Consider the following 55,897-nt stretch of genomic DNA (forward strand, 5'->3'; position numbering starts at 1 on the left):
GACCCTTGGGCTAGGATCAAACAAAAATAAGTCTGGGCTAGACCCAACAGCAATAAGTTTTGGCTTAGACCCTTGGGCTAGGATCAAACAAAAGTAAGTTTGGGCTAGACCCAACAGAAATAAGTTTTGGCTTAGACCCTTGGGCTAGGATCAAACAAAAATAAGTCTGGGCTAGACCCAACAGCAATAAATTTTGGCTTAGACCCTTGGGCTAGGATCAAACAAAAATAAGTTTGGGCTAGACCCAACAGAAATAAGTTTTGGCTTAGACCCTTGGGCTAGGATCAAACAAAAATAAGTCTGGGCTAGACCCAACAGCAATAAGTTTTGGCTTAGACCCTTGGGATAGGATCAAACATAAATAAGTTGGGCTAGGATCAAACAAAAGTAAGTTTGGGCTAGACCCAACAGCAATAAGTTTTGGCTTAGACCCTTGGGCTAGGATCAAACAAAAATAGGTCCGGGCTAGACCCAACATCAATGAGTTTTGGCTTAGACCATTGGGCTAGGAACAAACATAAATGACTTGGGCTAGGATCAAACAAAAGTAAGTTTGAGCTAGACCCAACAACAATAAGTTTTGGCTTAGACCCTTGGGCTAGGATCAAACAAAAATAAGTCTGGGCTAGACCCAACAGCAATAAGTTTTGGCTTAGACCCTTGGGCTAAGATCAAACAAATATAAGTTTGGGCTAGACCCAACAGAAATAAGTTTTGGCTTAGACCCTTGGGCTAGGATCAAACAAAAATAAGTCTGGGCTAGACCCAACAGCAATAAGTTTTGGCTTAGACCCTTGGGATAGGATCAAACATAAATAAGTTGGGCTAGGATCAAACAAAAGTAAGTTTGGGCTAGACCCAACAGCAATAAGTTTTGGCTTAGACCCTTGGGCTAGGATCAAACAAAAATAGGTCCGGGCTAGACCCAACATCAATGAGTTTTGGCTTAGACCATTGGGCTAGGAACAAACATAAATGAGTTGGGCTAGGATCAAACAAAAGTAAGTTTGAGCTAGACCCAACAACAATAGGTTTTGGCTTAGACCCTTGGGCTAGGATCAAACAAACGTAAGTTTGGGCTAGACCCAACAGAAATAAGTTTTGGCTTAGACCCTTGGGCTAGGATCAAACAAAAGTAAGTTTGGGCTAGACCCAACAGCAATAAGTTTTGGCTTAGACCCTTGGGCTAGGATCAAACAAAAATAAGTTTGGGCTAGACCCAACAGCAATAAGTTTTGGCTTAGACCCTTGGGCTAGGATCAAACAAAAATAAGTTTGGGCTAGACCCAACAGAAATAAGTTTTGGCTTAGACCCTTGGGCTAGGATCAAACAAAAGTAAGTTTGGGCTAGACCCAACAGAAATAAGTTTTGGCTTAGACCCTTGGGCTAGGATCAAACAAAAGTAAGTTTGGGCTAGACCCAACATCAATAAATTTGGGTTGGACCCTTGGGCTAGGATCAAACAAAAATAAGTTTGGGCTAGACCCAACAGCAATAAGTTTTGGCTTGGACCCTTGGGCTAGGATCAAACAAAAGTAAGTTTGGGCTAGACCCAACAGCAATAAGTTTTGGCTTAGACCCTTGGGCTAGGATCAAACAAAAGTAAGTTTGGGCTAGACCCAACAGAAATAAGTTTTGGCTTAGACCCTTGGGCTAGGATCAAACAAAAGTAAGTTTGGGCTAGACCCAACAGCAATGGGTTTTGGCTTAGACCCTTGGGCTAGGATCAAACAAAAGTAAGTTTGGGCTAGACCCAACAGAAATAAGTTTTGGCTTAGACCCTTGGGCTAGGATCAAACAAAAGTAAGTTTGGGCTAGACCCAACAGCAATAAGTTTTGGCTTAGACCCTTGGGCTAGGATCAAACAAAAATAAGTTTGGGCTAGACCCAACAGCAATAAGTTTTGGCTTAGACCCTTGGGCTAGGATCAAACAAAAGTAAGTTTGGGCTAGACCCAACAGCAATAAGTTTTGGCTTAGACCCTTGGGCTAGGATCAAACAAAAATAAGTTTGGGCTAGACCCAACAGCAATAAGTTTTGGCTTAGACCCTTGGGCTAGGATCAAACAAAAATAAGTCTGTGCTAGACCCAACAGCAATAAGTTTTGGCTTAGACCCTTGGGCTAGGCCCAACAGAAATAAGTTTTGGCTTAAACCCTTGGGCTAGGATCAAACAAAAACAAGTCTGGGCTAGACCCAACAGCAATAAGTTTTGGCTTAGATCCTTGGGCTAGGATCAAACAAAAGTAAGTTTGGGCTAGACCCAACAAATAAGTTTTGGCTTAGACCCTTGGGCTAGAATCAAACAAAAGTAAGTTTGGGCTAGACCCAACAGCAATAAGTTTTGGCTTAGACCCTTGGGCTAGGATCAAACAAAAATAAGTTTGGGCTAGACCCAACGGCAATAAGTTTTGGCTTAGACCCTTGGGCTAGGATCAAACAAAACTAAGTCTGTGCTAGACCCAACAGCAATAAGTTTTGGCTTAGACCCTTGGGCTAGGCCCAACAGAAATAAGTTTTGGCTTGAACCCTTGGGCTAGGATCAAACAAAAACAAGTCTGGGCTAGACCCAACAGCAATAAGTTTTGGCTTAGATCTATGGGCTAGGATCAAACAAAAATAAGTTTGGGCTAGACCCAACAAAAATAGGTTTTGGCTTAGACCCTTGGGCTAGGATCAAACAAAAATAAGTCTGGGCTACCCCAACAGCAATAAGTTTTGGCTTAGACCCTTGGGCTAGGATCAACATAAATAAGTTGGGCTAGGATCGAACAAAAGTAAGTTTGGGCTAGACCCAACAGCAATAAGTTTTGGCTTAGACCCTTGGGCTAGGATCAAACAAAAAAGTTTGGGCTAGACCCAACAAAAATAGGTTTTGGCTTAGACCCTTGGGCTAGGATCAAACAAAAATAAGTCTGGGCTACCCCAACAGCAATAAGTTTTGGCTTAGACCCTTGGGCTAGGATCAACATAAATAAGTTGGGCTAGGATCGAACAAAAGTAAGTTTGGGCTAGACCCAACAGCAATAAGTTTTGGCTTAGACCCTTGGGCTAGGATCAACATAAATAAGTTGGGCTAGGATCGAACAAAAGTAAGTTTGGGCTAGACCCAACAGAAATAAGTTTTGGCTTAGACCCTTGGGCTAGGATCAAACAAAAAAGTTTGGGCTAGACCCAACAGAAATAAGTTTTGGCTTAGACCCTTGGGCTAGGATCACACAAAAATAAGTCTGGGCTAGACCTAACAGCAATAAGTTTTGGCTTAGACCCTTGGGCTAGGATCAAACAAATATAAGTTTGGGCTAGACCCAACAGCAATAAGTTTTGGCTTAGACCCTTGGGCTAGGATCAAACAAAAGTAAGTTTGGGCTAGACCCAACAGCAATAAGTTTTGGCTTAGACCCTTGGGCTAGGATCAAACAAAAATAAGTTTGGGCTAGACCCAACAGCAATAAGTTTTGGCTTAGACCCTTGGGCTAGGATCAAACAAAAATAAGTCTGTGCTAGACCCAACAGCAATAAGTTTTGGCTTAGACCCTTGGGCTAGGCCCAACAGAAATAAGTTTTGGCTTAAACCCTTGGGCTAGGATCAAACAAAAACAAGTCTGGGCTAGACCCAACAGCAATAAGTTTTGGCTTAGATCCTTGGGCTAGGATCAAACAAAAGTAAGTTTTGGCTAGACCCAACAAATAAGTTTTGGCTTAGACCCTTGGGCTAGAATCAAACAAAAGTAAGTTTGGGCTAGACCCAACAGCAATAAGTTTTGGCTTAGACCCTTGGGCTAGGATCAAACAAAAATAAGTTTGGGCTAGACCCAACGGCAATAAGTTTTGGCTTAGACCCTTGGGCTAGGATCAAACAAAACTAAGTCTGTGCTAGACCCAACAGCAATAAGTTTTGGCTTAGACCCTTGGGCTAGGCCCAACAGAAATAAGTTTTGGCTTGAACCCTTGGGCTAGGATCAAACAAAAACAAGTCTGGGCTAGACCCAACAGCAATAAGTTTTGGCTTAGATCTTTGGGCTAGGATCAAACAAAAATAAGTTTGGGCTAGACCCAACAAAAATAGGTTTTGGCTTAGACCCTTGGGCTAGGATCAAACAAAAATAAGTCTGGGCTACCCCAACAGCAATAAGTTTTGGCTTAGACCCTTGGGCTAGGATCAACATAAATAAGTTGGGCTAGGATCGAACAAAAGTAAGTTTGGGCTAGACCCAACAGCAATAAGTTTTGGCTTAGACCCTTGGGCTAGGATCAAACAAAAAAGTTTGGGCTAGACCCAACAGAAATAAGTTTTGGCTTAGACCCTTGGGCTAGGATCAAACAAAAAAGTTTGGGCTAGACCCAACAGAAATAAGTTTTGGCTTAGACCCTTGGGCTAGGATCACACAAAAATAAGTCTGGGCTAGACCTAACAGCAATAAGTTTTGGCTTAGACCCTTGAGCTAGGATCAAACAAAAATAAGTTTGGTCTAGAGTTAGACCCAACAGAAATAGATGCTATCAGGGGGGGGCGCGAGAGGACACAAGATGGCATCGAAAATTTTCATGCAACTTCTTCTGAAACGATCGCGTTTGTTCAAAATGCCGGCTTTTTCTAATAATAAATTTTTCTGCCCCCAAATTTTCAATCTATTAATCTCTATTTCACTACATTTGTGTTCAAGGTAACTCCTTGCCTTTGCGGCGACTCATGACAAAATAAACTCATTACCGATCTAAAATACCACTCCAATCGGCGGACATAATAATGCGAGATCAACCGCCCAATTATATTAAGTTTTGATATGTATTGCGCTCATGCGAATTCGTTATCGTCGTTAAAAAGATCTGGTATAAAGTCACAGAAAGTATTTACTTTAGTAGAAAGAAAATAATATAAAGTATATTGGTAAATCAAAAATACATATTCTTCACACGCTCTTGAGTCAGTTGTCGAGATTACGCAACTTGTTAAAAGAGCCGACTTTTTCAACAGATATTATTATTTAATGGTTTTTCTGTCAATTCATGATCGATATACATATTTAAAATGGTTTCGTTATTATTTGTGATAAACTAAATCTGCGATTGTGTCGATAAAATATACATACGACTGTGAATGGCGAACTCGTACTCGATAAGTTTTATGCCTAAACAATCAGAGCAATAACGCTATGAGACCAACACTCTTACAGCGCCATCTTAATATAAAGCAACATGCTCATCACAAAAGCATTTTTCCAATGCAAAAGGGAGGAGAGCGCGAAGTTTGTAAAATTTTTCAAACGGTGGCGCGGCTCAAAAAGTTTGAGAACCACTGGCTTAACCCTTGGGCTAACATCAAACAAAAATAGGTTTGGGTGACCCAAAAGCGATAATACATCTCAAATTTGCAAGAATAGAAAGACTGGGATCCATAATTAGACTATGAGATAACAAGTGAACTTGGTATTACGTAGAATGAGAATATGTTATTATTATGCATTTATATTATTTTGTTATTGCACTCATATTTAGGATATATGATATTAGGTTGTGCACTGCAGATAGAATCCGGGCAATAAAAATTTAAGTTAATACGAGCCTACTAAAGATTGTTTAGTCAACTTTTTTCTGTAGAAATTTCCCACTTCAATTTTCAACAACCTGAAAAGTCTGGAATTTGAAAAGAAAACATGCTGAATCAAAACTCTGATTCGCAAAGTAGAATTTTTATAGTGCAATCGCCAAGTTGAGCTAGAACAAGTTTGCTAAATGCAATCAATAATATGTTGTATATTATGATATATATATATATATTAATGGGTGTCTTATGACTTGAAAGATCTTTAATGCAGCAAGTTCAATATTAGTGACAGACACATTAGTTATAATACATACAATAAAATAAACTCTCGGTTTTTAATGGGCACTTGCGGAACCCTAGACCACTGCAAACCCCGATTGAAAACCTCTGCGTTTAAAAGTAGTTGACGATTACTCATCTCCATAATCTTAAAATCAATTTATTTTCGGATTCTATTTTTTCAATGCGGTAGCTTTTTTATCAATATTCACTTCACTGGTTCTCAAATTTAACACTTGTCGTTTTATTTTTTTATACAGACATTCATTTCATAATGAAAATATTGCGGGCAATTTATTTGGAGCGTATATCATTCTTAGTTTGCATCTACACTTTGATGTAAGTAGAACTTTTATAATCTACTTTCCCTAAAGTCTAAAATATCTCTAGCTGTAGAAAATTAGAAATATAATTCAGGTCATCCAGAAATTGTACATATATATGCTAAGGCAGTTTAGTATTCAAGATGTTTATTTGGTTGGGAAAAAATACAACTTAATAATGGTAACCATGTGATAGATCTATCGTCACAAAAAGCTATCCTTGTCTAAATCCTTGATTTTGAAAATCGTAAAAAAAATTTTTGCTGATCCTAGCATACTGAGCTTCTTTGTAAGTAAGTTACCTATTGCTAATTAAGACAGCAGTATCCGCATCGTTTAATAATATGACATTCGTGTTCATATATAGTTCGGTGCAAATAATTAAAAAAAAACTATATATAAAAGTTCTTAATAAAGGGTAAGCTTCAAGTATCCAAAGGCAATGCCCAAAAATAAATAATCTCTTGGAGTGACAGTAGTGAGAAGCATTTTTAAAAATAACGTTTCTCCAGGTTGTTAAGGATTCAGGTTGTCAAGAAATAATAGTCTTCTATAACAGTGCTTCTCGAACTTTTTTATACTGTCGACCCCTTACAGTACCTCATACATTATCATTACCCCTCAGAAATACAATGAATTGCAAAGTTACAAACAAATTTATCGACAGTCATTTAAACACCGTAGACCTGCGGCTCTTCATCCTCGAAACTCTGGATCTCGTGATTCAAAATGATTACAGGCTGTAACAGCAGTTTTCTGCTGTAAGTATTGGGATTTAAAGAAAGGGTAAGCATAAAGCCAATTTTGTGTATAATTATTTTGTCGAGTTTATGCTGCAAGCCTGCAAAGCAAAATAAAAATTTTGTTTTCGAATAATTATACTAAAAATGAGTAGTTCGGGGTCTGTATTTTTCAATGTTATAAAGGCTGTTTTAGCAAATGTAAATGCAAAAGCAGGGCTTTTAAATCATATTTTTAGGCTTTTCTGCTCTCTCATAGCTATTTTGTAACCTTAGTTATGTTTATCCAACAATATGCTGCATGGCATGTCACATCTCTGTCTAAGCAAGTCGTTGGTATTAAAAAGTGTTATTGGTAGGGCAGTCCCGAAGTATGTGCATCAAGATGGTGCACAACCTGAACCCTAACCTGGTACACATACTATGTACAGGTTGTGCGCCATCTTGGTGCACATGATTCTGGGGCTCCGTTGGTAGGGATGGCCAGAACTAACTGAATAATCTACTATCACGAATACTCACTTCTCGATATAATATATTGTGTGGTTTTATGAAAATATGCTTTTACACTTTATTTGGTGAGTGATTTAGCATTTTATTTTGTGGAAACTTAAAAAGATTTACTAGGTTCACCAAGTTTAGTAGACTATGTCGTTATGTCAGTCTGGACAGCTGAATGTCCATGCATCCGAAAACAAATAACTGACTATTTCCATACCTGACCTGGACTTGTAACCGGACGAGAGGCTGTTTTTTTTTGCCATGTGAATAAGCCATCTTAAACTTTCCTCTCTCCCGGAATAAATATGAAAATTACTTTTATTTCAGTAGCCAAAGAGTGTGTTTGGGTGTCTTGCGGCATTGATCTAGCTCCACTCTGTTAGATTAGATCATTACACATGTAAGCTGACTGGGTAAGTGGAGCTTTTATGATTTTTATCTTATCGATTGTGTGACTTATATTTATGATTTGGATGCGCACACAATAGATAGCCTATCTGTTAGAATAGTCAATATTTATTGGGTCATCGAATCTTTCTTCGGATGACCCAATAGTGCAATTACATGTTTACACGCATTTCACATATTTACCATGAAAATACCTTTGCTGAATCGGATTCTAGTCAGTCTGGTTTTCATGACAAGTGTGCGATTTGGTAGCGCTGAAGGTAGGACAATGTATGCGAGCGAATGCAGAGAAAAATCACAGTAAAAAATATTGAATAATACAGTCACTATAATAATTGAATTAAAGGAGCTAACAAATTCTAACATTACAAAGTGACCAACCATAGAGAACACGCACCTTTCGAATCCGCCATTTTTTCGCTATCGGAAACAGTATCGATATCGGCTAAAAATGAACCGATATATATATGCAGCTCTCTGATCTCATCCAGTATGCTTTGAACTATGAGTTATTATAATAGTGGGTGGAACATGCATGCGGCATTTACTGCCTCATTCAATTCATTACAGTTAGTATAGTGGGTGGGTGATTGCCCATAGATGTTCATTGCATGGTGCGCTTGTGCACAACGAAATGTCTGCTATAATTTGCCTAATGGGAGTGCTAATCATCTTTGTATACCTACAAAGCTAAAATGCATATTACGATGCACTGTGTTCAAGTATTTTAATAAACCAATAGAAGTGAGTCTAGTGACACATTATTGATACATTTGAATAAAAAAAGGGATTTGGAGTTTTTGGGATAAGCGTTGCTTTAGAAGAAATAATGTTCACTGTAAATACTATTCGCAGACAAAAATTTTATCCCGTTTCGACCACTCAACAAAATTGTATTTACATTGATGTAAATTACGTGTTATTAGAATATCGCTGATGTCGACAATTTCAAATATCGGTATCAGTGCCTTTTCATTGGCATCGGTAGATCTCTAGTTTAAAGTGTAGCGATTTATTTTATTACTGTTGTGTTTAACCATGCTCGCCCCATTAAATTGCGCAGCCTGTGTTAATCACAAGTAAATTACTTCTTCCTACATCTAAAGGCAAAATTTATATTCCATGTAAAATTCAGCTCTTCTCCGTGGGCAACATAACTTGGAGTAACAACCGCTCCAAACAAATCAGCAACGTGGAATAACTACGGTTTCGAAGTTCCATGACACCCCGGATCAACTTGGAAACCAAGCCATTTTGGGTTTGAAGTATAAACAGGATTGTAACCATGAGAAGATCTTGCATTGTAAATAGCTTGCTTTAAATCGGTAACAAGGCCGTAAGCTCTTTGCCAATGTGGAGACCATCATAACAACACGCTCTGAAGCAGGTAATACTTGAACAAAAACCACTAAAAAACAGTTGCGGCGGGCTCGACAGTTCGATGAAGCGATGTGGGCGGGATTTGTACGTTGCGTCAATGTTCGTAACTATATATTTTGCTTGCTGAACAAATGTCAATATTGCAATATTTTCTCCCGTGTATTCAAGGTTCGGCATGCATTTCATCAACCGGGTACCTTTCAATTCCACCCACACCCTTTTTGGTCAGACCAAGCTGTTTATCGGTTATTTACAAATGAAGATAAACGACATTATAATTAATTACACAATGATTACACAGGATAGTGTGTTCACTTGAGGCGTCTTAAGTCCAACCTAACAGTCTGGCAGTTGATATAGGTTAAAATCTGGAGGTTTCGCTTGCTGAAAAAATATTTTAAAACTATCGTTGAATTTTAGTTTGTTAAACTTAATAGTTAGTAGTTACAATTAGTCCCTGTTGCTTGTGCAGTGCCAGTGAAATATCACCTAGTTAATATATAAAATGACATTGCTATGCATACAAACAGAGTCATTTTTCTTTTTCATCAAACTTGAAACCCTGTCTTAATGTTTTTCCGACCAATAGACATATATATATGAAATTAACTCACCGAAAATAGAAAACCCAACAACGATAAAATACAATAAGCTCGTTTGTAAACAGATCCAACTACATTCAGAATTTTTTCTATACTTTTCATTCTATTTACGACAACCGATCCATATACCTTTCAAGAATTACTACTTTGGTCGTTCTGAATCGCCGGTGGTCTGACGTCTACCTCCCGGCTTTACGTCATTTCAACCGTAGCCTACTATTTAGTGCAATTATGCGTAATTTACTAGAATACGTGTTGAAGTCAAAGGCAACGATATTTCAGGATCGAGTTTCACAACCGGTCAACAGCTTTGCCTCGTGTATAATTATCCGCCTTCTCAACTCGTTCAATCTGTCTGTTCTAATTTTGTTAGAAATAGCTAAAGCGACCGTGTTAGAAAGGTATTTCTAGATATGACTTTAAAGCAGCAGATTTAATCAATCGACAAGACCGGTAATTACATGCACAATGTCAACAAAAAGTTGCATTGGTTAACAAGCAACGCTCCACTTCTGGAATAATAATTCTATGTTCGTCATAATATGCAAACAGCCATACATCAACCGAATTATCGACAGATTACGTGCGTATCGCTTCAAAATATATTTTTGAAACTCCCCTAATAGTAATACCGCGTACAAAGTTATTGGGTCGTCATATCGCCAGCGGCATATTACAGAAAATTAATCAAAAGAATTTGTTGGCGTTATGAGAACCGAATCTAGACGAGGTAGCAAACGATAAATTATGTAAATATTTTTAATCTCCAAAACATTGAATGTGCTAAAAGGCGACCGACAAAAATCTTAACGTTTCACTGCCATTGTAATGATCGGATAAATATATTTAAATTGATAGAGTATTCGTGGAGGTATCAGCAACTGAAGTTGAAAAGATTTTTCATACCAGATAAGATAGCAAAAATATCATTATAGATATGTTGAAATAGTATGTAGAAGTACAAAATTGCACTATACTATAAATGTTATTTTCATTTACCTTCAGGTTTAATTTCAAACTCTGGTGCTGAAACCTTGCCATGTATATGCAGACATAAAGGCAGTTAAGAGTGATAAAATTGATACTATAAATACTAATATATATATTTGATGAATAATATTGATGAGACTCTTAATAATGAAGTGGGGTCGGTCTCCAGTCGAGCGTATATTTTTCTCTCTTCGTTGGCTTTCCTTTTTTCGGTAAGGAAAATATGGTCATTTGCGAATAGCTGCAGGATTTTCAATTTAGACTTCAATAACCTAAATCTAACAAAAGCATTACATAATTAGTAGCAAGTATTGACAAAAATATTGAATCGTATACTAAACAATACAAAATCGCATAGTAATGAATATTTTCAACGAAAATCTGACAAAGTATATTTTTTTATTATTTAGTTGTCGAAACCCCCTGATGTGATTTTATTGGTGTTTTCTGCTGCGCCGTCGACAGCCTTTGATGACAATCCACACGCTCAGGGCGCAGAAACCATTGTTTCTCAGGTAACGTAGTTTCATTTTTTTAAGTGAACAATCTAGAGATTTCCCGTTTTTTTTATATACATTGATTTAGTAATTCACGTATTTTGGGATCATGTTATGTAAAATCTAATTTTCAACTAATATTCGAAATCACTATAGTTAGTCGTTATGCTTTCTTTATTGCAAAAATACTTTAGTGGGATTTAACTGAAGATCGCAGTTGGATACCAGGCTTCCTTCAATCAATTTTTTACGTAGGTTTTATGCCTGGGACTATCGTTTTTGGACAATTATCCGATCGCTATGGAAGAAAGAAAATTTCGGTTATAGGTGAGAAAATTTATTTGAGACTTCTGCGATTTTAAGGTAATTAAAAAGAGCATTTGAAATATATTTTCAGGATACATATTAGTTCTGATATTTCAAGTTATCACTGGATTTTGTCAAAATTGGCAACAATTTGCAGTATGTAGAGCTATATCAGGCTTCCTTGTTGGCGGTTTAAGTGTTGTGACAACTATACTTATACAAGAAACTACGGGATCGAAGCTTTGGGTCCTGAACGGTGAGTACAAATGACTCCAATTCCATTTACTGGTACAACAGGAATTGCTTATATGTCTTTCATATGATTTTAATCCAAAATGAATAAATAATAAATGTGCAAACCAATAAGCTCGACAACAGCTATAGGACTGAATCTATTTCCAGGTGCTCTCGGTGCAATAGGATTCACGGCAAATATGTTAGCATTTCTATGGGTTGCCTATCTTTATCCTAGTTGGAGACAAATGTATTTTATTACAACTATACCGGGAATTCTTGGATTTGTTTTTTTATAGTAAGTGAAAAAATACGTTAGTAAATATATTCGAAGATATAAATCGCATTTTCTCAATATTGATAAAATATGGCAAAATCCGAGGGAAAGCGAATTCATCTCAAGCTTTCATATCGAGGATGTTTAATTTTTTTGTATTATTTAACGATGGTGAATTGGATATAGCATCGTGAAATATTTATATATCCCGTGCTGGTTCTGTCGAATGCCAATATTTTCAATACTGCTAGTCCATACATTAGTAAAGTTTATGTCCATATTACATGAAATTGATGCATAAATTTAGCTTAACACCTTTCAGCATTGTCCCAGAGTCGCCGCGTTGGCTGTTGTCTCGCGGTAAACCAGACAGCGCAGAAAAAGTGATGCAAAAACTATCAAGGTGGAATGGATCGCCCCAGACAGGTATTTTATATTATATATATATGTGATTATGAACAAATATTTTGGATGCCCGCGAATTTAAATATCACTCAAAGATATTTGCTTACGAAAAACAATAGGTAAATCACATGTCTAGTTGCTGATACTTAAATTCTCCTATAATATGATTCTAATATTTTAGTAACGCTCGATAATTATTATTATTATATTAAGAATATGCTCTTCTGCCGGGGAACGCGAAAGAACACCAAGATAAGGGCCATCAAAATGAAAGTACGTATATATCAAACGTGGATTAAATAATGCTAGAAATACGTTATTTTATAAAACATTCTCACAAATGAAATTCACAAACACAGAATCTTCAACATAGTAAAAATTCAGCTTCCGAAGATGTTTAAAATAGCTATCCTGCCAATGTCGACATCAATAGAGATGAAAAAGTCAATGAAGGCACGAGATGGAATTATTTTAAACTCGTTATAAATACCGTTCCTGGATGAAGTCTAGATGAACACTTGAATGAATGTCAAGATATTATATTTTTAACTTCCCAAAAGAAACATTTATATCATAGGACAGAATTGCTGAACAGTTTCAAATGTAGGGATTAAACAGAATCCCCAGGATTGACTGACCAGAGTGTCGTTGACCTACTCTGACTCGTAGTCTTAAGCCCGCGCTTTACCTCAACACCAACGCGAATGAATAGACGATAAAATCTCTATTTGATTTTATTTGTAGTTTTTCACGATACACAGAATACAATTTTAAAACTTCTTAAAACTAGAATCGGCTCACATTGAAAATATATTGAACGGTATATATGTACGTTTATCAAATAACGAATTAACATTGAAAACGTGACCTCGTGATCTACGCCATTAACAGAAACTCTTATTATTTAACTCTATACGGGTAATTATGTACGTCGTGCGGATGGGATGTGTTTAAAATTTCTGAGAAAAATGATAATGACACAACGAAGCTATTCTTGGAAGCTATAGTTGTGTAACTTGTTCCTACGAAACTTGAAAGTTCCTACTAAACTTTCACTAGATCGTCTGATGCTACAGCAAAATTATGAATATGCACAACAAGAGCAAAATGCCTCAAGAGACGAGGAAGGCTCAATTATAGATTTGATAAGAAAACCTGTATTGCGATACAGAGCAGCCATTTTAAGTTTACAATGGTATGTATCATTTTTCATAGCTAAAATTGACATAATAACATCCGTGATGTGTATCTATACGACCAATCTAGATGAGAGTTATACCGAAATGAAATAGGTTGGACAAATATTGAGTATTTATATACTAAAAATAGCCATGTGTGAAATCCGTCTTCAATGTATATCCGGTTAGGTTTGTCTATATTGACTTAAATCACGTTGTATTTTCAGGTTCACCGCAAGTTTTGTATTTTACGGCATAACACTGGGTTCTGGATCATTCAGTTCAAATTTTTATGTTGCATATTTAATATCGGGATTAGGTCAACTTCCATCAATACCTTTTACGATTTATCTCATGGAGAGAAGTTGGTAAGCCAATACCATAAAAGGAAAAAATCTCGAACTCACCATTTGTTTTGAGCTTTCATAAAAATCACGAAGTCAAAACCTGGGACAGACAGGCTGATAACTTGAATGAGTCCACCGACAAAAAGAACATCTATTTGTTCTACTGGTAAAATTAACCTACAAAATAACCGCGAAATAAAGCGAGAATCGTTAAAAGTGAATGAACGAACATATCATATGACTTTGAAAATGAGTAAAGGCATCGTGGTGAAATTATAAACCGGCCGCGGGGTTATATTTATATACTGATATATTTGATTCCATAAAAAATGGCCACATCCATAAAAAATAAACAGCAAATGCTATATTATTAGTATATCAAGAAATTGAAGAGGTCTTGCTAAGTATACTCAGTTGATTGTATTTGTTCAATTCTTATCCACATAGTTTTAATTGATTTACTCAATACAGGGCTGGTAGAAGACGAACGCTGGTCTGCTTCATGGGTTTAGCTGCACTGTGTATGTTTGTCATGTACATCGTTTCCTTTGGCCAAGGTAATTTCAAATATTTCACTGAGAATAGCAACCTTACAAATTTGAAAATATGTTTTTTAATGCAATTACTTGGATGAAGTCGTAGCCTACTGAACAGAACAGTTTTCGTTAAGTCGAAATGATGCTTGCGGACCCACAATAAAGTGCTGTTTACGAAATTCTATAACAGGGATGGCGAACCTTTTTCAATGAATGGGTCAAAAATTATAATTTTATCGCGGAACAGAAGAGAGTGGGTCACAGATACTTAATTCACGTTTGTATCTATAAAAAACTTCTGAAACAAATCTTATAAGCTGGTGTTGGTGTGGTTTGGGCTTTACTTATGCAGCACTTCTATCAGGGACTTTTTATGGCACTCGGTTTTATGATATTAGAGTACGAAAACACGCACATGAATTACCGAAATCGTTTAGGATGATGCGTTAAATTATTTTACGGTTCTAGTGTTTGGAGGTAATTCCGCTTTGATAGTGTTATAATTTTCGATCAGCTTTCAACCACATTAAGCCACTTTTACACTGCCCCATTGTTTCATCATATTTCTAGATTTTTATTTCAAGACTGGAAGTTTTTGTTTTCACAACAGCATTGTAGACGAGCAACTAATAAAATGCAAAGTAGCATCTAGTTCTCGTATAACCCCTAAAACAGTCTGCAGATGCACTTCCAAAAAAGACAGGCGTTGCGAGAAATGAACAGATCGATTGCATTGTTATGTCATAAACGATGTCAGGCCCAATAGCTGAATAACGGTACACAGCGGTGCATACATGCGTACAAGATTAGGGGCTTTGAAAATTACCATACCGGTCTAAAATCAACATTTTGAACATGAGCGATCGCAGCCCTTCCTGACTGTCCAATTGACGGTACATTATAATAGTTTAGCTATTGTTAGATTAATTTAAGGCCGGTTTTATCAATTTTTATCACTGATATGTTAGCATTTATTTTATTTTATTCGTGCCTTCGTGCTTGGCGGGTCACAAATAAAACGCAGTGGGTCACTTTGTGACCCGCGGGTCAGTGGTTCGCCATCCCTGTTCTATAACATAAACAGAATTTTAGGCCAAATAGTCTGTCATGAAAATAAACATTTAAAGATTCGGACGAAAGTAAAGTACATAATAGCGGGGCCTGGTTGGAGCAATTTAATTAACTGCTCTTCCATGTTATATTAAATTTTAATTAATCAAATGTATTTTAGTTATATAGTGTAAATTTTGTCTCAAATGACTATAATACATACGTATTATAAATTGCTGTAAATGGAAGATAATCTGTTTAACTGGAATTAGCTATAGCCGATTGAAGAATTTTTCTATTTCTCGTTAGACATCGTAAAAAATCTTTGAGCTTTCATAGAGCTTCAGCCTTCATCAACCATCCCGTTTCAGTCGACAACAAACCCGACCAAGGTTTTTTTGGTAAAAACAGTAATATTACTTTACTAAAATGTAAATCTCGAAATAAATGTAGATAAATAGAAAGATTAAATTACCGTTTTTTATTCAGATCGCTCAAACTACAAATTGACACTTTTGGTTTTCGGAAAACTGGGAATCTGCGGAGCTTTTGATCTTATTTACGTATATACTGCAGAACTCTTTCCAACAGTTGTGAGAAACGTTGGACTGGGCTCAATGTCGTTCTGTGCAAGAGTTGGTGGTGTAATTGCTCCATTTTTAGCAAATCTTGCGGTAAGTTTTTTATGAGAAGTACTATTGTGCAGCATCTGAGATGTAACGGAACAAATATATCGTTGTCGTTATTATTGGACACGTTTAGTGGACATAACGATCGTTTTGTTGTTATGTTGTTCTTGTTCTTGTTGTTATTTGACACTTTTTGGACACCTAGTGGAAATATTAAAAAACCGCTTTTCTCTTTGATCACTGGACCATTTGCTTTGAAATTTTTATTGGTTAAAGATGGAATTTTTCTCCAGAAGTATATTACTTTTATTTATTTCAAATATTTCTGTTAGCTCTGTGAGATTTGTTTTTGTTTGCTATGACGTTACCGAATGTTCTGCGGGCATCGGACGCCGTTTTGTGTCCTACTGTACTGCTTCGCTTGGTGTGAATATATTTGTAGACTGTGATCTGACGGTACGGAAAACCGTACTGTACTGCGAACAGACGTGCCCATATATTTGGGCGTAGCTCTCTTGTTATCGTTTTGTGATTACTTTTTCATTTGAAGGTGTTTTCTGGATCGAATGACCCATTTCTTGCCTTTGGTATTGTGGGATTATTGAGCAGTGTTTTTGCTGCTTTCCTCCCTGAAACCCGAGCCAAGTTAATTCCGAACACTTTTGAAGAAGCCGAACTACAAGAAGAAGACAACGACGAGAATAGTTGTAATTCGATAACATGCTAACATTGACTATGTCCTCTACATTAATTGAATATAGTTATTGTGTATCGTCTTGAATGAATTATTGTTTATCGTGTCTTTTCTTATTTTTGTTTTTCGGAATTGAAAAAAACGGCACGACGAACTTTGACTTGACTTTTCATAACGCAAATTAGCCGTTAGAGACAAAAATCAAGTTTTATTCTTCAAACTGCTAACAAGTGCCAACGGCCAACCAAAACAAACGAATATTTAGAGGAAATGGGTCAATAACCAAGAGCAGTTGCCCAGCCTTCCCACACAAGCAGACCTGTATCATCAAATAAAACGTACAGGCGGACTACGATAGCAATTTTAATAATAACACGAAAGAAACAGAAGAATACGACAATTAGATCAAATTGCATTTCAAAGGTTATGTCATGGCTGATTTCGCTATTGCTATGATTTTAAGCAGTACGAGCGCGGCCCCTCAATTTTCAACTCAAATATAATAATATGGCGCGGCGTTGTGGATCATCATACGCTCGCCACCGCATCTCTGATTACTCTGCGGGATTCGCAGGTTCGAATCCCATGCGGGGATAATTGTGTGCAAGAGGATTGCTGGACTCATCGCGACTTCCTCTACCATCAAATCTATGCTACCGAAAACAAATACCGTAACTAACTAATCCCATACCCGACATGGAATGGTAACCGGACGAGAGGCCGTGTTTCGCCATATGGTTAAGCCGTCTTGTCGACTTTCCTCTCCCCAGGGATAAATATTTAAATCCTATAACAGACCTTCGGATATCAGATTGGCGAACATTTTATTCCTCATAGACAAGCGGTCGGCAACCTGCGGTTCCTGAGCCGCATGTGGTGTGTTGTTCGGTTCCATTACATCTGAACCCATGACAATTGCACCTATGGAATTTTTTTTTGTTTCACGGATAGTTGAACCCATACTAACCCTATCCCATGGGTTTTAGCACCCGCATATAGATTGAACCCGTGGATATACGCATGGGTTCAAATGTACATGGGTTCAAATGTACGGTCACCGTGTTGTTCTTTTGCTCCCGTGAATCAAAGTGGAGGCTACAGCAGATTTTTCTTAGAAGCAGTGGGGATTCGGTAAAAATCAGGGGCGTAAAGTCAATTACTATTCTCCTATTACAGTTTTACACATCACACACAGCCGGTATAAGTCGAAAGCGGTAAAATAGGGCGCATTAAAGTGATTGAGATTATTCCAAACCAACTTTTCCTTTCATTTTCTTCTTAAACGGAACTGAATTATTTCATTATTCATAATTTCGCTTTATCTCAGTAAGAACTAAAATATAGCATCATAAGGCAGTAAGGGGTTTTCCGAGAGTTTTGATAGACAGTAGATGTTGCGGCCCCGAGTCGGTGAGTACTGGAGTAGGTTTGATTTTGACGGAAAGGATGCCAAATTGCAGAATGGCACTTTCAATGCTAAAGGTCTGAAGGTTGCCGACCCGTGTATGGACGGCGCCAGATGGAATGCTATAAGCAAATGCTTGATGAGTCTAACAGAAAAATGCTTTTTCAACAATTTGGATTTCTCGATTTTCATAAAATTTCATGTCCTAAGCAGGGGTTGTCAATCCCTCCCCCCAATAATGTCCCGAAAATTATACATCTAAGGTCAAAGCGAAATTGTTTGCTAATTTCATTTCCAAATAATTGCAGTCTTGACTCTTGATTCAAAACAGTTCATTCTTTCTGAACTTATCTAAATTTAACAATTGAAGTTTGATAAAACCTGGAAATCCGCAGTCACCCGTGCAATTGCCAGGTGCAGATCCTCGATTTCTTCCGGCACTATGCCTGCCATTTTACTAAAATAATGCTCTCCTGAACTGTCTACGATTTTATCAAAATTATTTAAAGATCTCTGTTTGATTCTATATTGCTGTATTTATGGACTGATTTTATGAATTCACAGATCTTTAAATTAAGTTAATCGCAGTTACAGAGATATGGCCAAAGTTGGAATTGTTGGAAGGTAAGTCAGTAAGTGTGTGGATTATATTTGTTTCAGATGCATGGCCTTAATGGTGGAGGAAGCCGTAACCGACCACGCAGGGAAATCAAGGGTGTGGTGGCGTGCATATTCCTAATGCCTAGCACAATGAACCACACCACCGATCCACTGTATTACTATGTAGACCAGTGTTCAGTTTTTACTGCCTTTAAAACTTGCATCAACATAAGTTAATACAATCAAGATCGAGTAGCAGTTGGTATCTCAATTGCATGTCTGCGAGTTGATGTTTTGGTACCAGTCAAATTTGTCTTAATCTCTTCGATTTTCTTCTAGTGGTTTGATTGGAAAAAGTTGGGCGATGTTATTTGCTTCTGCTGGATATCAAGTTTTAATATATGATGTTGATGAAGATCAGCTCAGTAGAGCAATCGAATCTATCGGGTAACGAAATTCATATTAGGCTAGTTTATATTTTCTGGTATATTATTCATGGCACGAAAGTCCTAATATATGAGATGAGGTCATAATAACTCAATGGTGAATACCATTTTGACAATTGCGAAATATTTTATTCTGTGGCTTATAATGTCAAAATTTTCATTCACTTTTGCTTTCTTGTGATTTTTCTACAATAAATTCTGCAGATAATGTAAATTTATGTTGAAGGCAGAATATTAGGAAATATTTCTGTTCAGAACTCAACTGGATGAATTTGAAAAGTCTGGATTATTGAGAGGAAAACTCAGTGCAAAAGAACAACTGAAGTTGATAAAAACATCAAGAAATCTTGGTGATGTTGTAGTAAATTCCAAACATGTTCAGGTACTTTTGGTAATATGGGATGTCTTCTTTAATTTCCTAACACTCTTCTTTTTTTGATATATATATATTTATTTATCTGCATGCCTCAACAATTAACTGGTTAACTAATCCCATACCCAACAAGGACGGGTGACCGGACGAGAGTCCATGGTTCACTATATGATTGAGCCATCTTCTTGACTTTCCACTGCCATGGAATACATAATGTATAATTGTAACTTCTTACAGCCTCAGTATTTTTTTAGTTTGTCCCTGTTTTGGTAAATGTTCACGTTCAGTCTTAATAAAAACTGGCAACTTGGCAACATGCTTCAAAATGTTTTAGAAGCATTGTGATTTTTGAATTTTGTTTCAATCAATTCATCAGTATTTCTCCCCATTTCATACTTGCTCAAATTTAATCAATGTCTTCGATAAGAAGGAAGGAGGTATCATGTGTAGTAGCAACTAGCAAGCACATAAATATATAAGTATATTGTTAGAACATTCTGGTGGTAAACCACAATAAAATAGTTGGTATTCTTTTTAGGAATGTGTATATGAAGATTTGAGTTTGAAGCAAAAGGTGTTCAAGGAAATATGCAAGTATTGCAATAGTGATGAAACAGTACTATGCAGTTCAACGTCTTGTATCATGCCATCAAAATTGTTTGTTGGATTGGAAAGAGTGTCACAATGCATTATAGCCCATCCAGTGAGAGCTTATGTTATGGCCGAAATTTTTTCTGTTTTTTAGTTTTATGGATAATTGAATTTGACCGAAGTGAAACGCGCTCATTGTTATATTGTTTTGTAGTGTAATCCGCCGTCATTGTGCCCGCTGACAGAGATTGTGCCGCATCCTGAAACATCACAAGCTGTGAGGCAGCGCACTCGAGATTTAATGGAAGAAATTGGCCAAGTTCCAGTTTTATTAAACAAGGAAATAGATGGTTTTGCTCTGAATCGAATACAATATTCAGTCATCAATGAATGCTGGAGATTAGTACAGGCATGTGGTTATTGATTTTGTATAAATTTAATTTTGTTTTCATGAATTTGTATCAATAAAAAATAAAGCCCAATATCTGAATTCCACCAGCAAAGCAGTGAATATTTCTCATATATGTTTTGTATTTAGTAAAATAGAAATATCTTTTACAAATCATTTTTCTACCTCTCCATTCATATATTAATATAATCGAATACTTCTAATAATTTAAAACCTTACAGGGAGGGTATATGACAACAGAAGATGTTGATAAGGTAATGACTGCTGGCATGGGAATGAGATATGCATTCATTGGACCATTTGAAACTTGCCATCTCAACGCTGAAGGTTTTTATTTTGAATTTTTTCACACAACTTTTGTGATAGAAATTATGTGTCACCTTGCTATACAATGCTATAGACAGGTAGTGCTAGCACATTTTTCTTGGATCCGTCCATCTCATAAACCAGACTGTATCGTTCGAGTAATACATGTTCCTTCACAGACCGATCAACATTATAATTGCTAATTTCAAGTAACTTTCAGTTAACCATCAGGCACCTATGCTTAAATTGAGATAGGACATGCTATGCAGCATGCTCTAAAAATGATTCATTTATAGCCACCATTCATTTATACCTCTATAGGACGAAACTTTTTATCAAAATTGCGTTTGTTGAAACTCTGTTGTTTTTTGTTTTGGAAATTTGGAAAAATTGCTGATATACAAATATTATGTATGCCTTCGATTGCTCAAAATTTTCTCAGACAAAAGTTCTATATTATTCTTATGTTCAAGGTACTGTACAATACATGGATAAATATGCTGAAGGTATAAAAAGAGTTTCTTCGACATTTGGCCCAACACCAGAGTATGATAAGGATTCTGTTGCTAAAATTAACCAGGTATGATATATGTATTTGTTTTTTGGGTGATTGTTCATTATATGTGTTTCACCCAATATTTATATATCAACAGGAAATTTGTCAGAAAGTCCCAGATACGAGGGAACAACTTGAGCAAAGGCGTAAATGGAGAGACAATGGTCTCGCTGAGCTGGCTAAGCTGAAGAAGCAACTACCAGAGTAGCTGGTCATAATTGACTATTGTCGGAAAATAAATTCGTTTCACGATAAAATCTAATTTTTGTATTTCAATTAATGTTCATTATCAAAGTGCAATATAAATAATTATTGAATCATCTTCGGTTTGGTAAATCTGTTTTTGATATAATTAATTTAAACTAGGAACGTATTTTGGAGAACTTACATAATTTCCAGTCAGCTCGCTGTTGAGTTTTGGACTTAGTGCTTGGGTTTCTGAAGAGGTCACAAATGTAACATGCATTAGTGTTTTTATGCATGGAACCCCTCAGACAAGTATTTGTACTCGAATAATTATACATTTTGTGTTGGAAGTACAATCAGGATGTGGGGATGAGATTACAGTGGCTGATGATGAAGTTGCATCAAAATTGCTTGAAGGATGTTTTGTTTTTGTGCATCAAGATTTATTTAATGTTAGGAAGCCCGATTGGTCGAGTAGTGGCCAATGGTAAATGAGATACAGATAGCGCGTTCTGTTCATAAAAATTACTCCCTGGAATGAATGGCTTCTTGAAACTTAAGCTAAGAATTCGATCCCAGGACGTGACCTTTCAGTTAGTCAAGACTCATTATAGTGGAATCTGAAGGTTTCTCGAAAGCAATATAAGCCATTGCTGATAAAGTTCACTCTTATCTTGGGGAAGAGGAAAACTGATGAGACGACTTAATCATATAGTGTACCATGGCCTCTCGTCGTACATGTTCGGTATGGGACGAGTTAGAAGGTTATCTTGTTTTGAATACATGGATAGTGGAGAATACCGTCATTGAGACCTGTCCAACATATGCTTACTTTTGTATTTTGGTGCTCATTGCTATGTTTATTAATATCCGAAACAGGATATTCGGCCAAATAAGACGGATAGAGATTGTGGACAACAAGTAGGAGCACAATAAAGCAGGAACAGCGAACCAATACCAAGCTAGTCAGTCCTTGAACTCTATTCATATTTACAAACATCAATTGTAGTATACAAACATTCAATATATATTATGAATCATTTTGGTTTACTAAGGGTGGTTACGCATGATATGCCTCAGCGATCGGCGCGACTTTCACAGCAAAGCGGGAAAAGTGGTCTCATGTTCCACTTATAAGTTGCGCACCACCCACACCCAGAAATTGGTATTTGTTATATTGTTTTGATAAATTTTAATTTGGCATTTAATCTGTTGTACTCGATTAATGTTTATTTACACTAGGGTTATCAAATACATAGAGTTCGTCAATTTAAGAAGCGAAAATTTTTGCACAATTTACTCTTCGTTTCTTTATTATTGAGTTTGTTATATTTGTTATATTGTTTTGATAAATTTTAATTTGGCATTTAATCTGTTGTACTCGATTAATGTTTATTTACACTAGGGTTATCAAATACATAGAGTTCGTCAATTTAAGAAGCGAAAATTTTTGCACAATTTACTCTTCGTTTCTTTATTATTGAGTTTGTTATATTGTTTTGATAAATTTTAATTTGGCATTTAATCTGTTGTACTCGATTAATGTTTATTTACACTAGGGTTATCAAATACATAGAGTTCGTCAATTTAAGAAGCGAAAATTTTTGCACAATTTACTCTTCGTTTCTTTATTATTGAGTTTGTATCTATCCTTTGATACTCTGCTGAACAATATTTGATATAAAACATGTCTTCCAATACCGCCATTAAGAATACATATAAACCACTACATTCTAAATTAATTTGTGAAGTAAATCAAATTTTATAGAGAATGTTAAGGTTAATTCCACATATAATGATTCATTGGTGCTTACGGAAGTACTTTATTCTTGAACTTGTGCGAATAGTGTCTCGGTAATCATAGCATTTATCAGAATATTTACCAACTTTCAGGATAAAAACCGATACTGATAAGAATGACCAACAATTCTTCAAATTAAATAAGGGTACACAAAAATCATATCTTAATTATCGATGTTAATGTTCAGTTTCGATGCTGCTAGACCACCATGATCTAATTTGGTTTATGTTCTCATTTGGTCTTGCATCATTTTCAATAATGGAAGGCTTCAGAAGACTGCTAGTGGCTAAAACAGCCCCTGAAAAATAGAAACACAGTGATTTAGAAACTGAAGGTTTTGCTCAATATCCCATTTTAAACAGCAGAAAATTGTGGAATCGCTTACCACTCATATAATTAGATGGTCCTCTCCACATTCCTTTTCTTCTATTCTTACCAGTTTTGGGGAAATTAAATTCACATCCTAAGGAAAACAAAAGTATATGTAACCACGCATCCTGGGTAACTGATTGCACAGCAGCAATGACTTCAAAGATATGTTGAAAAGCCAGGAGAAAAATTGAGACTTCCACCAATAAAGAAAGAAATCACAAAATGAGAGTCATTAAAGTTTGTGACAATAAAGAAAACAAATGACGATGAAAAGCTAAACCTCTTTATCCGGTTGCAATTACAGATATACGATGTAGATCACATTGATATATTACTAAACGGTATACCAATTTGCATACAAGTGTATTGAAATTCATGAGGTTTGAAGATATAAAACTTTTTTGATAAGATAATCATAATCAATCAAACACTAATAAATAGCGCACTTACTTAGCAAAAATAACTTATTTACTACCAACAGTATACTCCTCAACTTTTCTTCCACAAGTTAGAAATTGGTAAAAAGTCTTGAAATGATTTCCATTTACCAATTTGGATAAAAATTTGACAAATCAAATTTCAAACCTTCATTCACATCGTCATCTTGTTCTTCTGTTGGATGATATTCATCAGGCGTTGATTGTATAAAGACTTGTTCATTTTGTATATCGTTAACATTGTTCCAATGATTTGTATGTAAACTTTTCTGCTGTTATTGAGATACATCTTGCATTAGATTATTGTATTTGTGACTCCTTACTTAGTAGTATTTCTATTTATTGCTGATGGGGTGATCTTCATTTAAACTAACTTGCTGATTGAAAAATCAGATATTTTGCTTATTCTTGTGCTATAGGTGCATTGTAAACAAGGATGAAAAGGTTCATAATATACAAACACTGATGTGATCCAAGAAAATGAATTATGTTTCTTTTATATCAAATTACATTCGAGTAACAAATCTTGTCTTTAATACCCCAATACAATAACCATAAACACAAAAAGAAGTTCTAACCATTCCCAGGAACAATAGTTGCCAATTGCCATTTTGATACTGATATGGCGGTGACTGACTTACCAATCGTATCTTTTTCATGCATTTATAAATGAAATTGCAAATTGTCATTTTAGCAACAGCTTCTTCAATTTCAGCTTCTCTCTTTTCTCTGATGAGCAATTCCTCTAATTGCAATGATTTTCGAATATCAATACTTCGATAAGCCAACATCCTATATTTTGAAAACAGTACAATATTAAGAAAATGTTTAGTAGACCTTAATCTCTCTTGTGTTCAGTTCAAAATTGCTTAAAGAAAAAAATAAGCATGCAAATATAAAAACGACTGTGCAAAAACAAAATCGTTGGTTTACTCACGTTAAAACGTCATGAAAGGAAACAAATACATTATTCTCATCATGTTTTGTCATATATCCATTGTTTTCCAAATGCTTGCTGGAATGTCGGCGACCAACTAAGTACATCTCATAACTAAAAAATAAATGATTTATTCTACTCGTATATGTAATAATAAATGCTCACCAGGCCAATCCAAAGCTTTGACCCAAAAATTATGTGGTTGTGATATTAGGGATAAAGAAATGCTCCCCACCACCAATTAAAGATTCTGACCCATTTCCTTGAACCTAACCAGTGCAGTTAATGTTAATGGTGTTATATTAAAAGATTGAAGGGGTATAAGTTTCAATAAAACGTAATATTTAGAGTCGGAGGAAAGGCAATTAAAATTACAATACTTTTTCAGAGCAAAAAACATGAATACACTTTTCCTAGTGAGATAACACTAGGACTTCTCATCATCGTAGGGTGTTTCAAATACCATTTCATATATACCGGTATATCATATTATGTCATATTAATACACAATAATGTGGTCTTCTATAAGAATATTTGAGCATTAACCAACTAATGCTAAGCAAGATCTGTGTATATACTATGTACATTTATTTGTTGTCTGAATGTTGAAGTGTTTTAATTGTTATATTTGAAATGTATTCGGATTTGACAAATAAAGTATCGTACCTCATATGTTTCAATAGTAGACGATCCTTCTCGGGATCAATTCGTAGTCTACCCTCCAAGAGACCCAAGAGTAATTTGACCTTTATAAATATATAAAAATGATTACTCAACAAAAATATGGATTTGTGGGTCTCAACGTCAGATGCAAAAAAAGAAACTGAAAATGGAGTCATAGGAAATTTATCTATAAAATTGTGTTTGCATAAATAGAAACCAAATTACGAATAGCCAAAAAGGATTTGAGGATTTGGAAAAAATCACCACAAGAATCGTTTTTTCCATTTGTATTATAGTTGCACTTATTTAGGATTTGGTTGGCGAAGTTAAAAAGAATTCTTACATGTTTTACAGCAATGACTTCTTTTCTTTTAATATCAATCAAATTCCATGTTACTTGAAACATATGAAGATAATTATAACTGAGCAAAATTTCTTCATCCATAGTGTAAAAGAGTGAGAAATTTTCCATGATGATGGCTGATAAATTGAATTACAAAATAAAATTACAAAACAATGAGTGAAGTCTAAAAATAGCGGGTTGATAGTTTTTTTTTGGACAAATTTAATGATTTCTAAAAGAAAAAAAGAAGATACATGGAGCCAGAGACACCTATTTCTAACATAGTATTTGATAGTGGAATTCTCTTCAGCATGGTTCCATCATTTTATGTTCTGAACCAACATGCATTGCCATATTTAACGAATATCACAAATTCTATTCGAATCAACGATCAATATTGACTTATTGTTCTTCAATTTTCTCTAACACATCTTACTCATTCCATTTGGAAAAAAGCCGGTAGCGCCGGCAGATGAGTACATGCAATTAAAATAGACACTAGGATCCAAATCTATGAAAAACACATAAACCAAAACAGGGCCTCAAGGATAAATCATTTTTCTCGGACATAGCATAGTGCAAATGGGAATTCAATACAATACTGATAAAAAATAAATTCTACTAAATTGATTCAATTTAATAATGCGAGAATAAAAATATCTTACCAACAAGCACATTCAACATTATGTATGCAATGATAACATAAAAACTACAGAAATACATTAAAGCTGCAGATATATTCCCACAATCAGTTTCCCAGTAATTATTGGCCTCTGTACATCTTGGTGGTTGAATCTTAAAAATACAATCATAAAATTCCATTCTACAGATATGCCTTATGTTACACCTATTTCATAAAACTATTCTATTATTAACTTCAATTTGAGGTATTTCGCATTTGTGGGGTGTTGCTTGACAACTCCTCTAAGACAAATAATAATGATTATCAGGAATTTTTCGGTAATAAATCTGAGACCCTGACTCTGAAATGCATCCTATGTCTCTGTTATTTCATATCAATGCTACTTCGTAACTAACGGCAAGAGACCCCAAACTATGGTTACTTGTATTATACCGAATATAAATAATAACAAACTCACCATACAATCATGCATTATTTTGTTCCAATCCTCTCCAGTAACAATTCTGAACAAAACTGCTATAGCAAGAGAGGCTGAACCAAAATTGGCATGCCGGTCTATATTTTCACCATATCTGAAAACAGTGAATTGAAAGGAAAACTTAGTATCATGCAATAACATTTTAATTGTATATCCCAATAAATAATATCGATATACATATAAATATTATTCAACCAAACACTAGTTATAATAAAGGACAAACATATTCTGAACAGTTCTTGATGCGATGTAAAACAACTTGTTTAATATGTGATCATTATAAAATAAAACACAGACCACAAAATCCATTTGTTAACTTGTGGGTCAAGGACTATAGATTTCGACAAACTACTCTCATGGATTGCATGAATTGTATTCTTAACACTAATTGGTTCATTAGCCCTTCCATTGCTTGTATCATTCGCAGGTTGTGTGCAACCATTATTCCTATAAAAATGACCACCATTGCCTAAATCGATGTTTGACTCAAAACATTTTTTTAAATAGAAAGTGACTCATCATTCGAACTTGGCAGGCCAATTAAAATATTGAATATATTTAAAATTTGAAAAAAGCAATCTCCAGGTCATTTTCAAATGAGAAATAGATTTGGTACCAATATCAGCTTAAAACAATATGAAAATTCAATTCGGTTCTCATCATGAAAACACTTAACATTTTCATCTTTATCCTGAGAGAGGAAAGTTAATATGATCGCTTAATCACCCATGTCAGGTATGGGAATAGTTAACCAGTTATTTGTTCAAGATGAATGGACTTGATGGTGGAGGATGCCGTAACTCATCGTTGGTTATGTGAACCACCCTACGACAACAAAGAGTCCAGTGATCCTCTCCACTAATTTCGAACCTGAGATCCCATGTAGGGTAATCGGAGCTGCGATGGCAAGCATATTGCCAATGATCGGAACGATGCGCCAACAGCATAAGGCATATTATAATTCTCACACTTACTTTACTGTTCCAAATAAAACAACTCCAGCAAAAGCGTAACACAACATCAAAAGGAACATTGCTCCAATAATAAAGAATGATTTGTAAACGCTGACAGCAACTGTCATCAACAACATTTTTAAAATTGCCTGAAAAAGAAATCAAATTAGTGTTCGTAGACCTAGATAATGTGGCAGTAATAAATAGCCTACTTCACTCTTTGATATAAAGTAATATGAAGGATACTATATATTATGCTATACATACATGCTTTCCACATATGCTTAGGAAACGCAACACTATCAGACAAGCTCCTGATTTGTATGCGACTGTTTTATCAGAAAGTAAGCAATAAGCAAATGACCAAATAATTCCACCAACAGTGATCAGAAAATCATATCTGTTAAAATAAACATAATGATATTTAATCTACCGGTATGTGTATCGTCCTAAAAGTTTCTTCTTTAAAGCATCAAATATGAATGGCTATTGTTTTAAAAACAAAACATAAAATAACTCCAGCCAGAAAGAATAAAATATATAAAGAAAAAATAGATAATGCAACAACATAATTATGATAAGAGACAGGTATATTGAGTGGCTTAAAACTAATCATGATGACTCATGTGCACGATGGTCGGATATAGTGCCACACATCCCACACTGCAACAGCTTTTTTTTATCAATTTCACCATATACAAGTGATGCAAACATAGAACGGATTTAAATTTTACAGAAATCAATATGCTCAAGTTTAAATAAACCACTTCTCTCATACCTGTTTCGCCAACTTGTCATCATTCCCATAAACGTCATTCCAATCCATTTGATGAGAATTTCAATTGTATATATGCAGTGGAATATAACACATGATATGGCAAGATATTGCACATGAATGTCTTTCGTACTAGTCACCCACTAGAAGCATTGAGGAATTTGAAAACTGATGAATGTGAATTTTAGGGATGACAAGAGATAGCCAGTCATTACATGTGCAACTATGGCATATGATCATATTCATAATACCACTGTCAGAGCATGTGATGATGGCATTTGTAACAGTGCTCAAAATATGTTGTTGTTAGCATGCAATTTCACTCATTGCATATATGTTAAAGTAGAGAAAATGCACATATCACAGGAATAGAATATTCAAATCAATTTGTTATTAGGTATATTTAATTTTACGAATGATTGATTTAAAAATGAGTTGGAAAATTTTCATATTAAAAAGAATCATTTGAGAATTTGAAAATGGATTGTTAACAATAGACTTCATTTAATTTCTGATCAGCAGAATATGGAAAACCAAGACGTATCTATTAATTTTAAATCAATCTCTTACAGATATACAATGATTTATGTATGTTGTCTGTTGCACATATTACAATCCGATATCACATCCCATATTTTGCATTCGAAAATGTTATTGCAAAATACTTTTGATATAGTGTTTTAGCAAACCTGCTTCTTATGTATCGCATTTAGTCTTGTAGTCTAACTGTGAAAGATTTGACACATGCACCAGATTTACTATTCACTTATGACAATCCATATAACTTCAATCAAATCTTGATGTATTCTTATAAAGCACAATCGTAATACAAATAAAAAATAGGCATCACCTTCATACAAAGAAGCATAGATTGTAGAAAAATGCAGATAGTGATAAAATATTTGAAATATTTGTGTTGGGTCAAATCATAAGCTTTTGCTCGAAATCCATCCCCTGTTGGCCTGAAAGTGAAAATATGATGAGACCTAAAAATGCAATACACATGGCGCGGCGGTGTGGCTCAACGGGCTAAGCGTTAGGAATACGCTCGCCACCGCACCTCTAACTACTCTGTGTGGGTTCGCAGTTTCGAATCCCATGCAGGGATGGTTATGTGCGAGAGGATTGCTGGACTCCTCGCCGTCGTTGGGTGGTTCACGTAACCGCTGGTCGGTTATGGCTTCCTCCACCACCAAGTCCATGCTTCCGAAAACAAACAATACAGTAAAACTAATCCCATACCCGACTTGGAATGGTAACCGGACGAGAGGCCGTGGTTCGCCATATGGATAAGCCATCTTATCGGCTTTCCTCTCCCCGGGGATAAATATGTAAATCCTATCCTATCCACTAAAGAGATGAGTGTATGGTTAAGTTTCACATTTAGAAAATTGCTGATTTTTCTGAATAACAATCATATAAAAGGCCTACTAATGCATACCTATTTGAAATGAATTGAAGTCATTAAGAATCAATGCTTGGACCAAATTACTTTCAAAAAGCAAAACAAACCTAGGTGGTAGATGCAGAGGTTGAGCAAGTTTTAACCGACATTTCAAGTTTTCCCATCTTTTTTGATCAACAGTCAACAATGCAGTACCTTTGTTTTCATTGTAATTTGCAATAACAACACCTTTGAAAATTCAAAATTTTTGCTTGCATGGTAATATCATAATATTGTTTTTTTTATAGTAAATAACAAGACGGCCGTGATCACAATTGCAATTAATCTGCATCCAGTAGTTCATAGTAGTAATTCATTTTAACCATTTTGACTAAACAAAAATATGCACTGTGCAAGTTAAGAAATTGAAGCAGAATATTTTTGAAAAGTGAGTCTTCAAAGGCAAAAAATAAATGTCTGTTACAAATAATTATTGGTAAATTCCAATTTAAAATTAGTCGTAAAAATATTTCGTTTAAATACCGTAAATTCTGAAATCATGATTATTATAAAATAGGGTAATTTTTTGTAGTAAAATTTATCGATTTTGCATTAAAAGGTTGAATAAGATTTCAAGAATTAAAATTTTGCATAAGCTATATCATGATGTTGTAATAGACACAACCTAGACTGGGGGTGCAGTTTTCACCAGAGATCTGTTGACAAAACTATATTCAACTCTATATTTGAATTATCATAGGTTGGAAGGAATACCGAAACGATGACAATGCTTAGTTTACCTTTGATGGTCCAATGTTAAATGTTTGAATATTTAAGGTACTGGTTTTTCCCCAAGGAATGGGCTAGACCTAAGGTCTACCAATATATCAGAGTAGTCCATACCTAGGCTCACGGGCCACGTATGGCCCGCTGCTTCATTATCCGTGGCCCGCGTCGCATTTGCGTGAGCGAAAATAATAAATCGCATTTGGTATTGTTTCGTCATAAAATTACCCAGAAAAATATTTTGACATTTTGTTACGTCTGGTGAGTGAACGTACCACATCTTCTTGGCAAAACCTTCCATCTTATATACATTCTGTACGTTTTAAACCTTATCTAAGGTTTTGTTCGCTCTCCTGATTTCATAATCAGTTTTTATTTATTTATTTTTACCATTCATTTTATTGTTTTGCTGATTATGGAGTCGAAATAAACTTTACTTATACTTATACTTATCTCTAATGTCACTGAATTGACTAGTGTAATGGCTGGCTGAGGCAACTAGCAAAATTGAATAATGTACTCGGCTAGTTTAAATTGTTAACTGGCTTTCCATTTTTTGGTCTGAAATATATGCCAAAAAAATAGGCTTCAAAGAAAACTAAAAATCGAATGAGGAACCTATAAAGCCTAGGTTGGCTATGCCTGATAACTAAATATTAATGTAATGGCCGAACAATATAATTCCTGTTGGGTGTTTTTTTGCAACCAGACTAAACAGTATCTCAAATTTGGTAAAATTCAGTAATCAATCAATCTGTAGTTATTTGTAAGTTATTTGCAAACATGAGTTTGAAAAGAAAGCTGACCAGTTCAAAAAGATTTGTGACTGGATATGAGAGGGAAAATACCACAATGTTTGCTTAATATGTCTGCAAGTTGTGCCGGTTACTAAAGCGGCATGACATTTTCTCCTCATGGCACTTTCTTTGTTATGAAGAGTTTGATAATTATCAATGTGCTAGGACAATAAAAGCGTTTGTTTTGTATTGCACTGTTTACCTATTCTTGACACTATTGTGGCCCGCGAACAATACAAAAATAATAGTGTGGGCCGTGAGGCCGACAACCTTGGACCACCCTGGTCTATATGATATGTTAGAAAGTCTGTAATACAAATGTAATGTAATACAAATGTAATCCGTAATTCCCAATCAAAAGTTCTCCTGGTATTTTACAAACAATAAAAGAATGAGAAAATATTTTTTTATATTGCAAAATACATACCGATAAATAAAGTCAATCCGACCATACTCCCAAGAAATACAAATATATGAATGTAGAGAGCATGTGCCTAGAATATAGAATAGTAGCAAATTGAAACATGCTTTAAAATAGAAAAATACTTTATCAATGTTAAGTATCAAATACAGAAGAAAGTAACATGAAATGTCATTACACTTGTTATATATGTATGATTTGTTTATTAACAAAATTATGAATTTAGGCAAGCACCAGTATGTATTTTTTAACTGAATATTAATAATGCTAATAATAATACGAACCATGTTCAAACACTGCAGAATAAGCCATTAGAAAGCGTAATGATGTAGAAGGACACAACAAGTCAACAACATACATAAAACGAATAACTGTAGAAATAAAAGATATTGATATATACGCACATCAACAAACAATAAGAAAAATACAAGTATTTGGCCAAAAATCAGTGATAAGAAAGCACAAACTTGTAGAATTTGACATGGTACTAGTTTATCTATCACTAAAAATGTAGGCTACTAATCAGAAGAAGCTCTACATATTAATCTAAACTACCATGCAATGAAAGTGATGTTACATTAATATACTTTTTAGAATCACCGTAGTGAAATGTAGGTATGCAACCTAAAATAGTAAATATCAAAGTGGACAATATTCACAGAAAACGACAGCAATACAGATAAATCAAAAAATATTGATAATCTGAGAAATAGTGGTAAGGGAAATACCAACATGAACATTCACCACTGAATTCATATGCAATAAACTTGACACTACAATAGTATTTCTCACCATCCCAAATCGTTCCGTAAGTATATCTCTGACTTCTATCCACCCTTTGAGTGAAAGCACTTCAAACAAAGTCAACATTGCAGAGCCAATTGTATCAAAGTTGAAATTTCTGGGATTGGTCCAAACTCTAGGTACCATGAAACCTACCACAAAATGAAAATGTACAATTTGACCAGGTAAAAAGCAATAGTATTATTCTTATCATTTGACAAACCTAGTACTCCCACACAGTTACCAATTCATATAATGAATGGGAATAAGTGGTAATAACAGACTGTTATCGAGTGCTCTACTACTGTTACCTCATAAGACAGGCTTGTTCAAGTGCCTTTTCCCTGACCTCGGGTATCAAGAAGACGGTGTCTAAAGCTCTGGTTCACTGTGATTAAGGCAAAAGGAAAAAAACAGACCACAGTGTGTATTGTGCTTAGAGGTTCAGAGGAAGCTAATCTGTGGCGTCATATTGAGACAAAACATAGGAAATACGTCGACGAAAGTCATGAATTTTCTGAGGGAGGTAAATTACAGTGTACAGTAAGACACTCTTCTTTATCCACGTCTAGAAAAATTGTGTGAGCAAAGACGCAAATGTTAAGCAATAAATGGTGTTTTCATAGTTGCTTTAATATATAAATCTAGATAAAGTCAACAATTATTTATTTTTTCGATCTCACCTCGATTCATTTTGCTAGGAAATGGTCTGTGGCCCAAAAAGGTTGGGAAACACTGTTTCAAATGCATGGAAATCTTGTATGTTTGGCAGATGACAAATTATAAAATGAAATGTTATGGTTTTTGACTTTGACATAATAATGAGTACAGAAGGACAAACAGTAAGAAAAATCTAAAAACCTCCACATCTAATCTTTAAAAATTATATTGTTTAGAGCAATTCAATACCTGGAGGATCATCAGAGTCAAGATTTAATGAATTAGAGATCCAAACAGCTTGGAAAAAAATTCCCTTGCAGTCCTCTTTATTTGATTTAGTACGATCATTGCATGCAGCCAATTGATTTCCATACATCTCAACACCAAAGCTCGCAAAAACAAACATAAGTGCAACTTGAAGAATTGCAACCTGAAATATGCAAATGAAACCTCAATAAAACTGAATTTCGTACCTCAATTTAATGTGATGAATGAAACTCTGATTTGGTGATCTTTCAATCCAGGAAAAATAAATGTCTAGCAGTTTATTTGGACACAATAACTCAAAAAATATTTAAAGAAACTAGTGATGGTTTAAAATTCTTGGATGATGATGACAGGAGTGACAGAGGAAGATGAACACATCAAATAGAATGAAAAATAACTGAGTGGGAATGAAGTGAAGTTTTGTGACAATGCCATGACCAGGTCAGGTCCAGGAAATGGGTATTTCACTTTCAGAGGGTCATCAGCGAGGCATTTATATCATCTCCTGTATATTCTATGTCAATATTGGCAAATTTTTCCATGAATGATGTATCAGCTTCATTTCTTACACATTTAAATAAGGATACAAAGTGAGACAGACGCACATGATTTTGTGACAATTTTTGCTTTAGACTATTGCTGTTGGTCATCGACGTTTAACAAAGCTACTATATAAAACATGAAGAATTGCAAATATCAACTTCATTTATCATCTATGCCTAAAGAAATATTTATTTCTCAAACTAAATTTTGCAATATTGTTTTTAAAAACTTCACTATGAACTATGTTAAAAATCACTCTTACCATTATAATATCTTTAAATCCTCTGAATAGCTCAATCACAACATTTCGTATTTGAGGAACAAGTCGGAAAATACGAAGTGGTCTCAAACAACGTAACACAAGGAGCATTTGCCCACCTAGATATAAAATGCATCAATTTGATCTATCCACATCCTTGAATATATGGGCAAATCACAAAACAGGTGACAGAATTAAATCTTCTACCTAAAATTCTATTTCAAAGCAGTTAATACAAAATTTATTGGCAAAATTATAAAACAATCAGAAAAGTAATATACGATTGAAAAAGACAATGATTATTTGAATAAACTGAATTCAGTCATGAACTTACCACTTTGAGCAGGAATTGAATTTGACAATGTACAGAGAAATGTCAATGAAACGATATAGATGAAACAATCCAATATACCTCCAAAATCTTTCAAAATTGGCTTAGGAGTAAAAAACAATCCCCCCGCAGTCAACTGTGAAACAAGATATATGAAGTAAGTCAATTTTAATAAAATAATTCCTATTGTCTAGAACAGTGGTCCTCAAACTTTTTAAGCCATGCCACCTTTTTAGAATTTTCCAAGTATCGCGCCCCACCTCGAAAATACCTAGCTAACAATATGCTACAAATAATTGTCTACGCCCCCCTTGTAGGGCGCGCCCAACCGTTCGAGAACCACTGGTCTAGGAAGTTTGTAAACATGAAACAAAGTTTGCTATAAAAATAACATTATTTTTAAACTTTCTATATCCTGATACAACCAAATCATTTTTACTTTGAACATTTTTTTCTAAGTAAAAGCTTTTCTCACATTCCGTTTTCTCCAGAGATTTTGACTCTGCTGAACCAACTTTTGCATTTGAAAATGTTCATTGTCATGTTGTTAAAATAAAGACACAGTGGTACACTGCAGTTTAGTTAAATGGTTTGAGTTGGACATACAGAATATATACTGAGTTGGATAATCACAAAATATTCTGAACCTTGAGAAGTAGTTCAATGCTCATGCATATTACGAATGCATATTCAGCATAGAGAAGCATTCCACCCTGGTTTACACGATGTGTTGGTGTCTCCAACATCATAAATCCACATGAGCCTATTGTTACCAGAATCATTATCCAATCAAGATAAGTGACCAAACCTACAAGATTCCTGGAAAAATGTAAAAAAAACATTCAAAGTTTCAAAATAGATGATAACAGGAATCCCCTCATCTGAATATTATATGTATAATAATCGCATCAAATTGTTCTCACTCACAACATGGTCTGGAAGAAATGTTTCTTAGCCTTGTTGCTTTTCATATCAGACTTGAACTGTGCATAAACAAGTGTATGACATAATCTGAAATATAAGTAAAATATGTGAAAAATATAAAAAAAATATGTGAAAAATATAAACAATTTTACGTGGTTGTAAAATATAATGTACTTCTTGTAATTTTTTGTCTAACAGTCAAGAAAGTGTTTCACCTTCTTATTTGACTTTCTCTGGCAACAAGAAATAATGGAGTATCAAAAAGTGGGTGATTTTCTCTGAGTTCTCTCTCTTGTCTCTCACGTTTCAATAAAGCTTCTTGTCGTTTCAAGTGCAAAACTTTAAAGTCAACATCCTGGAGAGAGTGCTTCTAAAAAACAAGAACAATAAGACATACAGTCAGTTCATAAAATGATATTCTCAGGGATGGCCAATACCGAATAGTTCACTATTTCGAATACATTCGAAATTATTATTTTCGAATATGAAATTTCGAATACTTCGAAAATAAAATCCAGTAATAGAATCTAAGTGTATGAAGGAATTTTCATACAATAAACAATGGAATAACTTCTATCTACAACCTGGCTATATTACCAGGCATTTCATGTTTGCAGATTATTGCGATATATATTTTATATAACATGAGTTGTGTTAATTAACAGAATTAAAATAATACGACAAGGCATTTTAAATAGTGGTATCGGTGATGGATTTGAATGCTTGCGCAACACAAAATCATCCTAGTAAAACGCCCATACTTTTAAATACCAACCATTATCCAAATTATTTGTCAAAAAGCGGGATAAAGTATGAGTTCTTTTTCAGACTTGTGACAATTTTTTCGTGAGTACAAAAATACGAATCAGAAAGTAAATATATTCGGGAACTTTACCACACATTTTAAGTCCGCAGATCGCCGTTGTATGTTTGTGTAATAATACTTTTATTATTTTATAAATACGAAAATAGGGTTCAAAAACTATTTATAATCGGGTAGTTTACCACACATTCAATGTCCACAGATCACCGTTGTATTTTGTAAATACGAAAATAGGAATCAAAAATTAATATCAATCGCGAGTTTGCCTCACAATTTATGTCCACAGAATGCCGTGATATTGTGCCCGAATATAATTAATTTTTGATTCTTATTTTCGTACTCGAAAAAATTGTCACAAGTCGGAAAAATAATTTGTACTTTATTACACATTCAAGTCCACAAATCGCCGTTGTATTTTTGAGTTATAATAGTTTTAATATTTTGTAAATACGAATCCGAAATTAATTATAATTGGGCAGTTTACCACACATTTCATGCCCACAAATACCCGTGGTATTTGGTATTAATACTTTCATTATCGATACTTTTGACCATCATTATCAAAATTATTTTCCAGAAAGCGGGTGAAAGTATTTTTCTAATAAATCAACTTGTTTCCCAACTTGTGACAATTTATTGGATATCGTAACAATTACGGCTATAAATACCGTATTTCCCGGCTAATAAGTCTACATGGCAAATAGGACGATGTATATTTTCAGCACTCAAAAAAGGGGGTTTTCCATATAGGCCTCCAAGAAGACGGGTAGAAAAATTATTCCCTGTTGTACAGTTATGCCAATATGCGCTAATAATAATGTTTAGAACCAGAACACGTTTGTTTAGTAGAATCATACTCACAGAATTAACTATTTTTAACAATAAAGCGGTAATTTTAAGTTAAAAATCACAATCATTTTGAACAATCTATAATTTTATAGGGTCAGAACAGAACCAGATCATGTTTGTTTGGTAGAACCATACTCACGGAATTAACCATTCTCAACAACGAAGCGGTAAATTTAAATTATAAAGCGGCAATCATTTTGGACAACCTATCAACCCGAATGTTGAAATAATTTTGGAATGTGATAAGTACCACACGGTACGTCCACGGGTTATTTCACAGCTGTGTTTCATGTCCCTGTCGTTTTCTGCTGAATCGGCAAAACCAAAAGGTCATAAATCACTTACTTTATCTCGGTGGCGGTGGCCGTGTTTTCTCCTTTAGGTAACGATAACCGGCCTACGATTAAATATCATGATTGGCAGACCCATAAGAACCAAATATAAGGTTTAACAAAAATTATGCTTGAGAAGACTAATGCGAAAAATAAGCAGGCCACTTAGAAATAAAATAAACATGCTCTCTCAATAAGGCGCCCCTCCCCCCAAAAAATCAAGCCGAAATTGGGTCAAGAAAAGCGACTTATTAGCCGGGAAATACGGTGATTGTCGATTTTTCGACTAATGGAAATGATTTTGTGAATTAAAAGACGAATGTCGGCAATGTCCACCAACGCAAACGTGCAAATGTGTCGCAACACTATGCAACGTACATTCGCGCTGAATATAAACAATCAAAATGCCGACTCTATTTCATCGTCATTACAATACGTGAGAAAGCGTAAAAAGTCGTTTGAAGATTCCGGTAAAACGAAACACCGTGTTTACGGCGAAAAGTGACTAGTGACTACTATTCGTAATTATTCGGAAATGAGCCGAAAAGGTATTCGAATACCTTGATATTCGAATAATTTCGAATATTCGATTCGTTTTGGACAACCCTGGTCATATTCTATAGAAGAAAATCACAAAATTAAAAGTCAAGATATATTACTGGATAACGAAGGACGAGACCAAATAACAGTAGAAAATAAGTCACATGTTACTGGTTGATAGACTAAAAAGCAGCACTACAACCAACCCCAGAAGGCTTGAAAGTGTGTGACATGAAGTATTGTAAATAAATGCATTCGAATTCTTTTCACAGTGGTTTTGTAACCATACCCCCAGCTCATTGTAGGCTGGTAACAGGTGACTGATAATGACCAGCTGTGAAGGTGAAGTGACTACATGCTCCATAACGTCAAATGCTCAGCCTCAGCTAGATTGATGGGTAACAAATAAGTAATCATGTTGATAGATATTGTCACGGCTGTTGCTAATAAGATGCACATCATTCAATGGTGCCATTTCATGAAGTTGCAGTGAAAATGAATGATGTAATCAAAATGTATTTCACTACATAGAATACGTTTGTTCAAAATCTCAACGTCACACTGAATTGTTTATCACAAAACTTTATTCATTCAGATACAACAATTTATCTGACAGAATCAAACAATAAAGCGGGGTATTAATCGCACATATTCACACTTCACAAACATTAATCACTTTTGAAAAACATTCGTTAATATTGTTTGTTTTACTATATTCAGATATCTGAATTCTGTACCAAACTTCTTACCGCTGGATGTATATTTTCATGGTATGAATTTTCGTGCAAGGCCCAGGTAAAATTTGATGACATCTATCACTATTCTACATTTTTACATTGTTGTTGTTTTCGAATTACATTGAAACACTACAACTTCTGTTTGTCTGTTTGCTAGATTATGGAAAGGAAGCAATCCCGAATTCGAAATTATCTTGCTGTACTCACACACAAAATGGCTTCAAAAGTTTTAGTATATACTCTAGAAAAATGCACGATTTTTTGCAAGAAGTAAAACATGGAGTGCCTGAAAACTTCTCCGATGTTTGTTTTCTGGTGTGTCTGTCCCTGATTGGAATATAGACAATATTCCAATGGAGATGATACATGTGTCCCAAATAGAACCCAAAATAGGTGAAATGGTGGAAGCTAAACAATTGTACCCATCCCATTTAACTGTAATAAAGATATGTAATAAATGAATGCTTGATATAGTGTGTAGCTATTCTGAACTCTTTGAAAAGTTTGAGAACCACAGATTTAACTCATTTATCTTGATACAAGGTTGATCACTTGATTGCTTTCTACAGCTATAGTTATTTATATGTATTTATATGTGTGTTTAGATCTGTATCATGAATGTCATAGCCATTCTGTTTTAAATATTGACAAACACTAATTGGGTATGATCATTGGTAACCCATATATATTTAATGGTGCTATGCTGATTAGGTTTGAATTATTTATTTCTCAAGTTTCTAACATTAGGATTATCTGTTCTGATAAAGCCTCAATTAAATGGAAGTTAACTGGTATATTCTTGCTTTGTATTATGCCTGCTTGCATTTAATTCTTTTAATGATTGTCTATTATTGTTCGTCAGGTAACCATGTTCAACGGATTAACATATCACCTTACATAGCATGCACCAATAGATAATACCCATGTACATTTGATCACCCACATCACAACAATTTTTCAATCTCCAAACATAATACGCATAGCAGGTTTTCGAAGGGTTTTCACACAATTTGTCTGTTTTTAGTTAACTATATATCTGTATCAATTAATATGTTGTCTAATGTATTTGTCACCTAGCAATTTGCCAATCATGTAGGCGGTTATTTGAAATTAAACTACCATGCTGATATAATTTAATAGTCTTCACTTTTTTTTTAATTTGGATCCCAAATACATTTGGGAGAAATATGTTCATTTTATTTCAGGATATGACTTGATATAGCAAGCAAGGGAAATTTGCAAACTTGCAGAAATCCAAACTAAGCATAATCCCCAGGTTGTTGAGAGCTAACTGGTATGTGTTCTTTAGAATGAAATAATCTGAACATGGAAATATTTTGAAGATGGATATGTACCGGTAACTTTAAATTGTGATCCATGTTGAACCCAATTGAATATCTAGGTAATTATTGAAAATCTCCGCACCTCAATATGACCAATACAAAATATATTAAACTTTCTTCTGTAAATTCATACCTGAAATGTAGGAATGTTTTCAATATCAGGTTGGCGAGCTTCTTCAGCAAACATGACACGACCAGTACGAAATGATGGCCTGTCTTGTCGTAAGGCATACTGGGGCTTCAATAGTGTCTGACTTGAATTACCATATAATTTTCCATCAACTGTGTAATAATGAAATTGTTCATACCACCCAAAAACCAATGAATAACTCAAATGGTCACACTGCAGCAGTACAGCAGCATGCAGGGTTCTGCGATACAGTAGGATTCCACCAGTACAGTCATGGGATTCCGCAAGTTTACATTCAAATCCGAGTGTTGTTATTAATATATGTACATCATTTGAATAGAATTAAATACCTATTAGCTTTGCCACCATTATTCAACTTGCTCCACTTTGAATATTATTTTACTTTGCCTTTATATATATGTTTATAGCTTATACAATTCAGACAATAAAACTATTGCAAATGACTGAATTAAAGTATAACTTGTAATATCATCTCTGCATATTTTATGCCTATACCACTATTCATTATATCAAACTTACCAATGCAGTTAAATCTTCGGTGTTCAATGCACTTCTCCATTATATTTGAATACATGTTTGGCTTCGTTGCAGATCCACTCAATATAGACATCTCTGATTTCTCACTAATGCACATCTGAACAACCATGCTACATATGTGAACAATTATAATTGAAAAACGGCAGAAGTTTAAACTTCCATTCAGTTAGTTTTAGCTTTTGTTATAGACATTAAAAACATTTTTGCCAGAGTTTCATAGAATAAAATTTGATAGGAAATGTGTGAAAGCATTGCTGTGGTTGTTATAAAAAGTTGTTTGCATATGTTCAGTAATGGTTTCATGCACTATTTGAAATCATCTGCATCTGTAATAACAACTACAGCAGTGGTTCTCAAACTTCTTGGTATTGTGACGCCCTTCAAAAAATATGTTCAAGTTGCGACTCCCCACGAAAAACGCTTTAAATACCATTCAATTTCACCTCTTTCGCAATGAGTTTTATTTAAATTATGCCTGAAGAAAAAATGCCATGGGGTCAATATTGAATATTCGCTTGAGCCAAAGCGCAGACGAAGTGCTGAACGTTGCTCAACATCGCTCGATATGTCCTTGTTCATAATAGGATTAGGAGGAATTATTGACATGCATGACACAGGCGGTGTGATGTCATAATTGGAACAGATTATCAAATGATCTGCGACATTAGAGAGATTATATAATTAAGGTTGAACGTTACAATTTTTAAATTTGTTATCTTCTCCAGTTCTCAAGCATGATTTCAACGAGAATTAGACTTTTTCTATGGAACGCAGTTACAATTCCGCAAAAGAGGAAAGTTTTGCGACGCCCTAGAGGAAATGAAACGACTCACATGTTTGCCGCGACGCCCACTTTGAGAACCACAGAACTACAGTAATAACTGTTGCCATACAATACATACAAAACAAAAATGGGCATCGAGGCCATAGGCTACAACATATATATAAATTGCGATCTCTGATATCATCTTCCTCTAAATAACACTTGCAACGTCGATTTATCGCTCTATTAATTTTTGAAAAATAAGAACTAAAACCTTCTAATAAACAACAAAAGACAAGATGAAAAAATTACTTTTTCCAATCCAGTGGCAATGTAAGACCTATTTTGTTGCTGCATCCTACATCTTGATCTCCTACGTATTGTATTTTTTGTCAGCTCAGTCCTTTTGATATTCCGTGGTGACACAGCCCCACCTGTCAATTGTACTCGCAACCCACTTAAAATTGCGGCTCCAAGATAAGGTGATCGAGTAATTTTTGATGCCAGAGAAAGATTCCTTTCAGTTCTATAAAGATGAAAAAACAGCAACGATTAATCAAACAGGCACAAAAGTTGCAACTGCCATGTAATTTTGGGAATAACATTTCATTGACAAGATGAAATAAGGAAATAATTGCCATTTTTCTGCTATATAAGGCGTTAATAGTGAAATCTTTGTAACCATATATGGTTCTAGAATTATAGGATTAATATTTAACACTCTTACATTTCAATCATTTATTTCCCTAAACCTCATTTTAAAAAAAGTTTTTAAAATACAAATTTTCAAGCAAATAGTAAGTAAGTAATGTTGCTTTAATGACAGGAACACAAAAATAATTACATAAAGACGACCAAAGCAACCAAATAGTCTTACTGAGATTTATTTATTACAGCAGTAGATGTTGTAGTAACTGATGCATGATTTATTTCCAAAAACTGTCTCATGTAACTCTCACGGACACGAGGCAGTTGAAATTCACCAGGTAGATGGGATGAAACACTCACCATTTGAGGACGATTTCTGTAAAATTTCAAACAGTCAATCAAAACTCAGATCAAGAGAGGATATCTACGCATTCTTTCTGGTTACCATGTACCGGTAATATGAAATTAATTGCATTTCAACTAAAATTCATTAATTTATGCATTGCAAATTTTTTTATTTTCATCAGATTGAAGTGAATATCAAAAGTGATACAGCCTTGAATGCTTTGAATACAAATTAAAAACACTTTAAATTATATTTTAGATTTTTTTTCTTACAACAGATTAATACGTGGCAGTTCGTCTTAATTCTGATCAGTTTATATTTTGCAGATGAAGTGCTTTTGGGCCATTCCAAGCAAAAGTCGAATTCCATCAATTTTTTAAAAAGTGTAGTAAAGTAATTTTTTTTTATTTTTGATATCAAAAGACATTGGAATTTATTGGACTGCATTCATTTCATCGAACAATTTAAAATTTCACCCAGGTTTTTGATGGTTTTTAAAAAATGGCCTGAAATGTAGAAATTTTGGTATAATTGACCTATTTTGTGATGATTCCTGGCACAAAGGGTTTGATTGTGTGGTACAGTTATTTCATATGGAATTGACGCACTGGATTTAAGTTAATAAAGTTTAAATGTTTGCAGTGCTGTAGAACATTTCTTCACCCATTTAACGATTTATTACCAGAATTTTAAGAGATGATAGATGCCGCTATTCCGAAGTGGAAAAATGTCCTGTAGTGTCACGTCTTGTAGTGTCACATACAATATGCACATTATTGGCATGGATTTACAGTGTTACATTAAGTAACTTGAGCAACACATAAAGGGGTAGTTCAGCTACTTCACCAGAAAATATTATGGGCTCCTACTGTACCATCGCAAAAATTTACAGCACAACACAACGTACTGTTAGTGCATGGTGGATTTGCCGTCCTGTAGTGTCACGCTATATTTTACTATATTATTTTTATCTACTAAGTAAGGTTGGGTGTAACTTTTGTGGAATTTTTTACATATTCAATAAAGCAACTGATTGAACAATGAAACAAAACATGTAGCTGAAAATGTGAAAATATATTGAATCTAACATCTTGCAAAATTTCTGGAATTGTCCCGTAGTGTCACTTGGAATAGCTCTTTTAATGACACATTTCATTTCTCCAACCAAGCATGAAGGGACAGTAATTTCAACATTTACAATCAGTTCAGGAATTTCGAATCTGCAGTCAAGATCAAGGAGGAACGGTAAAAGAGCCAAATGATAAAAAAAAAAAATATTACCTTATTACTGTTACTCCACATAAAAATAATATTCATTGATATCACACACACAATTGGAAGTGTTTACTTAAAAAATTTAAACTGTGAAACAGTATACCGGTATTCGTTTTTCTATAGTATTAACTTTGTGTCTGCAGAATTAAAATTAATGAACAAACAAGAAGCTATCATTAACTTTGAAAGAAGAAACATACGGAAATCTCCCAAATACACGTAATCTCCAAGGTAGCTTTTGTTTTGTGTCAACACTCTGTTCATTTATCTTCAATTGTTTAAATCTCTGATGGAATTAAAGCAAAATAAATATTAATCTATAAATGTATGACGAAGCAATATGGGGTGCAACTATGGAACATTTGAAAGCAAATTAATCAAGTGAACAATATCTACAACTACAGCACTTAATGAACTACATATCATAATTTGTAAAAATCTTCACTGACTGTTGTAAATTTAGTGAAATGATTCAACATGCTAAAACTTTTCAAGTAGTTTGCATATTGATGCTAATTGTATGGTATCAGAATGGTCATTTTGAATTTTGTAAACTGTACCCAGTCAAACCACTTATATGTTCTCAAAATAAATTAAAAGTAGAATAAATCAATAAAAGGTCTAAAACTAAAAAGCGAATAACTATTTGATATAAAATCAATATAGATCTACCTTGACATTTTCATCCAACTCCAAGTTGTCAAGAATAACTGCAACAAATAAGCTGACAACAACAGTTGTTGTAAAAAAATGATAAAATATGAAGTATATGGCGACCTGTTATGTTTGAAAAGATAATAAAGATTGAAGTTACGAATGAATATTTCCATATGTCGGAGTTAAACATATATACGGTACCTTTTAGTACTCACCAATGCTCGAACTTCAGGACTGACAGAAAACATTGTTGCCTGCATCACATCGACCCACCCCTCTTGTGTTAAAATTTGAAACATTGACATAAAAGCCTAAAACACAAATCAATGATAATAAGCAAAAAAATGTATACGTAATATCGACATGAATAACTACTTACTGTACACTAACATAAACGTATTTCTGCAATATTTTGTTTGCTGAGCCGAGGCCTCTCATCGGGATACCAGTCCATTATAGAATTAGTTAGCCAGTTATTTGTTCCAGATGCATGGCAGTGGAGGAAGCAATAACCGACAGAGTTTACATGACAAGGTAATCATAGGTGCAACTGCGAGCAAATTTCTAACGCACGATGCACCCTAGCGCCGAGTCAAAGGTCGATTTATTCAACAAAAATGCTAATATCATGAAATAATGATAGACTGAAAAACATTTTCCTAACTCCAAGAAAAGAACAAATGAATTTGAGGGATGCATAAACTATTCATTAATTAATTCATAATTTGAACACTGCTTTCCTTCTATATGTTTTCAGAGGGATACAGATACCTCACTCCAACATGAAATTCACAAATGCTGTTCTATGATTTCTGAAACAATAGCTTGTAATCGTTTAACTAACTTATTATATATTCATAACTAAACTGTCTGATATCCATTGATTAGCATGTACTTTAGCTAACCCATCGGTCATTGGGATCTTCATTTTTCCCCACTGAGGACACATTCATCAATGCAATTACCATTATTTATGTGCATGCTATCGCCTTTCTTGCCATAGTTAGAATAGACTTGTCTTGTCTCAAGACTGACCTTATTCAGACAAAACGTCACAGAAATGAATTTGTGTTAGTGTGCAGCAAGACTCTTGAATTACTTAGAATAGTTATCTTTATCCTGGCCACGGTATCCCTGCATTACACACATATGCGGATCCACAAGCGCAACGTCATAAGAGAGGAATAGGCAGTTAGTTTCAAGTAACATAAGATAGATACAAATTAACAATACAGTACTAATCTGATCTTTTTCAAACTGATTGATCATGAATATTTTATTACCTGAGGGAATGTTCCGAAATGTTCAGATTCTTTATGACAAAACATTTGAAGACTGAAACATGACATCAAGATCACAAAACTAAATGTTATAATGACAAGTGCTCCAATTTTTTTTGCTGGTCCCAATATCTATTTATGAAAAATATCTCAAGTTATTGAATATATAACGATTATTATTGAAAATCACTAACATAACATTAACAAGATGTATGATGGCGAGGTTGCATACAGTCAAAGTCTTGACAACAGACTAAATCAGAATTGAACTAGGCTGGCAAGTTAAGTGTTGTAGTTTTCAGAATTTTTTCATTCAACCTGGTAGTAAGAGAATAAGAAGCCTCCTAACATTTAAAATGAATTAAATTGGCCAGAATTCATCCTCTAACGTCATCCACATAATCGAACTTACTTGAAAAAAAAGTAATAAATAAAACTGAGCAACCAAGACTGAAGCCCAGTAGCCTAATATGCAAAAGAAAAAATACTATAATACCATTCCAAACTCTTTGCTCGATGTAAAATATTTGTTGTACCCGAAGACTCAATATAAGATCATTTTAACAAATGGAATTTCTCTCAGTCATAGCAATGTGATCTTTAATTTTAACCTATTTATAAAGCAATACCTTGTACACAAAACCTTCAAGAGTTGGCGACAGCTTGACAAGTCTGATGATACGTAGAACGGGAAAACTATTCAAGAATGGAAAGTTGAAAATTGTATTGACTGTAGTACCAAGAGCAAGAAATGCTTCATATCTGCATGTACTCGTCATGATATAACCAATAATGCCCATACAGCATATTTTCATCAGTGCTTCTACATCAAACACAATGGTGAATATCAGCTGAAAATGAATAAAAAATGAGCTTAATCATGACCAAGTAACAATTCCTACAAAAACAACTGTAATTGAACTAGTTATGCCATTGTGAATATATAAAAAACATTTTGGACAGGTGCTTTACTATATCAATGTCAGTTTACTGATATAAAATAAATTTAGGTACCGGTAATTACCAAAATCACTGTCACAAAAAGGTATTCAATTTATTCAGCTTCATAATAATAGTTCAGAAGAATAGAACATGTACACTACATACAATTCACAATGTCATTAAGATATTTACAGATGTAATCTCAAGTGTTTTACTTCGAAGTATTTCTCTATGCCGCGACATTCCACAAAGCCAACTTGAACAATATACAAACCTCTGCCACACTGAAGAAGTTCCATTTGCTCTCGCCTTCAAGTCGGGGCTGAAAAGCAATTATGCTGACATTGAGAATGATTGCAACTTGCATCATAATATGGAAATATCGTGAATGAAGTGCAAGTCTCCACGCTTCAAATATTCCTGTTCTAATACTAACATCTTCTGTAGCAATTAGACGCCAGGACTCGCCTTCTGTTGACAAAACCTGTAATAAAAAATTATTTAGAGATATAAACTCACATACGCATCGCACCCATCAAAAATAATATTTTGTTGTTTGGAGCAAACTTATTGAAGACTATAAAATATTTCGAAGCTTAAAGTGAACCCATACCACTTTGTGGTAGTTTCTGGGAAATAAATGTCATATATAAATGATTCTTTTATATTATTCATTTAATTTTGCAGCCTCAAAAGCACTACATGACATTCAGTATGTGAGCATATCATTGGGTTGCCAGATACTACAAAATTTATTTATTTTTTTGAATTTGGGTCGCTTGAAAAAGAGGTTTGGAACCACAGGTATATTTTAGCTAGCATGTATAAATTTTGGTCAATTACATGCATGTTATATTTATTATCAAAATTAATGTAATGCTTGCAGTTACTTTTGATTTGTCACATACAACTGAAAAAAATGAGAAAAAACTAAATTTTAACTGCCCCAGTTGGCATAAACTATCAATAAAATATGGCAAATCTTTTTTGTATTGGATAGTCAATCCACTGCGATTAATGAAAGCAATATGCTTACTAAATAAATAAAATGAAAACTGAGAATGTAGAAAAACAGCCAAAAGCATATAGGACATTCTCTAATAAATAACCTACCTGTGTTGCAGACGTTGATCGATTAACTCCAGCATTCCCCCATAAACTATGCAGTTGAACTCGGATTTCGGCAAATGCATCAATAATTACAGCAATGAACACATTCTAAAATCAGAAGACAATATTCCCTGTTATTGGCAAATAAATGGTCTCGCCAGGAATTATTAGAGTCACCTTTACAACTGCATTAACATTAATATTGAAAAAATTGAACATGTTTCATACATTTTCAAATTGGGTGTATTTGTATGCTTGGAAAGGGCATGGAAATTGCTTACTATAGATATTTGACAAATTTGATTTACTAAGAGTATACTTGATCATATCACTTTAGATTTCATATAATCAGAAATGATTAAAAAAACTGATTTCATTGGAGAGATTTTTTCTTACTAACAAATCTTCAATGTAGTATAAAATGATACTTGCCTTTACCAACCAGGCCAAGAAAAATATGAGAAAGATGAAGTAGAAATATCCAAGCCAATCTTCATAGCTATCAATACTTTTATACATTAAAAATATCCACCCTTCCTGACTTGCGGCCTCATATACTGTTTTGATGCTGATTGCTTGAAAATAAGGTAGATGGAATGTAAATATATTGTTTACATAATCATTCTATCCTGAACAATCAATAGTTTTCAATATTCACCCCATACAGTAAGGCTATTACCAATTTTGGTCAAAATTTCCTCTATATACCGGCAACTTCAATTACTGAATTTAAATACATCATGTTTTACAAACTTTTTTATCCCCACATGTCACTAATATATAGTCTATATAAAATTGGAAAAATTCACCAATAGTCAAGCCCCACTTCCAATTGCTTATGTTCTGTATTTCTCAAATCATACCAACTGAAGCATACAGACAGACTGACACAGTATATAAAATATCAAATGTCTTAGGATTAGATGCTAGTATGTATAAATACAAGCCAGGCAATCAAGTTTCAAATTCAATAATATCATTTTCATTTAAATATTCACATTTTTACACAATATATCCCTGTATATATCATTGTTTTGATACTACCATTATTTTTTTGTTAATAATAATTTCATTTATATTACTAGTAATAGCGTACATTAAAAGATGATGTTGCAGGAATAGTAAGTAGATTTGTTAGAATAAGACCAATTTTTAACTTTTGTATAAGCTACATGAATATTTATCAGAGCATTATCCTAAATTATAAATGCTATAAATCTCAATGAAAAGGAGCTATCATGTGACGATGAAATAATTCACAACCCTAAGATTATTTGAGGGGAAAATATAACAATAGGAACTTCATAAAAATAGTTTGATCCATCTTCATACCTATGTTATCGAAACTTCCATATCCCGTCTGTTTCATTGAAAGATGTATGTGCATACATGTCATATTTTCTGGACAGAGCGAGCTATCATTTTTCGAACATGTTGTATCTGGTATTGCTAGATTTTGTAGTGTGACATTTCTGCAATTATATTTATTCACATAAGTTATAATATATTAGTTGTTGTTAGACAAAACATTTCACATTTACTATGAACACATATACTAAATTGTTGATGACTAAAGATATTGATCTGAACTTGTCTAAATTATTAAGTTAATAACTGATAATAGGTTTGGCGGGTCATATCAATTACTAGGAATACAGCTGCCCTCCCACCTGTGATTACCCTGTGCGAGATTTGCAGGTTCAAATCTTGGGGAAGATAATTATGTGCGAGAAGATTATTAAAATCCTTGAAATCGTAGGGTGGTTCAGCTAACTGCGATAGTCGGTTAAGGTTCCCTTCACCATCAATTCCATGCATCTGAAACAATCAACTGGTTAACCATTTCCATACACGACATGGACTGGTAAACAGACGAGAAGCCATGGTTTGTCATTATAATTAAGCCATCTTTTCTTTTCCCTGGGATACCTATAGAAATCTTACAAGCCGGAGTTTTTTTCTGGCTAGGGGAATAATGGATGAATGTCATTTATGTGCTTTATCATGATTTTGCGCTTTGAACTGCAGCGAGAGGCAACTGTTTATGAATGGGTGTGTGTGAGATGTACAGAAATTAAAACTGTACTTTGTGATGTAATACTGCAGCAGACATTTTACAACAGTATCCAACTTTATTATTTGTATGCTCATCCCATAAATATATTCATTAACAAAATAAGTTGAAAACCGAGGCAAAGGCTGGGGACTGGCATAGATTAGTGTGAAAAATGAGCACAACTAAGAGTGTAAAGGATATAAAATCACCCAAAATGAAATATACTAAATCTACCTTTTCATATATTATTCTGGAATGCACAAGCCTACATACTTACCTAGGATCAGTATCTTTTGTTACACAATGATATGAAAAGTCACCAAACATTTGAACACCAAGAATCCCATACAATAAAATGAAGAAGACCAAAAACAGAGTCACCCCAGCAATATGTTGACTAGCCCGCCTGAAATGTAAGAAAGTTTTTAATCATTCAATATTGATTAATATTTTACGAATTTTTATCCAAACCAACCAATTTAAAAAAACAGTGGAATCTGATTCCCATTTTAGAAACTTGGTGTTTATTTGTGTACATACACATTTTCTGCACTAAATTTTCTATATTTAATTTTGCATATTTTGGTGGACATGATGGCATAGTGGGTAAAGCGTTAGGCTTAACTATGTTAGCATTGCAGGTCACACATTCCTGGTTTAATTTCCGTGTCCACCACCTCACCCAGGGTGAAATAGATTGGGTGGGCATTGATAAACCGAGAATTAGCAGTTTTTCAAAAAATAGCAGCTCTCCACACATCATTAGATATCAGTGGAAGCTTGTATAAGGCCACGTTCAGAAAAAACAAAATAAATAAGCATTGAATAAAAAATGTCTTAATTGAATCATTATCTTTGAGAAGTATGGTGTAAAACATTAAGAATTTCAAAACTCTGATATGAAGGGCCTTCTTGTACATCAAATTATAGAAAAAAGTAATGCATATAACAACTCACAGCACAATTGCGGTCACTTGACCACTTCCCGATGACAGAAAATATCTGAAAGCTCTGATTATTACAAGAGCGCGTGGTACACGAGATAAGCCAAGTGGCAATATTGGAGCAATTTCCGGATCTTCATACTCATGCTCATGCTCATGCTGGGATAACTCTACTGCCTGAAGTATAAACAAATATCCATTCGATAAAACTGAATTCATCAAGTAGTTAAGTGTTGTCATTGTCAAGACTGGGCCAACTTGTTTATCTCCATATTCCGAATATACATCTTAAAACATTTTGGAAGTTGAAAATTTCAACTTGAAATCACAGTGATGTTTGTATATTGTGCAGATTATTTAAGATGATTTTTGTGCTCTAACCAATTATACTAAGGTAAATATAATATATACAACAATTGTCAATAACATGTTTAATTATTAAATACTGGTAATAAGGATGAAATTCGATTCCTGTGTACCTGCACCATAACTGAAATCCATATGAATATTGTATCGACACAATCAAACACACAAGAAACATCTTTGAAGTATGGTTTATCACCCTGAAATAAAAGAATGAGATTGGTTATACTTATACGATATGAAGAACGTTCAATCAGGCTTAACATCCAAAAGCTGTAATATTATTATTAAGATTTCGCCTTTAAAATAATGCTTTGGTTTCTGGACAAAAAGGCAAATTTTGAAAAAATCTGTATTTGGAGATATTACAAGAAAATAGGTGTTCTTTAATCTCATATCTGATCAAAGTTTGAAGCAATATTCACCATAAGTATTTCAATAAAAAGTTATGAGGGTTTGAAAATCAGAAATTTATGTTTTCATCATTGTTTCATTGTTTATTTAATTATTCTACTAAATATACATTGACACAACTGACATTCAGCAGTGTGAAATTTCACCTTTATCATTCCTTTCAAATATATTTTGAATAACATTTCAACAGAGAGAACAATCCCAGCAAATATGTCAGCAAATATAGTGATTGAGTTGAAGACAGGATAAGCTTGTATTGTTTCTGGAGTATTTGCACAAACAGATACGAAACTCAGCAATGCACATGAGACAACAAACCGTCGAGTACTCTGAAACATACACATAAGAGAATGAGAAGTCATTGCAAATACAGAATAGAAAGATTATGGAGACTAGTATTTGAAATTACACTTGATATTTAGCCATGTTATGTATGTTTTATTGATTCTTTAAAGCCCATGACTTAAATGATAAGAATACCAAATCTATTACCTACAATCAATTAATAATATAATTCAAAGTACAATGTCACATTTTGCTGCAAACAGAATCCCAGCGAACACAATAAAACAAAAGTCGGGAGATTCACAATGCACACTATAAATACGTTTGGCTATTTATTACCATCGAGATAGTTAAAAAAGTCTTCTGCTCCACACAGAAAATTACTTATGCCTGCGGAACAAATATAAGAATGATAATCACACATTAAGTACATGACGAAATTGCCATTGTTTCAAATGCCGGCCAGTCATTGAATTAAACTATGTGTATCAATCCGTTCATGTTTTAATTAGTAATTCAATGACGCAAAATAGTGCAACACAATATTTATAAAACTGATATGTGCAAAGTATATTCTTATACAAGTATGGGCATTCAAATCAAATAGTCGATTGCAATACCCCGGATGTCCGAAAATCGTTTCTAGTGTTTATAATATTATAAAATTTTATTTTACACCAGCAAGCATTCTGGGCGCCGCCGTCGGAGACGTTTTACTTAAATGTACTTTGCGATGGTTATACGAAAAGGGGACACATTGCGCACGTAATTAATTGTGTGCTTCATCTTCAGTTTAAATCGTAACAGGGTTTAACGAGAAACTTATGAGTTTCTTGAGTTTTGTAGTGTCTAAAATAGAATTTGTATAACCTTACCTCAACATCCCGGAGTTCGTTTTTGACGTGTGTGGTATTATTGAATTCCTAAGCTAGCACAATGCGAGCGAATTCCAAAAATTATTTCAGTCGTTATAAAGGTGTCGTTGATGAAAGTATTGCTCATACTTTCGCAATACGCAATACGCAAAGTCGCGGGGTTAAATTGTGAGAAGATATAAGGGAGATCTAAAAAAGTCGTCATGAATTAAACCAGTGTCGATTTGAATACCTTATAACACTATTTTTCAGCCTTAATACTCCTTTTTATTGGCAGTTGAAAATCTGGGTTGTGGATTCACTCCTTCAAATAATTATCTTCAGTGTCTCGTTGACAGAGAAGATCGCGTAATGACTATTGCGCTTTTCTGACTGAACCGTAGGTTTCGCGAGCGACAAAAATATTCGTCATTGTCCGTAGTTGAACAATATTTAATATAATAGTTCTGCTTCGCGAGCAAAAAATAATCATCGAAGTCAGCGATGGCACAAGACTTAATACTTGCATGGAGAGATACTTGTCAGATAGTGGCGGAATCTGTCGTACTTGTGTTGGCGGGCCAAATAACACTCACGCTGACGACACCCAGTCTGTATTTATAACAAAAATTAGTCACATAAAACCATTTCACTGCATTCCTATTTGCTATTAATTCTGTGCCTGCCCAGGTACAAGCTACAATTCATGAGTATAAATACTGTGGTGATTTCTAATTCTCTCTCAAAAGCAAAAATAGTTTTAAATTTCAATCATATCACAGACGCCATATGTTCTCTTTATATCTGCTTTACTGTGATAACAATAATAAAAATTCCTATTCCGTTGGATTTTAGTGATTTGATTAACATTTATGTTGTGTCGGACCTAAATAAGAATTCGGAATTCAATATTTGATGATAATAATTTAAAATTTAATTGGAATAGTCTAGCATTCGTTTATTGCCATTTAGAGAGGTGTAAATCGACCTTGTTAAGGTTTCACTATTGGATTCCAGTAGTTTGGGATTCAAATCCTTGGATTAGGCAATAAGAGTAACGTGGTATAGTTCAACGCTATTGAACGTGAAGAAAATTAGAATCCAAACAATCGGCCATTCATTACACGAACCATACTGTGATGTGATTATCTTCCGCGAAGCATTTAAAGCTACAGTAACAAAATGCACCAAACAACATACAGAAATATGAAATACAATCAGCAGCAGGATATGTAATGTATGGCAAATCTGAGAATAGCAAATTCTAAAAAGTTATGATTAAATAGGCTAAAACTCACCTTGCTGTATATCCAGTGGGTTCGAAGGTTTTCGTTCATGTTGTTTTCGTTTTTGCGTTACCTAAAAAAAGTTGCAACCCACAAATACGCTGACAAAGAAACGATCTATATAGCAGCAAATCCAATAGAGCGCGAACGGTCTACGTCTATCCATTCGTCGTGGGACGAAACAGACGGGATCGATCGATCGATCAATAGAATTTTGAAAGCCAATACACTGTTTTTCGACTGTTCCGTTGCTTTTCTCTCGTTTTGAGTTTAATGACTAATGAACTTAATTAGACGATAGGCCACACACAGCAACAATATTTTTTATTAAAAAATGTAACTTTTCCGTATAAATATTTCTTGGCGCAAAATGAACAAAAATATTGCTTCAATACCCCACACCGTACGTTTTCATGGTTCACTTACTGATCAGGCCCAGTATGTCCCGTTTGCATTTGATTCAGTGGTGGCATTGAGAGGGTTCCCGCGAATCCGTTCTTGATTTTTGTTTTAGACGTTAGACGACCGAAGCATATAGATTACGTGCGCCGCAGCTGACAATTAGCGTTACATTCGGCGTTTACGTATGTTATGTATGTTTATGTGGTTATGTATTAGATCTATTTAAAGCGTGTTATGTTAATGCGTGAATTCAATACAGAAGATAACCCTTAGCTAAAGTTTTGACTCTTACCACTGGGTCAGTATATTTCCAAACTGAACGCAAGGTAGAGGTTTCACAACATTACCACATTGATCGTTTTGGATTTGCTCAGTTGCAAAACCTTCGGTAACTAATAGATGAAAATTCGCATAAGTCATGTGTTTTTTGTGCCTCCCGAAAATGCTGAAACATAGTAGTTCAATTTCGAAAGATTGATAATATTATTTTGACGACACCAAAAATTTCAATATTTTGCCTGACTATGTGCTGGAAATAGAGAAAATTGTAATAATGCTTTGAATTAATTGATAGTTTCAAAAACACAACTGATATTTGAAAAGGACA

At 34.5% G+C, this 55,897-nt stretch overlaps 3 protein-coding genes across 5 annotated transcripts; 2 read left to right on the top strand and 1 right to left on the bottom strand.

Moving 5' to 3' along the window:
• Positions 1 to 5,949: 5,949 nt before the first annotated feature.
• Positions 5,950 to 17,238, top strand: LOC120336115 (solute carrier family 22 member 15-like). 2 transcript variants are annotated; one of them, XM_039403714.2, is made up of 14 exons: positions 5,950 to 6,166; positions 7,719 to 7,804; positions 10,787 to 10,983; positions 11,182 to 11,286; positions 11,463 to 11,595; positions 11,666 to 11,830; positions 11,977 to 12,106; positions 12,408 to 12,511; positions 12,704 to 12,763; positions 13,550 to 13,685; positions 13,896 to 14,036; positions 14,487 to 14,572; positions 16,091 to 16,275; positions 16,781 to 17,232. In XM_039403714.2, exons 3-14 carry the CDS (start codon positions 10,891 to 10,893, stop codon positions 16,955 to 16,957), a joined length of 1,515 nt encoding a protein of 504 aa, XP_039259648.2. In that variant the 5' UTR covers positions 5,950 to 6,166; positions 7,719 to 7,804; positions 10,787 to 10,890; the 3' UTR covers positions 16,958 to 17,232. The 2 variants fall into 2 exon arrangements, with proteins under 2 accessions (XP_039259648.2, XP_039259654.2); XM_039403720.2 differs by lacking the exons at positions 5,950 to 6,166; positions 7,719 to 7,804 and having other exon boundaries at positions 10,951 to 10,983; positions 11,524 to 11,595; positions 16,781 to 17,238.
• Positions 17,239 to 18,145: 907 nt separating this feature from the next.
• LOC120336091 (lambda-crystallin homolog) lies at positions 18,146 to 21,930 on the top strand. The gene is made up of 9 exons (XM_078110111.1): positions 18,146 to 18,334; positions 18,894 to 18,953; positions 19,269 to 19,376; positions 19,631 to 19,757; positions 20,287 to 20,451; positions 20,554 to 20,752; positions 20,974 to 21,075; positions 21,528 to 21,634; positions 21,708 to 21,930. The coding sequence occupies exons 2-9, from the start codon at positions 18,928 to 18,930 to the stop codon at positions 21,816 to 21,818; spliced, it is 945 nt and encodes a 314-aa protein (XP_077966237.1). The 5' UTR covers positions 18,146 to 18,334; positions 18,894 to 18,927; the 3' UTR covers positions 21,819 to 21,930.
• A 1,285-nt stretch (positions 21,931 to 23,215) lies between these two features.
• Positions 23,216 to 55,271, bottom strand: LOC120336415 (sodium leak channel NALCN-like). 2 transcript variants are annotated; one of them, XM_039404089.2, is made up of 40 exons: positions 54,901 to 55,271; positions 52,610 to 52,792; positions 52,166 to 52,249; positions 51,700 to 51,863; positions 51,020 to 51,148; positions 50,019 to 50,158; positions 49,119 to 49,261; positions 48,690 to 48,794; positions 47,851 to 48,060; positions 47,264 to 47,485; positions 46,638 to 46,766; positions 45,570 to 45,665; positions 45,370 to 45,474; positions 44,898 to 44,983; positions 43,306 to 43,452; positions 42,741 to 42,954; positions 41,648 to 41,762; positions 41,111 to 41,259; positions 36,569 to 36,723; positions 36,357 to 36,440; positions 36,077 to 36,248; positions 35,433 to 35,565; positions 35,102 to 35,217; positions 34,279 to 34,459; positions 33,379 to 33,521; positions 32,593 to 32,659; positions 30,711 to 30,831; positions 30,049 to 30,160; positions 29,202 to 29,341; positions 28,691 to 28,823; positions 28,445 to 28,572; positions 27,450 to 27,564; positions 27,015 to 27,144; positions 26,350 to 26,486; positions 26,010 to 26,089; positions 25,344 to 25,457; positions 25,048 to 25,198; positions 24,555 to 24,675; positions 23,983 to 24,060; positions 23,216 to 23,895 (listed from the first exon to the last, which is right to left on the bottom strand). In XM_039404089.2, the coding sequence occupies exons 1-40, from the start codon at positions 54,937 to 54,939 to the stop codon at positions 23,774 to 23,776; spliced, it is 5,193 nt and encodes a 1,730-aa protein (XP_039260023.2). In that variant the 5' UTR covers positions 54,940 to 55,271; the 3' UTR covers positions 23,216 to 23,773. The 2 variants fall into 2 exon arrangements, with proteins under 2 accessions (XP_039260023.2, XP_039260022.2); XM_039404088.2 differs by having other exon boundaries at positions 23,218 to 23,895; positions 24,555 to 24,678; positions 54,901 to 55,270.
• Positions 55,272 to 55,897: the final 626 nt, after the last annotated feature.

This window comes from Styela clava, chromosome 2 (assembly GCF_964204865.1).
Source record: "Styela clava chromosome 2, kaStyClav1.hap1.2, whole genome shotgun sequence".
NCBI classification, from domain to species: Eukaryota; Metazoa; Chordata; class Ascidiacea; order Stolidobranchia; family Styelidae; genus Styela; species Styela clava.

Coding starts and splice junctions, on each gene's coding strand:
- LOC120336415 (XM_039404088.2), bottom strand. CDS start 54,939: ATGAACGAAAACCTTCGAACCCACTGGATATACAGCAAG. Junction 36,724..41,110: donor AAAACATTCCTACATTTCAG/GTATGAATTTAC, acceptor CTTGTTTTTTAG/AAGCACTCTCTCCAGGATGT. Junction 26,487..27,014: donor AATGTTGAATGTGCTTGTTG/GTAAGATATTTT, acceptor TCAATTTATCAG/CCATCATCATGGAAAATTTC.
- LOC120336091 (XM_078110111.1), top strand. CDS start 18,928: ATGGCCAAAGTTGGAATTGTTGGAAG. Junction 20,452..20,553: donor AATGCATTATAGCCCATCCA/GTGAGAGCTTAT, acceptor ATTGTTTTGTAG/TGTAATCCGCCGTCATTGTG. Junction 21,076..21,527: donor TTGCCATCTCAACGCTGAAG/GTTTTTATTTTG, acceptor CTTATGTTCAAG/GTACTGTACAATACATGGAT.
- LOC120336115 (XM_039403714.2), top strand. CDS start 10,891: ATGAATAATATTGATGAGACTCTTAATAATGAAGTGGGGTCGGTCTCC. Junction 11,287..11,462: donor CAGAAACCATTGTTTCTCAG/GTAACGTAGTTT, acceptor AAAATACTTTAG/TGGGATTTAACTGAAGATCG. Junction 13,686..13,895: donor GCCATTTTAAGTTTACAATG/GTATGTATCATT, acceptor TTGTATTTTCAG/GTTCACCGCAAGTTTTGTAT.